The sequence below is a fragment of the Tachypleus tridentatus genome, chromosome 1, assembly GCF_004210375.1.
Source record: "Tachypleus tridentatus isolate NWPU-2018 chromosome 1, ASM421037v1, whole genome shotgun sequence".
Classification (NCBI taxonomy): Eukaryota; Metazoa; Arthropoda; class Merostomata; order Xiphosura; family Limulidae; genus Tachypleus; species Tachypleus tridentatus.
Genome location: NC_134825.1, coordinates 25,983,714 through 26,055,802, shown reverse-complemented (window position 1 = coordinate 26,055,802; position 72,089 = coordinate 25,983,714). Strand labels below are relative to the sequence as shown.

The window sequence follows — 72,089 nt, the reverse complement described above, 5'->3', positions numbered from 1 at the left end:
AGATTCAGGAGGGTTTACTATAATTTAACAGTAGATTCAGGAAGGTTTACTATAATTTAACAGTAGATTCAGGAGGGTTTACTATAATTTAACAGTAGATTCAGGAAGGTTTACTATAATTTAACAGTAGATTCAGGAGGGTTTACTATAATTTAACAGTAGATTCAGGAGGGTTTACTATAATTTAACAGTAGATTCAGGAGGGTTTACTATAATTTAACAGTAGATTCAGGAAAGTTTACTATAATTTAACAGTAGATTCAGGAGGGTTTACTATAATTTAACAGTAGATTCAGGAGGGTTTACTATAATTTAACAGTAGATTCAGGAGGGTTTACTATAATTTAACAGTAGATTGAGGAGGGTGTACTATAATTTAACAGTAGATTCAGGAGGGTTTACTATAATTTAACAGTAGATTGAGGAGGGTGTACTATAATTTCACAGTGAAAGATAAGAGGGAAGCTACTCATCACTACCAACTGCAAACTCTTGGGCTACATTTTTACCAAAAATAGTGGAATTAACCATCAAATTATAACGCCTACATGGCTCATAGGACAAGCATGTCCTGTTGAACGAGAATTCGAACCCTCGCCTCTCAGATTACGATTCATCTCCCCTAACTACCTGACCATGTTAGGCCCTTTTGAAAGATTATTACATTTCTTACAGTGGATCTGAATATAAAGAAATCCTTTGGTTACAGTATGTTAAAGACATAGCTTCTGTTTAACCAATCATTAGAAATTATTTTTTTCCCCTACAAGTTTAACAAGTTCCACAATACAGTTAAGGCTAAAGTTTAATTGAGGACCAATAATTCACTTACATTTTAAACACTTTCATATTTACAACAAAAATAGAAAATGTTCTTTCTAATTAAAGACTACGAAGAAACTATTTACGCTATCATTATAGTATTTATTAATTATACGTACAGGTTTCACATGACAAGTGTTCGAAAACTTCTGTAAGTCGACTTCTTTCTAAACTACCTTTGCTTCTTTATTGTTATAGGAATAGGTAATAGTCATTGCTGTTTATGAAAAATATTACCCAAATCAGCACTTTATGTAAAAATGCTAACAGCAGTTACCTTGAGCAGCTGTTCAAGTGATATACATAATTTATCTATGTTCTAATGATAATGACATATCACTGCGTAGTACTAATTACTTTGTATATGTATAAAGTTGCATACCAAGAATAATTAGGTCTAGTTAGTTTAGTTTCGAGCCATATGATTGGTGGATAAGTGTCTGGAGTGTTCATTATTTTGTGAAAAAGAAAAGGCACTTAGAATGAACAGCTGAAGTTATCTGGATTACTCAATACTCAAACGTGTTTGTTATAAGTTATATGGATAACTCAATAGTCTAACGTGTTTGTTGTAAGTTATCTGGCTAACTCAGTACTCTAACGTGTTTGTTATAAATTATCTGGATAACTCAATAGTCTAACGTGTTTGTTATAAGTTATCTGGATAACTCAATGCTCTAAAGTATTTGTTACAAGTTATCTGGATTCCTCAATAGAGTAACGTGTTTGTTATAAGATATCTGGATAACTGAATAGTCTAACGTGTTTGTTATAAGTTATCTGGATAACTCAATACTCTAGCGTTTTTTTTATAAGTTATCTGGATAACTCAATGGTCTAACGTGTTTATTATACAAGCAATTCTTCACATCACATTTTTTTCTCATTATTTCCTTTTAAATCAAATCATTTATAAACATGTTGAATTTCACTTTGTAACCAATATCATGTCCGAATATTCTGGGCGTATATATATTGTTCTAAAGCTGAGTTTCACCTAGATATTCAATACATACATTCAAGTGCATGTACTTTAACTACGTGTGAAACATTTGTCAATGAAGTGATTAGATTTTTCTTGTACTATTTACCCCTCTGGGTCATTCACCTATAGTGTAACGTGCTCTTCCTTGTGAGAAAGATTATTTTAAAAGTTGAATATACTAGATAAAAATATGCATTGATCTCTTATACTGACCGTCCAGACGATGCATTGAAGTTACTACTTTTCCTACTTTGGGAATGACCAACAGTCATATGGCTAGCATCCATCTAGAGCAAAAGAACATTTGTGTACGCTGTTGTGCAAAAATGTTACACATGTATTATCTTCGTATTCTAATCAGAAACTAAAACTTTGTACTCAATGTAAATGTATCTTTATAAAAAAAAATTCTTATTCGAATAACAACACTTGTACACACACTTAATACAAACCAACATCGAGTTTGTCCGCTATTTTCCTTCACAACCTTCGAAATTCTTTTAGAGACACTTTCAAATATTTTAATAAACCTGTGTAAAAGTTTATTAATAATTTCTTCGATAAAAATATCTTAGAACTTTCAGCAAACAAAATCAGATGTATAATTCTAGCTGATAAACTTGCCTATTAGATGCCCGAAAATAAAACACTATTATTACTGAATTTCAAACCCTGTATTATTAGATTATTTCGATATTGTTGTGTATAATATATCATTATACACCCCCGCTAGTACAGCGGTAAGTCTATGGATTCACAATGCTAAACTTAGGGATTAGTTTCTCTCGGTGGGCTCAGCAGCCTGCGCGGTGTGGCTTTGCTATACGAAAACACACACAATATATCATTACGCTGTTCATTACAATGATTTTTATAATACGTTATTACAAATTTCGTTTTCTATGTTGATTTTATATTAATTTTTATGAAATATTGTTACAATTTTGTTGAATTGTTAAATTACTTTAATGACATATTATTACAATGTTTATTTTTGTTTTGATTTGATAATGCTTTTTATGTCTAATTGTTACAATATTTGTTTTTCGTGTTTTTATTACATTTTTTATGACATTTTAACAATGTTTCGCCGCAAGAGGAAAAATATGATCAGTTTTTTTATTTGCACTTGAAGATTTTGGTCTGAAATCATTTTAATTAATAAATAATAATTAGTTTATTCTAATAATGAATCGTATAAAATAGGAATAATATTACATTTTATACAAGAGCGTCTCATCTTGTAGAGTGATACATCTACGGAATTTCAACCCTTGAAAGTGAGTTTCCGTAACCATACTAAACAGAGTGCATTTTCGTGTCAAATTACAAACATAATGTACGCAGGAAATGAAGACTTAGTTTTTAACCACTCAAAGATTTTCTTTACACAAAGGAAATATCCCAAAATCTTGGTTGTAGTAGTATTCACAAAGAAAACAACCGATTAAAAAAACAATAAATCAATGTATCTTCAAATACTTTACAATAAGTTACCAGCAAATAATAAAAAGAAGCCAAATTATTATGTAATATTCAAAACAAATTTCTTTAATATATTCCTAACAAACATGTATTTTATTTGTTATATAAAACCTAAGGTAATTATGAGATAGCTAAAAATCGAGTACTTTCAAAAAGATCTGTTAAAATTACATAAAACAATGTGAAAAGTTCTCGAATTTATAATGTAAGTTCGTTACAAAATATTTATTAATAACATTGGGTACCAAATAAATTTAAAATAATCCATTTTGTGTAATGTTAAAAGCTAACAGATGGCGCTAAGAATCCACAATGTGTTTAATATTTTGTGTGTTTGTATACAAAAAAACGCAAACATAAGTATTTTAGGGCCCCAAGCATAACTGAAATAAACTACTTGAAAACCTAGACTTATATCATCACTGGCTGATTTATGAATAATGTTTTCAAATTGATAATTCCGTATACGTTTTATCCAAATAAACTTTTACAGTTAATTTGATCCGGTTTTGGAATAGCTGTATATATATATCTAAGGGGCGGCATCTATCCATACTCTATGGAACATAATTTGAAAATAATCTCCTATTTAATTAGGAGATTTTTAATGGTGATTATTTTCTGGTATTGAAATTCTTGTTATTTATTTAATGTTACTTTTATATTAATTGATAAAAGAAGAAGACTTATGAAATACCTATCTTTGTTGCCACATAAAAATAAAACATATCACATTCTGTACCACAATAACACATGTAATACCCGTAGTGGAGTATGGATTTAGAGAGGCTTATTCCTTTTCAACAAAATATAAATGTTCAGTTTAATGTATTTAGTACATCAATATATTTAATAACTTGAAAAATATAATGTTCACAAGCGCAGTCCTGACTAATTCCGGAACAAATTTATCTTTATGTACAATTATATTTTGCTTATATGCGCATAAAATACCCGCTGTGGGGTTCAAAGATCACCCTCAGGATTCACATAGACACACTTGTAGCGATCTAGCTTCTCCATTTTTCTCACTTACTTTTACAGCTAACCAAAGAGGTGTCCGTATCCAAAAGAAAACTAATTTAGGACACCTAAGTACATGTGCCAAGATTGTGGGTTGAAATGAATATGATTTATAATATACCGTCCCAATGGGGAAGGAACACAAAATCAGATGCCACATTCGAGACAAGAGACACAGTAAGCCTACTGCTGGACTCCTTTCAGATCTGGGTGGGCCTCCAAAAAAGTTTACCCTTTCCTTCTCTGGTTAGGGACTAATTTGATAAGGACCCGTACCCAACTTCGTCCTTCAAGGTCCAAAACTGTAGAAGGTATTTTGGAACAAACATAAACACAAATTCATATACAACGAGAATTAATATAGGATACACGTAACATATGACCTATTTGTTTAGTTAAATGTGTTGTTTTAAGCTAGAAGAGAATGTTATATTGGTTCTTAACAAAGTGAACAATTACAGCTAAAACAAAATTGACAGGTGTGAACATTCACTTTAACAATTAAATATAATTTACTTCAGTTTCTTGTATTCGACAGTCTATATGTTTAACGGGTTCATTATTCTATTTTTATTTTAATATCCATGTTTGTTTCAGTTTAATATATATTTAGAAATGCATGCAACTCATATTGTTAAATATGTATTGCGAAAGTCCCGCCTATTCTCTAAATCTGTAGAAGATTCTCGAATGTGAGAATAAACAATACGAATGCATTAGCGTATCTTCGAATATTGTAGACAACTCAACTTTCGAGAACCTTACCCTAGCAATTTATAAACTGACGCGCCAAGAGATAGTTCAATAGTATTGTTGGTTTGCTACAGACACTGCGCTATAAAACTCAGAAGCTATAATTCTGATAAACGCTTTATATTTGGAAAACTACAGATATTTGGCCGGGAACGTTCATATATTTTGAGCATTACAAACCGTTGAACTTCAATGAATTACCTTTGAACGATGGTATTCCTATGAAGACGTCTTATAACTTCAGTGGAAAAAAAACTCGTGTGTAGAAGCTAGCTAGCTTCTCGCGAAGCGAAGTTTGCCTGTTCACACACAAGTATTAACTATCTATAATAACAATTATTATAAATTATATTGTTGTTTATGTATTAAAATATATCTGCCTTAAGAAATAAAATTATATGTATCACTATTGTTGGCAAGTATCATATATTTAATATATATTAATAACTGTTCCCCAGTGGTACGGCAAGTATTATATATTTAATATATATTAATAATTGTTCCCCAGTGGTACGGCAAGTAATATATATTTAATATATATTAATAATTGTCCCCCAGTGGTACGGCAAGTATTATATATTTAATATATATCAATAATTGTCCCCCAGTGGCACAGCAGAATATCTGCAGATTCACACAGCTAGAACCAGGTTTAGATACCAGTAGTGAGCAGAGTACACGTAGCTCATTGTATAGCTTTGTGTTCAATTCAAAACATATTGACATTCAATTAACTTTTAAATTCAAAGTTCCGGCTATTTGAAATCATAATAACATAATAATCAAAAGCTTGCCGAGATAAATTATACATAACATATGGTACATGCTATTACCATGTGTTTTAACTCTTTTGATTTTGATTTTTATGTCAAAACAGGAATACTAAATATCGGGCTTCCTCTACTTTCTTAGTAATAAAATTAATTTCTAAAGTAAAGTTTGTTGTATTTAGGCCTAAACCTGGTTTAAGTGACTCATCTGTATTAATTAAAATGAAATGACAGAGTAGGCTTAGTGACTATAATAATATCAATAATCAGGCGACTGAACCTAGCAATTTTTCATAACATAATATAATACAACTCGCATTTTATCAATACATGGTCTTTATCTATCCGGCGTGAAGCCCCATTAGTTGAATATAATTACGCTTCAAAATCCTGATAACGCGCTTAGAACAAAATTTCCTAATAAACACGTCAAGAACGAATACATAATAATAATGCTAATAATAATAGATAAAAACTAAAGTTTTAGTAGAAAAACAAAACAAAATAATGTGATAATATTCATAACTCAGTGACATTCTGCGTACGCTATTATTTTTGGTTTCTTTTAATAAAGTCCTACGGCTGGTACAGCGGTAAGTCTTTGGATTTACAATGCTAAAATCAAGGGTTAGATTCTCCACGGTGGACTCAGCCTACAGCCCAGTGTGGCTTTGCTATAAGAAAAAACACACACACGAACATTCCTAATAAAGTTCCATGTTTTGTGATTATGTTTTCATCCATAATTATTTTAGTATTCGAATTATCAGATTTAAAAAATGCCTAACGATATAATATTAACATGTTAGCAACTAAGTGATAATTATTAACAGTTTATATTTCATATCAAACGTTAAACGGTAGAAATGAACGTATCTTGAAATATTTGCTATTAATGCTTTAATAAATATAATTTAGAGCCTGGCATGACCTATTGGTTAAAGGTTTCACTCCCAATGTATGAGATGTGGGATCGAAAACCATCTCTGAACAAACATGAACATTTTTTCAGTTCTTGAATTATAATACATATATTAATATATATTATAACGTAACGGTAAATCCTACTATTCGTTAGTAGAGTTGTTGAAGTATTGGCTGTAGGTGTTATTGACTACCTATGTTCCGTTTAGTTTATCACTTCAAAATCAGAGATGGCTGGTGTAAATATGTTTCATATAGCTTTACGTGAAACTTAATAAACTGACAAAACTAATAACATCAGTTAGATAATATTCGAAACAATGTTTCTGACGCATTTAGTCCTTCCGTTGGTTTGCAGTAGTTTTACGGACTTAAATTGGGTTCGGTTTTTAACAGTTTACACAACAAACTGATGCATGTGAAAATCTGGTTTAGCTATCCCTAATTTATCAGTAGCAGACTAGATTCACTAAATGGAAGGTAGCTAGTCTGCATCACCCACCGCCAAGCCCCAGGCTACTCTTTTAACAACGAATACTAGAATTGACACATCTTAACGCTCCTACAACTAAAAGGGCTACCATGCTCGGTAAGAGGGATTCGAATCCACAACTTGGCCAGGACAGGACCATGGTAAGATACATTGTTGCTGAAACTTTACCATACAACGATATGTTCTTGGTTTGTAACTATTAATGAGTTTTTAAATTGTATCTATATACTTTGTTAATTAATGTATTTCACTGGTCTAGAGGGTGAAATAGTTGTTTTGTTTTATAAAAAGCTACTATGTTAGCGTAAAGATTTATGAAGTGGGCATATTATATACTGGTAGAATTATAAAATTACACCCTGGAGAAATTTTAATAGAATACCGAAGCATGTAACATAAACGTTGATAAAATTATAAAACAGAGAAAGTTTGTAAACACCTTAATTACAGTAAAGAAGATTTATAACAAATATAGTTTTTAGTTGTCTGTTTTATTAAACTCCTCCCACAAGGAACTTTATATTAAAGTGGCTATTTCCAATAGTTGACAGGGTTTAAAACTGAACGGTAGAATAGAGAAGTCAACTGATAAATGGAATTGACTGATGGAGCTACAAAGAACTTAAATTAAGGATAAAAATAGACAACAAAACTCACAGCAAATGTGTGTGATTTATGTACCTCGAATAAACGCAGATAAATTACTAGAAAAGCTTATCGAAACGTTTATTACCATCCTCACAAATTCAAATAACGTTAAATAATCTGGACAATTTTTCACCTAGTGGTTGGAAAGCTGTCGACAGGCAAAACTAATGCATCTGCAATAAGCGTGATCCTGCCTCTTGTCTTGTTATATCAATATAAATATATAACTAGGTTACACGTATAAAATGTGTATGGAATAATAATGGGAATAGTTTAAAGAACACAACAGGAGTTCATATGATCAAAATGATGGATTAATTCATTAATCCCTAGCAAAACGTAGAAAAAATACAAAAATTATTAAATAACCACTGTTTGTGTTTAACTCACTTGTTGAATAATATTCGCCTCCATTTTTTATCACCAAACACTTGCTTTAACGTTAATTAAGTAGCTTCCATAAATACACTTTGTGTGTGTATATCATAGAAACCATATTTCATTTTAAAATAACACATTTTCTTTGTTTTTCACAAGCAGGGTGATACATCAAAACTGATTTCATCATAGAGAAGATTTAACCCTTTTAACGGTGTCATAAGTTTTGTGAACAAAGAATGGGAACTTAATTATCATCGCGTCATACTGAATAAAGCTTGTCTATTTATCTTGTCTGATTGTGTAAAAAGTAGCGATCAGGGTATTAACGTCTTCGTGTGGTGTTAGAGACTATGATATTCCCGGTCCTTGGTGTTATAGATTATGATATTCATGATTCTTGGTGTTAGAGACATATTCCTGGTTCTCGGTGTTAAAGACTATGATATTCCTGGTTCTTGGTGTTAGAGCCTATGTTATTCCTGATTCTTAGTGTTAGATACTATGATATTCCCGGTTCTTGATGTTAGAGCCTATGATATTCCTGGTTCCTTGTGTTAGAGACTATGATATTCCTGGTTATTGGTGTTAGAGACTATGATATTCCTGGTTCTTGGTGTTAGAGACTATGATATTCCCGATTCTTGGTGTTAGAGACTATGATATTCGTGGTTCTTGGTGTTATAGACTATGATATTCCCGGTTCTTGGTGTTAGAGACTATGATATTCCTGGTTCTTGGTGTTAGAGACTATGATATTCCCGTTTCTTGGTGTAACAGGTCGTTGAATAATTTTATCACTTTATTCCACATAAACCACGATTACTGAAATTTAACACTTGTTTAAGCTTTCTAATATTAAAAGAAGAAAGGTGTTATAATTGAATACATACTTTCGTAACAGATGTAAATATAAATGGCAACTTTAAAAAATACTTTGGGTAACTGTGTTTGAATTATTTTTGCAGGTAACTTGAGGTGCACGTATCATAAACATGAAAGCAATGATTAATATAGCATAGATATTTATATGCAAATCAGTAAGTCATCTTACAATTACATCTGACATAAATTCGCGGTGGAACGCTTTATAGGAACTGCAACCTGGGAATGTTTTTGTTTTTTTTTGATAAGCAGAATGATGCCATCATAAATTTATTATGTTTGGTAAGATTATATGCAACAACCTAAACCGACACAAATATATTCATTGAGATGTGTTTAGATCGAGTATTTATAAGACAAGAGATGTCTTCTGTACTTAATGGCATTAAAATACAAAAGAATATAGATCAGTTGGAGCACCAACACCATCGAGAAAGAGATTTGCAAAAGTTTATATTTCACATGTGGTAAGAAAAGCGCGACGTATTATAACGGATGAAAATTTTACGGATTCTTTGTGACATCTCCTTATTGTAAATCGTGATAAACTCGCGTTTCGCTTTACTTTCAAATTTATCAAGGTTGTTCTTATCGCTATTAGGAAGTGACTAATTTAAACGTAATCAATTTTTGTTATTATTATAATAAATAACATAGAAGAAATTAGGCGTTCATTTCACTTGCAGAATTTTACTTTCTTTCTTCACTTTTCTCAATTTATCTGTTGGCTCTCACATCTCTCGGTATTTTTTACTTGTTTGTTAAACGTCTATATTTTATATCTACTTCTCAAAAACTATGTCGAACGCATCTGTTTCTGTTATATCCTATTACAGCGTCTCGTAATTATAGGGTGTTTAGTAAACTAATCAATTGCCAAAGAGAAGAGAATGCCAATCTCTCCAATAACTTCTAACTAATTAGTGCTGCTTGTTTGTTTGTTTTTTGGAATTTCGCACAAAGCTACTCGAGGGCTATCTGTGCTAGCCGTCCCTAATTTAGCAGTGTAAGACTAGAGGGAAGGCAGCTAGTCATCACCACCCACCGCCAACTCTTGGGCTACTCTTTTACCAACGAATAGTGGGATTGACCGTCACATTATACGCCCCCACGGCTGGGAGGGCGAGCATGTTTAGCGCGACTCGGGCGCGAACCCGCGACCCTCGGATTACGAGTCGCACGCCTTACGCGCTTGGCCATGCCAGGCCAATTAGTACTGCAACGTTCTAATCCCTTAGAGACTGGATCAAAGTCACTCCCATCAGTCCTCTAATTCTTTTGGGGATTAAGTCAAAGTCGGTCTCTTTAATCCTTAAACTTTTTAAGGTCTGAGCCAAAATCGGTCTCATTCATCCTCTAATCATTTTGGGTTGAGCCAAAATCGGTCTCTTTCATCCTCTAATCACTTTGGGTTGAGCCAAAATCGGTCTCATTTATCCTCTAATCATTTTGAAGACTCTGCCAAAGTCGGTCCCATCAATTCTCTAATCCTATAGAGAATGAGGCAAAGTCGGTCTCATCTCACATCTTTAAGCTGAAGCTGATTCTTAAATCAAACTTTAAAACAGAAAATCTATGCACTCGAAGGTCATATGGAAAACTCTGTTCTCCTACTCCAGGCAACGGTAAGCAAACCAATCAACAAATCTGTCTGTAAACTAGGCCAGCAGGATATAAGTTCATCAAACTAATGCTTCCAGTCACATTTAAGGTTCATTCATCACATACCTGTAGAAGTTTGAAAAATGAAATGGGTATTCCTATTATTCCATAGCTAAACATGTCATTCAAATCACTGGACATAGCATGTGTGGATTTCAGTGCGACCAAACTGCCAAAGAGGGAGTTGAGAAATTATAGCTATCGTACACGTGATGAAATGCAAATAGGTAAGAGAGACATGCTTTGGCTATGAGAGAATAACTGCAAAGCCTTTTGGAATGGAAACTATTGCTATTGGGCCATTGACATCACATAGAGGATTATAAGACTTGGTGACATAAAGTGCGACAACTTGGTAAAGCTCCATAATCTTTTTAACATAACACATTTAACCTTTATATTTACCATTGCATACTTCTTACATTTTCGTCAATGAGTCTTTGAAAAGGAATTATGACACAATTTTAATGATATTAGCTTTGTTATTAAGCCTTATCATATTGTTTTGCATTTGCATGTGTTACGTTGCAGGACACCACAAATTATATGTCTATATTTATTATATTTTATGACATTACACATTGTTTGGTAGGCAAGTATACTAAATAAGTCAATTTCTTCTCAATAGTTTTTATTTTACTATTTTTCTTATGAAACTACTTCCCAACTTTAAACTTTGGAGGATTACGGTGATCGAAAACTTAAACTATCGTAATTTGCCCAAAATTGTCAAAATTTTCGTATGATTTTCTAAACGAGTTAACACCAACATTTAGTTGATATTATCATCATCATCTTCATCTGCCACTCGATTCCGTCAAGGAACATAGGGCCGCAATCACTTGCGGTTTCATGAACAGGTATTTAAGTGAGAAGGTTGTTAGCCCACTGCACCGAGCCGTCCCTAATTTAGAAGAGTAAAACTAAAGGGAAGGCAGCTAGTCATCACCACTCACAGCCAACTTTTGGGCTACTCTTTTACCAACGAAAAGTGGGATTGACCGTCACTTTATTATGATGCCCCCACGGCCCAGTTGATATTATAGTAGCGAAAAATATTCCATTACTAGTACTATAAAAAAATATATACCTCATTTGTTGATGGAGCGTAACATGTTAGTAGTCTTAGGATACGAGCATCCTATAACAGATTCATATAAAACAGCGTTTGAATTAATGTTTTTTATTTCAACCAAACCTAATTCTTTCTAGTACTGAAAAAAATATCCTAGGCAGCAGCGTTTCAATGAAACCCTCGTTTATCTAGTAAAGAGAGAGAGAGAAAAACTCGATTTAAATTGTTATTGATGTATTGTAATGAGATATCACACACTTATTTCCTTTACGAAATATTAAGTATTCGCTTAGATCTACTACATTAGGACAGGTTTGTATTCCAGAGTACTAATTAAAACTCTAGCAATATTTAATTCTTTGTTAACATTCTCCAAATATTTTACATAAAAATTCGATTATTATAAAATGTTTGTTTATTTGATGTTAAGCACAAAACTACACAATGAGTTATCGAAAGCCGATTTATAGCGTTGTAAGTTCGCAGGCATATCACTGTGTCACTATACCAGTGAATTTTAATGTAATTCTCGAACATCACATCAAAGATGAATAAAATTTCTAAGATAAGAGTGTTTTACCTACTGAGTAATTTAACTACACGACACTCTAAATGAATCTGCAACCACACCAACCAACACATAGTCGCCACACCTTTACGATGTTCTATCTATGATACTTTACTGTTTCACCAAATGCTGGCGGTTACCAAATAATCCAGAGTTGTTGTTGTTTTTTTAACAGATGGATAGCTGAGAGTATAGATATTTCATGCTAAATCCCACAAAAGTGTGTGTGTGTGTTTCTTATAGCAAAGCCACAAAGGGCTATCTGCTCAGCCCACCGAGGGGAATCGAACCCCTGATTTTAGCGTTGTAAATCCGCCTACAAAAGTTATGATATTTCTAAGTAGTTATAGAAACCTTGAAAATTTTCTGTATGATCCTACATTTGTATTTTTAGGACCATAAATTTCCGAAGCATTTCAAAAACTCGAACAACTTTCTAACAAGGCGAAAATGTACACATTTAAAAGCCAAATAGCTGAGGAAAAGTTTTATTTAATTGAAAAGAGAATTACATTTAACAGTAAGAAAGTTTTCCCAGCTTACATCGTTCGATGAATCAGATGCTTCTAAGCATTAGTAAATTTATATTTCAAGTAAATACTAACATTAGTACCTTGCACGAACATATAACATTGTTAACTCGTCACGTGTAATCTCCACGTGTTCATCTTTTGGTTAATTTGTATATATCAATCTTTGTAATTTTAAGGGAAAATATATTCATGCTCGACTCTTCATCTGTTGCTTGACTTATTTGTGCTACCAACTATTATAACTAAGTTATTAATAAATATAGTTTATGTATATCACACGAAGTTTTGGTAAGTTCACTATTATATTCTTTACAAAATTCGAAAACATTTAAGCTTTTGTTTTTGGTGTTAGAAGATTCTGAGAACCCAAAAAAAGAAATACATCCATCATCTTCAGCCCAGAATAACCACTGATGGAGCCACGAGCCTCGTAAAACACAAAACCTTATTGTAACCGTTATATAAAATTTTATATTTTACACGCGTTTCTTCTACTTGAAAAATATGTTTTATCTCAGTAAAAATATCTTGTCTTTTGTCAGAAAAAATGAAAACGCACCCCAATAGCTCAACGGTATATCTGCAGACTTACAACGCTAAAATCCGGGTTTCGATACCCGTCGAGGGAGAGCACAAATAGCCCATTGTGTAGCTTTGTACTTAACTCAGAAAACAACAACAAACTAAAAACTTAATATTTTCCATTCACGCTTTGTTTTTACCCTGATTGTTACATTATCTATGGGAGCGAATAAGCTTATATTCATGGAATATCACAGACATTTGTCTGATATACGATATTATTTGCCATTTATTATCTATATCCATTGAAATAATGCATTTTTCATTAACCCAGAACAAAAAAAAGTATCTTTCTCTCGGTTTGTTAGTTGTAGTGTTTGAGTTTTAGTTTCTATTAAAATATTTTACGAACATTATATAATTTTATAATAATATGATCACTGATAAATTGATATTACATAGTATATTTGATATGTTGTTATAAAACGTTTCTGAGTTAAGTATATAATTATGCAGATTTTTCACAATTAATACAACTTGCTTTATTTAACATTATGTTGTTTTTACGTGTAACTAGTCAAATTTCTCTGTACCATTACAACATGTTAACGCCACAGTTTCCAATATTTTCATTGTTAAATTGCTAGCTACATGTAACTTATCAGATTTCTCTGTACCAATACAACATGTTAACGACACAGTTTCCATTATTTTACATTGTGAAATTTTTAGCCACATGTAAATAGACAGATTACTCTTGAATCATCGCAACATACGTTGATTTGTTGTCATGACTCTGAACCAGAACAACATGCTAACTTGGCTATTTCCGTGATTTTACATTGTGACGTTTTACATTTCTAAGTATAAATGAGATTTTCAAAACAGTTGGTTCCAAATGTAAATCAATAATGACTCATTCTTGTTTACGTCCTTTCAGGTTGACGTTTCCATGCGTTGTGATAACTTGATCATAAGAAGAGACGTAAGTGTCAGTAGAACTTTGTTATAAGCTATGAAAAGTCATAATCCCATATTTACAACGAGTGTTCAGTGGTTGTTCCATCTCTCTAAATCTATTAAACGATATATAGACAAACCAGCTGACGCCAAGAACAGATTACCTTCTCGATATGGGTTCGTGTTCGGAACATCTCCACCAGATAAAATAGCCTTCTAGAATTATCGTTTTATTGTCTTTCATCAATAAAAAAATAGATTATGTGGGAAGAATTTGCTATCTAAGGAGATATAAATATGTACAATATTTAGATGCTTACTATTACCGTACGACACAATATATAAATAACCACGTCTTGTTAGGATCGTCTATGGTTTTATATGATATAATTTGTTCATTCGTGGTTTATTATTCTGATGTTTGATTGCTATTGTTTGCCATTAAGCTGTTCAGTGCCGTAGACGAGATAACTCGTCCAAGCCGATCGGTAACACGGTGCCACGGACGAGTTAATTCGTTCTCAATAATACCTAACTTCAACACTAGATGTCAGCACCATACATGCATTTGACCTACTTACAAACTGTTTCACTTTCGATCCAAAATGGCGTCACGAAAAAAGTTGTATTGTAACAGCTGAAATACTTGGCAGTCAACAGGTTAAGAATGACTTTTATCAAACTGACCTATTAAAGTATTTGAATACGGTGTTATTTCGATTTAAATGGAACCATTTTGAGATTTCTCTGTTATTATAGATCTGAAACCGTTTTAGAATCACTGCATTACTAATTTGCTCTAAACCTCTGTAATATGAATGATTACATAAGTTGTATTCGTTGTGATTTGCATTTTCGGAAATAAACATAATTTTCAAACACAATGTTAAGTTTTTCATCGCATATGGAGACAACAATAATTACACTAACATGAAAATATCATTCTATGACAATACAGTTTACTTGAAATAAACATTTTGTGGGCATAAATCGGTGATTCTACAAACCAAAAATATTTATGCTTAATTGTACATTTACAAAAAGGTAAACAACAGTTTGAGTTTCTTAAGTTTATGGCTTCAAGAATAAGTAGGATAAATATAACAAGAGTATATGACAGGATTTCTTACGAACACAATACAAGAGTAATATTATGGTTAAGGTTTGGTTGGACTTTCGAGCAAAGCTACACGAGGGTTATCTGCGGTAACCGCCCCTAATTTATCAGTGGGGTACTCTTTTACCAACGAATAGTGAGATTCATTGTCACATTATAACTGAAAAGGCGAGCATGTTTGGTATGAGGGGGATTCGAACCCTCAACCACTAGATTACAAGTCAAGTACCTTAACCACCTGCCATGCCGAGCCGTTATGGTTAAGACATATTTGAGAATTATTTTAAATAAAAATCCCTTACATTTAAGTTTTCTCTTGCGTTTTAATTCTTTGAAGTAAATTTTATATCGGATTTCTTCAAGGTACTGTCCTTTTCAAGATATTTAAATATAATTTAATCCAATTTCCTTGCTCATTCAATTCAAAACTTCTTGTCTTATATAGTAAGAAAGTTTTACTCAACTACATAAATGTGACTGAAAGAGAAAACACCAATTCGTACAGTCTGCATATATTATTTTACTTAAATATAGTTTTGTTTTAGCTTCTCTTTATTTCACTACTGAGATTTAAAACAAAACTCTTTCTGTCGGTACCGGGTTTTGACACAAAAAGAAGTTTTCTAACAGATATACATTTGTAGAGAAGATCGATTAGCCATAAGTGAGACTTTTCCAAGCTGGACTTTGCAGGTCTTCGTTTTGTCTGAAACTTAAGTGAAGTGCACTTTCCTACTCAGTTACAAGAACAGTAAAATGGAATTTCCTGATACGCTATCCCATAGCGAGACTTCTGAAAACATAGAAGCTTATTTCTTTCCCAAAGAACTGATTAAAGCTTCAATCTGACTATTTTGAAAATTTTTATTTTCTAGGATGCCCAAGAGGGAAAGTAAAATTGGCATTTCTCACAACCGATACTTATAAGAACCATTTAATTGTTATTAAAAACATTTCTAATTGTTTAGAAAAATTATTTTTCTCATAATTTGTAGCAGTATTCACAGCTCAGACGATGGTATTATAAGTAAATATCATTATACTTTCTTCTGTCTACGTTTTACCGATATGAGCAGTAAGTTTTGAGTAAAATATTTCATTTTATAATCCTGCAACATACTTCGTTCTATGTGTGTAAAAGATTATACACACTTTTAAATTTTATATGCTGCATTACAGTCTCTAACCTCATATATTAGATCATTAGATCATGAAATACACTTTTTATACTGTAGAACATTTTTGTTTCGTATGTTAGATGGTAGTAGTAAAATTTCATGTTAAAAAAAAGGTACATAAGGTTTCCAAGTCGGATCAGGGTATGTAAATATATTTTACTAATTGGTGAGTACGTTTTTATATATGAATCTAATACATATATTATCTTGAGTAATCGGTCGTCTATTGGACCAGTTTTATTCAGCTTAGGCCTTTAGTTACGATTTAACAGGACCTTTTTTATACGTATACTTCTTTGAAATGAAATATTTAAACACCTAAGAGTTATTAGATTATTAAACGTTAATTTAAAGAGGACTCCATTAATGAAAAAAAAATTACTAATATAGATTATATTCATTGAAGCAGTCAGATTCTCATTAAAAACCATATGTTAGTTAAATACAGGTAAGAACACTTGGATAAATTAAGTCAACTGAGAAGACAAAAATTTGAAGTATTTTTATTTGTTAACCAGACGAATTCATATTTTATCATGTTTGTTCTCGTTATACATGAAAAGAAATAGAAATACATTGTTATCTGGTGGTTTGAATTTTAACTTCACTTCCGTTGAAAATTACATCTGGAAAGTCTCTTCCTCTGTTTAAGTAATTATTGTAAATATTTTTTTATCTGTTTATAAAGTATACAACAATAATTCCATAACACAAGAACTCAATTGCGTTGTCTTGTCATAATAACCTTAAGTAATTGCAATTATGAATTTAGATAAATATTACGTAGAAGAGAAAAAAATTACAGTTTTGAAGGGTTTAAGTAAAAATGAAAAATATTGTTATAAACCTCGACGATAATTTATTTTATTTGTTTCGGTGTTAAGTACAAAGTGGCATATATGTGCTCTGCTCATCACGGTTTTCAGTTTTATAAGCCTTCAGACACATTCAATGAAAGACAGATGAAGGTAATCTATTAATTAATAGATCTAACTGAGTGACAGTGCTGAATGTATTAGGCTATACAAGTATTACACAAGTGCGGATAAACTAAGTTATAAGTATATATTTTCGAGTTAAAAGGGGATAACTGACTGTCTTAAAAAAAAGAAGACCGTTGTTAGTCAATCTCGTATTGTGTACGATATTCAAATGGTTGTATTATCAGATCTATTACTTCAGATATCGGAATTTATAATACTAATTTTGGTGCCTTTCTAGTGAAATATTTGAACATATGTACCCAAACTAAGGGTGCTGTGGAAGATAGTTATGTTTTGTTTGTTTTCTTTTTAAATAAATTGCACTGTTTAAAATTTGATAGAAATGTATAATGTGCCAGTTTTGATTTAGGACATCTGTATACCAATGTTCCTTCAGAGGCGCTGTCAGAACCAACGAGGGTACTGAATTACTGTAATTAAAATAATAATATTGGACTATCTAGGTTTGTTCTCTAGCATTTCCTTTTAAATGAGATCATTTGTGATCACAGTGATATTGCTACGATAGGTTAGAGACTTCTCTTGCAAACCTATGGTTAAAGTGTGGTTCTGAAAGCTTTAAAATGATTTATTATCAGGCATGTGGATGACACTTCTGTTATCTTAAGAACGCTGAACTTAGTGATCAGTTTTTGATGTCTCAATAGGATCAAGTTTACGGTTGATCATCAAACAGATAACCTACTTGTCTTTCTAGGCAACGAAGGTCAATTTGAATATGAATTGTTTCATAACACGATATTTGAAATTTTATGCTTCCAGTTTCCCAGTTTTAGTTCATTGTTATTCAAGAAAAAAAATGTAGTTAATATCTTGGTTCAGCGAGTGCACCACCATATACGAATAGTTACATAAAGATATAGATAACAAAGAAAACAAGGAGTTTTTCTTTTCCCATTGGCCATCGTGTATAATATTATGAGTGAATATTTGTAAGAAGTTGATAGAAATTTGTTTACAATGTAATTCCAACAGTATGTTATCTAAGAAGTTTAATGTTTTATAAGTTATTTAAGGTTATATTGCATCTACCACCAAATGACCAAAACGTATTACCAATAACATGCAAATCTATAGAGAAAACATGTCTAGTATAAAATACTAGACTATTTGAGACTAAGGCATGGTAAAATATCCACATTTAAGAAATCCAAATACGATGACGAGAAAAGTTTATGTAATCAGCATACGCTGTTGATTAGTATATAAATACTTTAGCTGAATAAAACTAATTCTTCAATTGACCTAACGTTGGAAATCTGATTGTTCGTCTACTAGTTATGAGCTACCTAAAGGTGCGTATTATCCGTATGTTTTATTTGTTAAAGCGAGGTATGTATTATCTATATCGTTTAAATTTTAAAGCAAGGTACAAATACTTCTAGTATTAAAACGTGTTATGTAAGATTTGTATTTAAAATATAGCGAATACTGTATATTTCGATAATAATTTTATTATCGAAGTTTGTATGTCAGGATATGTTAGTAAAGTTTATATGGTACAAGATGGTACCTGTGTTTTTATATCAAAACAGTTTGTTTGTTTCAGGAAAAAGCTACACAATAGGCTATTATGGGTTTTGTCCAGAAAATCGAGCCCCGAATTTTAGAGTTGTAAGTTGATTAACCTACTTTGTACACACTGGGAGGCATCGAAACATAGCATGTAAGTTTTCTACGTTTGGAAATTATCATATATTAGTATTTAACATGTATGTATTGTATATTGAAATTTGTATGAACGTTGTGCATGTTAGAAAATGGTGCATATGCTTTCTTTGTCGGAACATCTTATGTAGGTTTTAAGCAAATGTATTTCAATTTTAAATGTTAAAATATTTCATGTAAGTTTTAAATACCAAAATATGCTACGCTATTTTAAATGTTGGAATGTGATGTATAAGTTTCATAAGCCAAAACATGGTGTGCTATTTGTAAATGTTATAATATGATAAGAAAGCGTTGACTCTTGACGCGTCACATAAATATAGCAAATTCACAATAATAAAACGGCGTGTCTGTGTGTGACCGTTATAACTCCAAGAAGGAATCATATAGAAACCTGAAATTTGTCACCAGTACTAAGTGGACCCTAAAGGTGTGCACCTGTATATTATTACTTATCCACGTGGGTGTACTGCTGCTCATCTTTTTAATGAGGTAAGATAGCGACTAACCACAAAGAAAAACACGTGGTTCCTTATACAGTATTATGAATATACATCACAGACAGCTAGACAGACGTCTGTGTATGTGTTATCTTCGAAGCTCCAAGATGAAAAAAAAAACCTAGAAACCTGAAATTTTGCATCCATACTAAGATGATTCTGAGGGTGTGCAGCGTAGTATTACTTATCTTCCCTACGTGTGTGCACGTGCACACCTTTCTAATGAGGCAAAGAGTTAGTAAAAAACGACACAGAAAAGTGATTCACTATATAGCAGTTTCTAGTACTTAGAAAAGCCAGTGTGTTTTGGTAACAATACGTTCCAACAATGGCTTTTATGACATTTTTGTTTAGTAACAAAATTACATAGGTTATACTTTTATGCTAAAATGGGTTCAAAATGCATACACTGTCAATCCAATAACCCGAGTGAATCCGAGTGCTTTCGTTATTATTTACAAAGTTGTTTATACTTGGCATCTCTAACTTCATGAAATATTCTAACGTGAAAAAATACTTATTGTCTAAATCGGGAAATTATATATTGGTTATTTTTCTTCTAATACTTCGAATTCTTTTGGTCACTTTAATAACAGAACTAACAAGAGATTCATTCGACGAGAAACGAAGTTTAATAATGAATAAAAGAACAACGGTAACAACAATATATCTATTTACAGTAACAAACATTTAATAATGAATAACAATTAATCTTGAACGTTATGGGATGTTTATATTCCATCTCAACCAAGTTATATTGAACAATGTAGATTATTAGGTAAAAGCATTTATAAAGTTTAAACATTTTATAAAACGTAATAAAATATAGAATAAAAGGATGAAATAAATTATAAGACGATCAGATAAACAGAGAATAGAATAATACAACGATATTGTACAAGTATTTAGAATAAACTTAATTGTGGTGAAGTTGTGTTATTATTTAAAATTTTGAATTTATTTACAATAGATGCACGTTTTCATTAAAATTGCAATATTTTTTCTAGATGTGATTACTTTGAAATTCGTAATCAAGATGAAGCTAGTTTCACTACGTGTGGAAATTGTTTAGTCTGGTTGATTTGATAATTTTTTACCAGTTCTGATTTATATTCCCATATGTTCATAGGCTCGTAACTATAACTGGCGCAAGTTTTGCCAATGTAAATGACATTACAGCCATCAAATGTGCATTTATAAACGATTCTGGGATGCATTGTTTTAGTCTTCAGATCTGAATAGATTTTGTATTTTGAAAGGTAATTTAAAAACCATTTGTAGTTGAACTTGTGGATAAAATGTTTTAATTATTCTTAAAATTTGTAACTTCATTATGAAACTTTGCTTTCCTAAAGAAGGAACGATATATATAATGGATATTTAGTAACAGTGTATGGTGTCTTTGGGAGTTAAAGTTTGTGAGAAAGAAGCTATCGTATTATAGCTTGAATAATATCCATGAAACAGATGCTTTTTATTTAAATATTCTATAAGTTGGTGATTTCCATATGAAGAGGGAGGTAGTTAGAACAGATGTTATATGATATATTGAGAAAATCGAATGCAAGGATACGTTTAAAATAATTTGGAATAAAAGTATCAAATCGAGTATGTAAGCTTGTATATATTTTTTTTATGATAAACGGGTGTCGTGAAGTGGTTATCTAATCTATTGATTTAGATATTAACATATATTTTTACCACAAAAAGATGTTAATCACAACCATTTCACAACATCGGTTATCACACACAAAAAAAACATACAGACTTATATGTCAGTGATTTGTTTTTCATTAATGTTTTTCTCGAGTGAATAAACTACCTTGATACATGACTGTAAATACGTATATAATAACTCTTTGTATAGCGAATGAACTGTGCAGATTTCAAAGAGAGGTATTTCAGGATGGCTGTAAAATACAATAAAATGATGAAATATTTGGTGTGTTAGTAACAGTTGAATTCAGCAATATTCTATTATGCACTTATACGAACAGCTTCACTACATACCTCATAAAATACGTTTAAAAGAACAGAACGAAAATAACTATTCAAAGATCAATTACAAAAAAGATAAGACATAGTTTTCCTTATAAAAATATAATTCATACAGGGAAAGCAAATTTTCATAATTACGTTAATGAGCATTAAGAATCAAATAATTGATAATAGTTGAATATAACAACATTCTATCATGCCACTTATACAAACATTTTCACTACATACTTTATAAAATACATTTTAAGACAGTTTAAGTTTTGAATACCGCATAAAATTTTGGTTTCTTTTTTTGCTGTTAAGTGCAAAGCTACTCAATGTGCCCAGCACAGGTATCGAAACTTCGATTTTACCTATAGTGAAAAGTAGTCATTGTTCAAACATTAAGTCCATAAAATCAATATGATAAACTGTTGGTTCATAAGCTCATTATTCGTTTAAAGTCAATTATAGGATTTCAAACTGGTAACTTCAGATTCATGAATCTAATACGTATCCACTGCACGCGAACACTTTATAACCCTCTATTGAAATTATAATTCTATAAGTTCGAAAGGTGAAGATTGAACCAAATAAATTTTGATTTAAAACGACCTATTTTATAGGACAATTCATTTATGTCTTTCTGTCGATTACTGAACTATACTAAAAGCTTGGTTTTATAATATTGACACAAATATTAAACTGTAAAACAAATAATAGTGTAACTGTTAAAGGTTTATTTTATTAAATAAAGATGACTTAATTGTCATTGAAGTGGTGGTTCAGAAATATCGGCTGTTTAAATTATACTTATTTTAAAAGAATCTGATTCTACCACAATGGCTTTCGTTAGTTTTCCTTTTATATTTAACAACAAGAAGTACTTACTCAAACACTCTAGTTCTAAATGACTTGGTAAATGACAAAAAAACAACAACCAGTACACTAATAATCTTATATTATGACTGTACGCTAATTAAAGAATACTAATTAGAGTTATTGAGTAACTTAGTAGAGTAATGAAGTACGTTTTCATATATCTATCTATTAATTCGCTTATCTTTTATCATTCTGTTTATCTATGTCTCTAATACATCTGTCTCTCTATATATACGACTAATTAGAGGTTGCTTCCAGTGGTTATCATAGTAGCTTTTGTACGATTTCTGCAGTTCTCTTCACTCAGCACCACCAACTACAGTTAAGTCCCCAGACACTTTCAAGATGTTGTTTACAATGCAGCAAGATTCAATAGAACGTTCTCAATATCAGAGTTTTGATTTCTAAAACATGAAATTGATATGGAAGAAAGTGAAAGTGATTTTTACTCATTAACTCCATAGAAGAGAATATAAAAGATAAACATGTCTTGAAAATAAATCCTATTTATACAACGTTCCTAAGGGATATGGTTGAGGCTTAGAATTCAAAACCTAAATACAATAAGCACAATGGTTTTATCTACCTGTCTACCTGTCTTTCCATGTATGAATATGAACAATGTGTTTCATTAAATATCTAAAATTAAAACACGAAGAGACAAAATTTTTGAGAGTATTGGAGCCTAAACAAGGACTTGTTTCAAGGGTCTACTGTTATAAGTTCTTAAACAGAAAATATCTATTGATTACGTTTTCTACATTCCGTTGTTTAATTTTGGAATCCCCTTACACACAACTTGGATTTATATTTTTTTTCTCATATTTAAATAACTTACATTCCTTTACTCTGACTAGGTGGCTAAGGCTCTCGACTCGTAATGAGGGAGTCGTGGATTCGAATCCCTGTCACCAAACAGGCTTGCCCTTTCAGCTGTGGGGGCGTTATAACGTGAAGCTCAATCCCACTATTCGTTGATAAAAGAGTAGTCCAAGAGTTGGCAATGGATAGTGATGACTAGTTGCTTTCTCTCTAGTCTTACACTGCTAAATTTGGGAGGGCTAGCGCAGATAGTCCTCATATAGCTTTACACAAAATTAAGAAAACAAACAATTTCTTTACTCTGAAGAAAGATTTCTGATCGAAACACTTAATGTATTGCATTAATATTGTTAAAGACTCAAGCAATTAGATTAGTCATTTTTACTCTTGTCTTTTCTTTGCTACATTTGTAATGACATCGAATAGACATATGAATAAAATCAGAACTTTTGTTACTGGACATAGATCTTACTTACACTTTGCCCAGAGTTCATGGTGTCTTGTCTCCTATAACTTATACGGACCTTGCTCAGAGTTCTGTTACGAATTACGATTTCAAATAGCCTGTATCTGAGTTAAATTTAATTTTAACTTGCAAGTTAATTTAATAGAAAGATGTATGAAATTCAAGATGTTTGCCAACAAGATTGATACGCATAATTTTCTTTTTTAACAGAAGTATATATTATTATATAAACAACAATACAATGTATAATAATAGTTACTATAAATAATTATTTATATACAATAGTTTTTATTTGCAAACTTACAAACTACATTGAGTTTCTTTATCCATCCAAAACTTTCTTGATATCTTATCGAGGGTTCACGATGAGCGAATTAATTCTCAGTTGATATAGGTATAATTCAATTAACGGGGAGATAGCTGGCTTATCGGTGATCACACGTGAGTTTTTCATCGCTGAAGTTATGTAATGTCTTCATAAAAATAGTAACGTCCAATGTGAATCTGCTGAAGTAAAATAATTTATAATTTTCTAAATCCATAAAACTTCCTGGTCAAGAGTCTATAGTTTTCCGATTAAGTTATCACAGTTATAGCCTCCAGAGTTTATTGCATACTAACTGTAACAAACCTAAATACAAACTGTCTCTCCGCGTGTTGAAATGGCTACCTTTTGTAAATGTTAGGCGAGGTTCTAGAAATTGGAGTTACAATAACAATACTGGCAATCACTAGTATATACAAACACACATAGTACATTCTTTATTTCTAAACTCAAGAATCTTCAACAAAGTTAGTGAATAGGAGAAAATTTCGCAATACATATTTAACGTTATAATTTACATAACTTCTAAATATATCTTTAACTGAAGAAATTATTGATATTAAAATAGATATATAATGGTAAATCCGTCATAGTTCATCGTGTCTTGATTTCTACAGTTCGTAAAGATTTGATTTAACGTTCATTGTACCCTATCTCTAGCAGAAGGTAAAAGAGGTTTTAACCTACAGGTTTAGAAGGTTAAAACACAACTGTATTTTTATGGATGCACAGTTCTCTTCTCAATCCATTACTGAAAGATAGTTATAGGGTTTTCTTCTGGAAAACTCTTAATATCAACCCGTTTCTGGAGAATGGTAATATAAAATAATTTTAAATAAAGCTTGGTTCATTTTTATGTAACAACGACAAATTTGTACTGATACAAGGTTTAACACTTTCACGAGTTCTTTGTGAAGCCTCCCAGTGGCTCAGCGCTGTGCCTGCGAACTTATAATGATAAAAACCGTGTTTCGATACCCGTGGTGGACAAAGCACAGATAGCCCATTTTGTAGCTTTGTGCTTAATTCAAAAACAACAATCTTTTTTAAAGTGTATCACTAAAATTTGGTTTTGCTCTGTAATATTGGATCAAAGCTTTATTTTACACATTTTAAGTGTCTCTTAAACAGTATGTCTGTAATTTATTAGTTCGATTTTTTTTTTGATCCAATACTTTCTTTTAAAAAAAAAATTTCCAGATTGGTATACGTAAAACCGAAGCACCTCGAAACTGCCTGGAGCTTCATTACCTAGTGGTTTCCATAGCAGTTTTGACACCTTGATTGATCAGATGTAATAAGAGACCAGAGTTTTACTGCAGGTATTAAACGTTAGAGGAAAATAAATGATAGAGTAATATTTTACTGCCTTCAACTGATTACTTTATGCATAAAGGTTTATGTATTAATACAGTTTCACGCTGTACAACCGTATTTAACATTTAAATTATATTCTCAAAGTATAATCTATTCAAAATAGATGTAATACATTAAATAGGTAAACTTATTACAATGCTATTACTAAAATTATAAGAAAAAGTAAGAATATTTAGAACTCACCAAGGTTTTTGAAAAAATTGTATAATTAAATTTTCACTGAGATAGCTATAAATACATTAGTTCAATGATATAAAATTATTCATTGCATTGTTATTTCACTTTAATTAGAAAATTAGAACAAATAATTTATGCAACTTGTTTTTCTTTGACTTTACCGTTTTGTCATGTCCCATGTGGATTAGCAGTAAGTTTTTGAACTTACAGCATTAAAATCCGCGGTTCAATTAACTGTCACAAATAGAATGTAAATAATTGTGTAACTGTTCACTAAGCACACGACAAAAAACAACAAACAACTTTGATATCTTCCATGTTCTTAACCTTTACTGGTTTTAATCACATATATCGTTTTATATATTTTTATGATTTTTCGTGTTGATTCAAAACAAACATGACTAATGAGTTATCTACTTACAGGTTGCAAGTACTTGTATACAAAAACGCAACTTGAATATCAATGAAAAATATTGTTGTAGATAAAACAAGTACCATTTCATCTTGATCAAGCAACAATACCTGTATAATTAAAAATATTGTTGTAGATGGAACAAGTATCATTTCATCTTGACCAAACAACAATACCAGTATAATTAAAATATTGTTGTAGATGGAACAAGTACCATTTCATCTTGACCAAACAACAATACCCGTATATTTAAAAATATTGTTGTAAATGGAACAAGTATCATTCCATCTTGACCAAACAACAATACCCGCATAATTAAAATATTGTTGTAGATGGAACAAGTATCATTTCATCTTAAACGAACATCAATACTTGTATAACCAGTTACCACTACACAGTAAGAAATTTAGAGGGATTTTTCTAAATTAACCTCAGAAGTTTTTATGAATATATTAATTTTTTATTGGAGCCAAAGCTACTTGAAAGGCTATCTGTTCTGCGCCCATCACAGAAATTGAAACCTAATCTTTGGAGTTCAAAATCTTCAAACTTCCGTTTAACTACTGGAGGGTGGGGCGGGTTCTCTAGGAGAATTTTCTTCGTGCTTTTATAACTTCTTCTGTTAAAAAAGCCCTTACATGGTTTAACTACACGATGAGGAGTAACCTATAAAAACATTTCTTTGACTATGTTTCATCTGGTTACAATTTTGTTTATTAAAACTCGTTCTAAGCTATCTTATATTTTTAGTTGAAGCTATTTTTACTAGAGTCTATTCACACAGTTTATAGATTGTGTTTATCATTTACCTTGTCTTCACCTATTGAGTTCGTTTAGTACAATACTTCACAATTGGCTGTTAGTCTGCCCCATCACAAGTATTGAAACCTGATTTATTATCACAAGCTTCCAGGCCTAAAAGAAACCATTGGAAGGCTTACTGAGCCTTCAAGAAATGTTTCTTAATTGATTCTGATTCTTAAAAATAAAGCATATATTTCTATAAATGAAGATCCAAAATATTAATGAACTTAAATAGAGCAGCAAAACACAAACTATATAGAACTCTATACTTTACACATAGTTTTAGCAAATTAACTATTTCTGCATTTCTATATTTATAAAATACAATAACGTTCGAAAATATATTTCTGCTTCACCTGTTTAAAAGCTTTTCAGTCTTGCATTTTGTACTTTTTATTTAACACGTTAACAAATTGTCCAATCCTAACTTTTCCGCAAAGAGAACTTACAGGTTCACCAAGATACAGCTAAAATGTCTAATTACAGTTTTGCCTTGAGGTTAATCACTGTTTAAAGAAAAGATTCGACAAATTTTGAATCCAAGTCGTTCCGTCATGATTACTTAGGCATTCGTTAGTGAGAGTACTCGTTAAATCTGCGAAGTTTCATTAAGTTGAGTTGTCGGTTGAAAAACAATGTTTAATCTACACGTTTTTGTCATCTTTTTGCAGTTAATTGAGGTTTGATGATGTTATTATGTCTGACTAAATAAGCCAGCATCGTGGGCAAATACAACATGTCTCCGGAACTCAATCCTAACATGGCCAATTTTAACATCAGAAAATAATTTCAAAAAATGCCTATATCTCTGCTTAGGATCTGTAAGAAGGTATCTTTTTATTAAATCTCATGCACGGCGGTTGACATATACATGCATAGTTCACGGAAACCCAAGAGTATGCTTTCTTTACTTAAAATTCGAGAAAAGGAAAAAAATTCCAAAATTGTCTACATGTTTGTTTGGGGACCTGCAAATAGAATCTTTGTACTAAATCTGACATAAAATGAGATCAATATGACTAAATAATGGACCAAAACCCATAAAATTATGGATATATCTAACATTTTGACCCCCTAAATTGACCAAAAGTGGACATTTTCAACATTTTTGTACGGGAACTTTATAAAATACGTTTATATCAAATCCCATACTCATTGGTCCAAAATATGGTAAAGTAATTGTCAGTAAACCTTAAAACTACATTTTTTACGCAACCTTGACATACCTTTATATATATATATATAATTACTAAACATGAGTACATCTTCCATTTTCATTCGTCAATGTATGGGATTTACATGAGCATTAGGTCTTAGCTTCGAAGATTCTCACAGACCAACAAAGAAATCTGTATATGGATATAAACATTCATGTTTTGGCATGGTGCACACCTTTCAATAAATACAACTGAAACATGCAAACAGAGCTCTAAAAAGTAAAAGCAACTAGTCACCTATTAGGAAATTATATTGATTTCTGTCACTGATTTTTTAACACAATGATTATGACACAAGCGAAAAGAAAGCTTGAATAATGGAAGACATTTTGAATTTAATACTGTGTGTAATATTTACTTAGTTTATATTATGGTTCAACGTGGTTAAGGTACCACACTATGAGTCACAATGTTCATGGTTCGTATTTTGATACTGCACTTTGGAGTCGTAGATGTATTATAAGAGTAACCGTCAAAACCCACAATTAGCCTAGTTGCCGGACTTGGATTAGTGGCTAACGTACCATACTGTGAGCTCAAAGGTCATGATTTGCGTTCAGTCGTTGAAAAATCGCGCTATGCACTTTAAAGCCGTGAGTGCGTTATAAGAGCGGCAGGCAAATCCTTCTACTAGATTAGTTTAGTCAGACAGTTGGCAGTAAATACTGTTGATCAGCTGTCTAGCCTAGCCCGTGTGTAGCTTTCGGCAAATACCATAAACAAGAAAACAAACACCCTTCTTCTGAAGTAAAAGAAATTACCCAGTTTAAAACTTACTGCTAAGCCTATTTAGCGTTTAAATAAATTGTCATTTGCTACATTCCTAAAGCTCACTTTAAGCATTTTGTTTTATTTAACAAAACCGTTTGACAAACGTAAGAAGAAAAGCTTTGTACTTTCTAGCTCGTAACTTTATCTTGATAATATCATACGTAATGTTAACATTTCATTATGTGTAGCTACGCGTTACAAAAAAAGTGCCCAGCTCATGTACATTCGCGATCATTGCAAAACAAAGCTTACGAAGAGCTGAAATAAAAGACAAAATAACACTGATAATACCAAGAGTGTTATGAATACACGCAATAATATGAAAACGTTTACATTCAGAAACATGTTTACATACACATAATTAGTAGAATTAGAAAGTGGCTATAGGGAGCCATTAGTGCTGATTGAAGCATTTAGTTTGCAGAAAGGCAAGCGAATTTTTGACATTAAATATATAATTCATAAGCTACAGCTTAGTAACGCCAAGACAGAGTTCTCTATTAATTAAGTTTACGAGGTCTTAGTGCAAAGAGGAAACGTGATAATGAAGTTTGTAATCCAATTTATTAGGAAAAGTGAGATGTTAAATGTACGAAATTTGAATACTGTTTCAGTGTCCACAACATAAATTCGTTTACCTAAAACTGTAGAAGTAAACTGCTTAATAACAAAGCCTCTCTTTGGTAGCTATTCCGAATCCGCATATCTACATCATAGCCCTGTTCCCTTCTGGCGGTCTGTAAATGTTTGATTAGTCGACTTCATAAGTATCTGTTGACTAAGGCTCTTAAATAAGTAAATATATTTTAATGTTTAACAGTGAATTTTAAAAACGCGGAGGACGTCAGTAGGCGATGCTTGTATATACTACAAATATTATATTCCCACAATCCCATAGGCCCAACGTTGCATTATGTATAGTTCAACCTGAGTGACGTATATACACACCAGAAGCTTTGTTCTGTACACATATATTACATATCTGTTGAGAGAAATATTACGAAAAAGTTTTTTGTAAATTAATATTTTTTTATGATTTCAAAATTTCAAAATGTTTCAGTGTTTGTTAGTTTTGACAGTATTGAACTTTACACACTTTTTAAACCTCGTGCAATATTTTAAACTTTTTTCTTTGTTTTCTTTATGAGCGAAGGATAGTCAGTTACTTGAGTGGAAATAACTAAGGAATTGGTTTGGTTTGTTTTGAATTTCGCGCAAAGCTCCACGATGGCTATCTGCTCTAGCCGTCCTTAATTTAGCAATGTAAGACTAGAGGGAAGGCAGCTTGTCGTCACCATCCACCGCCATCTTTTGGGCTACTCTTTTAAAAACGAATAGTGTGATTAACAGTACGTTATAACGACCCCACGTCTAAAAGGACGAGCATGTTTGGTGTGATAAGGATTTAAACCCGCGACCCTCGGATTATGAGTCGAGCGCTTTAACCACCTGGGCATGCCAGGCCCTAGGGAATTGAAAGGCACACATTATTTCACAACAATTTTTTTATGGTTTATGTTGTGTGTTTTAAAACTCAGGACTTGCAGAGTGCACATTGCTTCATAGAAGCTTCTGAAGGCGTATATTCCATGTTTTAAAACTTAGGACTTGCAGAGTGCTCATTGCTTCATAACAGCTTCTGAAGATAGCTAACTGGTAGGAGTAGTAATATAATCAAGAACTTTAAAACGTGAGTTTTTTTTTCTCTTACAATGTAACAGCAGTTAGTATTAAGATTACCAAACTTAAAATAAAATGTTAGTGTTAATAAGTTTCAAACTAGATACAAGATTATAAGTGCATGTGGTGAGTTAAAAATTCCCGATCATGGTCGAAGAGCTATCATTAGGCCTAATGCTACAGGTAATTAAAGAATAAGATTTTGAAGAATATTTTTAATATTTTCTCTTTTGTAATTTGGTCATTTATTATTATTTTTCAACCAGTTTCTGAATCCAGGGTCTTATGAAAGAAACGTCCATGCCCCCCAGTGGCTCAGCGGTACGTCCACGGACTTACAACGCTAAAATCCAGTTTCGATACCCGTGATGAGCAGAGTACAGATAACCCATTGTGTAGCTTTATGCTTAATTCAAAAAAGCAAACAAACGTTCATGATGTCTTTCCTAATTTCATTTTCCATTTTGAGATGAATCTCTTCTTTTCCAGAAGCAATCACTAGGTACAAGGTAGTTTTTTTCAATATTTTGGTATTTCTTACAATTCATTCACTTACATTTGTCTTGTTTCTTTTGAATTTCTCGCATAGGTACACGAGGGCTATCTGAAGAGCAGTCCCTAATTTAGCAGTGTAAGACTAGAAGGAAGGCAGCTAATCAACACCATCCACTTTCAACCTTTGGAATACTCTTTCATCAACGAACAATGGAATTGACCGTTACATAATAATGCCCATATTGTTGAAAGAAGGATCATCTTCAGTAACGGAGTCTCAAACACTTGACCTCCAGATTCTGAGACAAGCACCTTAACTACCAGTCAGTAAATGTAACGTTATATAAAACAGTCATCAAGTTATTGCAAGCACTTGATCATATTTTAACTTTGTGCCTTCGAGAATATTGCAGTTAGTAAATGAAATAACTTTAACTTCCCATTGGTGTTTCTATCATTGTATTATCTCAACCAAGGAGAACCTTTATCACTTGAAAGCATTACAATAATGAAATATATTTAAACAATGGAGATTGTATGCTGTAATCAGCTTTATCTTAGTTTAATTTACCCTTCAGATAATTTCTCCTAGAAAATATCATTTGAAGAATATCCAGTTCTTCTTTACCATAGTTCATAAGAAGATTCAAGTGTAGAATAACTGGTTAAGGACGTCTTTTTAATATCGTACATCTCATTGTTAGACATCCACTTTTTCATAATATAGTAAAACAACGTAACTCTGTGAAGTCTTTGTTAGAAAAAAAATTACATTAAATTCGCTAAAATTGTTGTTTATTACATAAAGTCGTCCGTTCGCAGATTAAAACACTGTCCTCCAAAAATATCCCCCTGAAGTATCGTTTAAACATCTCATAGGAATCAGTTCTAATTCTATGATCGCCAAAAATATTGAGAAAAACATTCAAAGACCACGCAAGATTTTATGTGAACTTACAAACATCCAATTAGAACAATGTTCACGAATTAAACTGCGTTAATAGATATAAACAACGTATTTGAACTGTATTGTGAAAAAAGAAAAACACCGTAACTGTTTTACTGTAAGTGTGATTACTGCTTTCCTAAGAAGAAACAATAAAATACATGAATTTTTTATCTTTCCGTAAAGCTGTTTTTTCCTCATGTAGCTGAATCAGGTTTCATTAAAATATATTACATTAAGCCTGTCTGGAGAAGCAGTAAAAACGTTAGTTCTATATTGAAACGACCATTTCATTACAAATTAACGTGTTACGTTATCAGTGTACAGAGATGTATATACATGTTAATAGAGATTTTTAGTTTCAAACAAATGTAATAAATTAAAAACAAATAACTGGAAAACTTTGTCTGGAGCTCCGACAATACTAATATTCATATTCACATACTTAAAACTCTTGACTCACACTAATCCATAACAATAATTTAACTCATTTTATGTACACAAATATACTCTGTATTGTATTTGAAAAGACGAATAATATTTTGCTCTGGTATTTATAATCATACAAAAATAGTTTACCATAATATGTCGTCTCTTTACTGCTTGTAATTATATAAAAATAGTAAACTGTAATGTATAGTATTTTTTATTATCCATGCTTATACACAAATACTATACTCAAAACATTAATCTTATATACTATTTATACCATTTAAAATAGTTTACCATAATATATTGTGTTTTTTACTACTTAAAACTGTATAAAAATAATTCATTGTAATGTACTGTATTCTCTAGGGCTTATAATTATATAAAAATTCTATAGAGTAATATTTTGTCTTCTCTACTATCCACTGCTATACACATATAGCATGTTGTAACAGATATCCTGTACTACTTATAACTATATAAAAATAATTTATTGTAATATATTGTCTTCTCTATCATCAATGGTTACACACAAGTAGTTTGCTCTAACATATAATCTCCTCTATTATCCATAAATATACAAAACATTTTCTGTAATACATTGTCTTCCGCACTATTTATAGTTATAGAAAAATAGTAGGTCATAAAATATAATCTCCTCTACAATTTATTAAAAAAAAACAGAAAATAGTTTACTGTAATATATTTTCTTCTCTGCTACTAATAACTATACAAAAACAGTTTGCAGTTATATATTGTCTCCTATACTATCCACGAACATACAAAAGTAGTTTGTGGTAATACTTAAACCCCTTTGCCATTAAAAAACATACAAAAATTGTTTACAATAGTATATTGTATATTTTTCTACTTAAAACTACATATAATTTGTTTCTCGTACTATCGGTGGCTTTACGTATATAGGATATTGTAACATATAATTTCCTCTATTGTTTATTAAAAAATGTTTACAATAGTATATTGTCTATTTTTCTGCTTTAAACCATATAAAAGTTGTTTACTGTATTACATTATTTTCTATACTACCTGTGACTATACATATATAGGATGTTGTAAAATATAATTTCCTCTGTTGTTTACACTATAGCTATACCCAGAAAGTGTGCTCCTACACTATTCATAACTATACAAGTATAACTTACAGTTATATACTATGTTTTCTACTACTTATAACTAAATAAAAATATTTTAGTATAATTCATTATATTGTCTACTGTCCATGGCTGTAAACAAAATGTATATTGTATCATATAACCTCGTCGACTATTTACAATTATTAAAAATAGTTTTCTGTAACATACTGCCTTCTGTACTACTTATAACTACATAAAAACAGTTTACTTTGATATATATCTTCTTTTCTAAAATTCTGAAGTATTACACATAATTCCTTCAACACGTATCTTTGTTATATATTTTAAGAAAGTATTAATATTTCCAGCCAAGCTACTAAGCATGTATGGACCACGCCCCTATATTTCTTTAGGTTAAACATTTCTATTATTTTGTGTATGAGAGTATTCTTACAACTGGTTTATTTCATATCTTCTTAACACTGCTCTATGTAAAATATTTAAGTCTTTAGAGGAAAATCACTAGGATCTCTAACACTTTTATATAAAATCTCTGAATATGTATATATATCCTGATTGTGCTATGCCTTACCTGTACATAAAATGTTCTATTTCATCTTTCTTCTGTCAATATAACATATATAAAAAGTATGCTGAGAATGTAACATGGTAATTCTTTACTTAGAAATGGCCCAGCATGGCTAAATGTGTTAAGGCGTTCTACTCGTAATCAGAGAGTCGCGGGTTCAAATCCTGGTCGCACCAAACATGCTTGTCATTTCAGCCGTGGGGGCGTTATAATGTGACTGTCAAACTTACTATTCGTTAGTAAAATATTAGCTCAATAGCAGGACAATCCCACTATTTGCTGGTAAAAGAGTAGCCCAAGAGTTGGCGTTGGGTGGTGATGAGTAGTTGCCTTCCCTCTAGTTTTACACTGCTAAATTAGGAACGGCTAGCGCAGATAGCCCTCGAGTAGCTTTGCGCGAATTTAGAAAATAACATAATAAATTCGTCTTGCCTTATCTGTAATTAAAGTGTAGTATCATTAGAGCACATTAACTTACACCTGTATTTATAATACTACATGACATATAAGAGAGTTTAGTTCAAACCTATACTCATAACAAGAAAAAAAAATCCATGTTTAGAATGTACACGCCGTATTTGTAATTAAGAATGTGGTATATTAAATCAATACATAGATTAATCTAGACTTTCATTTATGGTATAGTTTGTTATTGTGTCTTTTTGTATGTGTAAAAATACTGCCAAGTTTAAAAAACAACTTCCTAATGCTGACTGGAAAGAATCTTGTTTTTTTTTCAGGTAAGCTTGGATTCAAATTTAAAATTATAAGTTCCATTTTATTTCTTCGATTATCAAAACCAGAAATCCTGCAAGATCTGTGTTTTTTAAGATATAAAGGTAAGAGACACAAGCCTTTCTGTTGTTACCTTTCTATTGCTGGTTTTAAGACAAAGCCCGTGTTTGCTGTGTGACGTCCAGATCCAAAAAAAATGTTGTGTCAAAACACCTAAATCCGATAATAACAGTCTCAGTTTTAACTAGTGAATCCTTGTTTCCAGAACTTATTAGTGCGTGGAAGATAAACGAGATCATTTGGGCTTCTCTTTGAAATCCTAACACCTATTTAGCTCTATGTCAAAGCCACCTGTTTCACAGAAAATTTAATCCGATTCTCTAAAACAAGTCTGTTCTACAAAGAACGCTGTTGTGTTTCTTTGATACTTAGAACAAGTATTTACAATGTTAAGCAATTAATTAGGTTGCACCAACATTAATTACTATAGTCTGTTTTCCATAAGATTTTGGTTTGAGGAGTGACACCGAAAGAAAGTTGTTATTTAAGTTGCATTTCGAGAAATAACTGAACTTTAATGAAAATTATGTGTCACAAAAATTATTGCAGAATAAAAAGTGATTTAAAATATTCAGTTTGATTACTTTTTGTTCAGTGTATTTAACGACAACACAGGATCAAATGACTTTTGCTTTCAAGGAAACATTTTTATAAATAAAGTTTGGAAAATAAGTATTTTTTAGTAAATCGAGTAAAATTACCAGGAAGCCAGTACCCTTATATATTGCTATTTTTCTAGTTAGTAGAACATTCAGAACATTCTCAATATATTAGTTACCATTCAAAAAATGAAACTATATTTTTATAGTATAATCAGAATAAATTTGAATGATTCCTAGCATGAATAAACCTAAAACCGTTTAATTATGAAACAATATAAAAATTGTAATGGACTATCGTAATCCAAAAATTGATTTAAATGAATAAAATAATTAGAGAAATACGCCTAACTTAATACAAGTGTTACAAAAATGATCATGAGTAGATATTTATATTACAAAAATTAATTATACACAGCAGAGCTAAAATTGAACCCAATAATGACTGTAGCTAATTAATATACTGTTTTTCCGTTCTAACCTATAAAGATTGGAATTATTTATTTTATCAATTTGCTATCTCTACTTTTAGCGACATCTTTGGCCGTAATTCCAATAATATCTCTTAAGGTTAGATCAGCCTAGAAAATTTAAGTTATTCCTAAATCAGTTTAAAAAGCTAGCAGTGTAGAATAATGCCAAAAAAGAATTATAAAACATTCACATCAATAATTTTAATGGAGGTAACATTAAATTACGTATAAAATACTATCATGAGTGCTAACATTACCTAAATCATGGGAAGATAATGAAAACTGAGGAGCAAAAATAGGAGAGAAAATATTTCGCTAAAAAATATCCAAAGTAATGTGATTAGCTCCTTTTTATATTGTAAAGAGCTACTATGGGACACGTAAACACATTCCTTCCTGCCGAAATAAACCAAAACTGTCAAATGGTTTGCATTAAAGCCTTAAAAAGTGTGACTGCTAGTTTTTATTGTTTGTTGTTTTATGCTGTGGGCTAGAAAAAACTTGACGATGTGGCATTTATATACAATGTAATTTGATGACGATAAAAACATAACTTATGTGTTTTTCAGTTTTCACGTCGTTGTATAATTATATGTGCTTAAATTATGCTTTTCTTTAGGTATTTCCCCAAATTCCGGTTATTGAAAATATTATTATTTACTGCCATGAAATAAAAATATTCTGTCAAACCAACAATAAAACAAGCTTATTTTATATAAACAGATATACATATTATTATCCTAGACAAAATCAATTTCTTAAAATATTTATTCACCACACATTTAGGCAGATCTAATACTCTACTCATAGGTATTTGATACTCGAATATTGAAGCTACAAAATCGTATTTGGAAAAGCAAATACTGGCATAACCTTTTACCTATCTGTAAAACAAGTTAGGTAGGTATAAAAATCTTATACTTCAATGGCAAATAAAAATCTAAATTTTGAAGAAATACAATAACAAACTAAATAAAGTATTTATTTATAAGTAGTTATTTTAAAAGCATTAATTAATTATTATAAGAGCAAATAGCATATTCTAAGAGAGAAATAATAACTTCTATTTTATTAAATAACTGATTAAAGCATACGCTCACAAGTAATACTGTAAGAGAATAACATTATTAAGTACCGCTGGAATATTAATATTCTGAATATTGTTAATAAAAATGCCCATAAATTCCATATTTCAAATCACAAAACCAACAGCATGAGAAACTAATGACGAAATATTATCGTTAACATTCGGAGTTAAGTTAATGACAAGATAAATCTACTTGTATACATAATATTGTCCAACATCTGCTTATAACAACGTCCGTTTCGGTGTTGCGTTAAACCCTGTCAAACCAGCTCCGCCCAGAATGTTTTTCAAACCCTATGATCTTCTTATCCAATAATAAAAGTGTTGAATGTGACGTCATAACGGACGTCAATCTTGCATTTTCCACTAACTGAGTTCTCTATAAAAGCAGTCAGCCTATCACATCTGCAGAAAGTCAACAGCAGTGAACTGGGCCCACAAGCAGTATCAAGAACCTACCTGACAGAAGAGTGGAACTTTCAGCTGAGTCTCTGCATCACTCTAGAGGTAAATTCGTATCTCTTTCCTCACATACACTATCAAGTCATTAATCTAATAACAATGTGATATAATCAAGAGTTGAAATCACGTAGTTTTGTTGTCCTATTTGAAATGCAAGGAAAGCTGTTATACCTTTAAAAAACGATTATACGTAAGTATATACATTATATAAAAAAAGGAAACTAACAAACAAATTTGACGTACTTTTTCCGCAGAAGTCAAGACACTTTTAATGTTTTTACAACAACTTTGTGTTTTTATCTAGATATTAACATACTTTCTAGCTTTTAAGTTTTCTGACTGTCTTTGGTATCAGTCTTTTGTTTAAGAGAACATTTGTAAGGTGTTTCGTGGTGACGAGAAACCCACTTGAAGTAAAAATGTACCCACTTATCGACCTACGAAGATCGAAACGCTGTTCTCTACTTCATTTTAATACCATTATCAGCCCGTATTGAGATACATCTGTCAAGTTTGTTTTTTATCCAAAATCTTTCTCATTTTAGCAGAATAAAATATACCAAAATAAGAGTTAATCAATAATTTTGAAAATATTTTATATTTAGCCATAATTTCGACATGTGCTTTCAGCCACATTACTTTAATTTATTATAATTGTGTACTGTAATGCAGTACAGCTTTGGTGACGTAATGGATAGCTTATCAAATACATTAATTGAAAATTCATAGTTTTGTGTTTGTGTGTTTTCTTTTAGCAAAGCCACATCGGGCTATCTGCTGAGTCCACCGACGGAAATCGAACCCCTGATTTTAGCGTTGTAAATCCGTAAACGTACCGCTGTACTAGCGGGGGGCAATTCGTACTTAATCACCCATTTTTGCAGAAACACGCTATACAATTCGATCTCAAAGGTTAGCGGCTGGTGTTGTTTACCAGCTACCAACCTATCAAAGTTACTATGCATTATTATCCATTTTGTGCAAGCTTTGCGTGAAATTTTGAAACAAATAATGTACTGACAATTAAAAATTGCAGGTGTATTAAAATCAGATATATTACGTACAGGCAACAAATCTTATTCCACAAATAGGTGACGATATCAGTTTCACACAAAATAACATAAGTTTGTTTGATTGTGACAGTAAGATAAAGTAAATCAAAAATGGTTGGAAGTTTACATTAAGAAGATGATAAGTCCTAGTGATATAGACAGGTAGACCTGTCTTAATTAATAGCAAAGAAACTAGAGAAGATAACATGGAGAAAACATTTGAGTTTAATAGAGCATTTTTGTGCGTTAAAATTATATATTCGTAATTTGATAATCAGGATAAAGTTAGAAAAGGTTTGTATTATATTACTTTGTAATATAATATCTAGACTTCACATGAAGTCTGATATCAGTGCTAATATATACGACATAGAGTTACACTTATAGCAACGTTTTTATACTTTCATGTAAAAACACGTTCTTGTAATGTAGAGTGTACTTTAAACAGCATATCCATAATTCCTTGTATAATTTTAGTAATCTCTGTGAGTCCATCATGTTCAGTCTTATTCATAATTTCTCATAAGATGATCTGTTTTTATGTATTGAAATACTTAACTTGTACTTCGTGTCCTCTACTCTAATACAGACACTATGGTCAAGGTATCGGTAATCACTGGTTTCATTACCACGTTTCTCCTGATGTCAGTTTTGTCAGTAGCCTTATCGGCTTCCTTGCCTGAGAATGAGTGAGTTACAGAATATTCTTATTATTTTAAAGTTTAAATCTGTTAAATATATTTCTTAAATCAGTATTATAGGTTACTCTTATTCATTTTAATCTAGTTATACAACTGGTTAAGTTATGCATTTGTACATAGATATATATTTTCTATTTTTTATGTACGAAAGCTTTCAAATGAACAGACAAGACATCATTATGCAACATAATTACCTTAAAATATAATTTTGTATTAAGTTTACATTTAATTACTAGATTCTAAATCCATAACTCCAAAATTTCTAAGTTATCATTTCTTCATATCATTTAAGACTATTAATTTATACAATCTAGTTAGCATGTTTGTCTTCGAAATCGAAGGTCAGAGGTTCGAGCTGTGAAATACTGCTGGATACGTACTTCACGTTCAGCTAAGGGACGTTTTTAACTGTAGTGAACAATACTGCTGTTCGGTCAAACGTTACAACGTACTAAAAGAGTACCAGTGAACCGTTGCCTTCCTTGTTGAGTACTATCGTAGGATGGTTCGATCTATATAATTAGTTCCCTGATATTCGCTATATGTCGTACATGATGCTACGGAAATTGAAATACCAAAATACCATTTATGGTTGGTTGGCGAGTACAATTTTTTTAAGATTAAGTCAGACCAGGCAAAAACTTCCGCATGCCCAGTTATCAGAACTCTAGTCTTCAAGTGATCTGATAACATCAGATAGATCTCAAAATGATTAAGTATGCTTTGAAGAGAAAAAACCAAAACCTGTTAATTTCAAGTCTCTGATGTCAACCACTGAAACAAGAATTACTACAGTACGAAAATACGAAATCAAGTGTTTGAAGAAATAGTACGCGAATAGTTTCCACTCGTTACCGTTCAGTTTCGTCAAATACATCAATAGCAGATTTACTCAAATAGTTTTACCCTGTTGAATGTCTTCCAGTGCTCAGGTGTAAACCTAGAGACGTATAATACTTAAAATCTAAAATTCAGATGTCGTTAGTGATCGCTAAAGAATAAACTGAACTGAAAAGATGGGTGGTAGAAATGCTTCAGATTGATGTCAACACATACTGACTGATATGTCATGAAGAACAATGTATCTTTACGTACGATGTCCTTATTTTCTTTTGTTATATATAATACAAAGAACCAGTGACGTAGTGTCACAAGGAAAATAAGTTGCGTCCACTGAAATGTTTTTATTTTGAATCATAACGTAAAATATTGTTTATAAAGATCCATGAATTATCTTTAAAATTACAATAAAAATATTTTTGTCCTTCGGCTATTTACCAGCAGAAAGAATACACTCTTAACCTCCATTTAGGAACAATACACAAATAATTACAGAGTTTTTATTTACTAAAGAAACAAACTATAAGTATATTTCTCTTTACCGTTTATTTATTAATACATTTAACGTACGACAATGCGCGACAAATTTTCAGATAACGTTTTGTGTTGTGTGTTGAGATTTTGATCTTGATTTTGAAGATGGAATCAAAAAAAGCCCGAAACAACCATCTGGTTTGGTTTGATCTTCGCGCAAAGCTACATGAAGGTTATTTGCGCTAGCCGTCCCTAATTTAGCAGTGTAAAACTAAATGGAAGGCAGGTAGTCATCGTTACCCGCCGCCAACTCTTAGGCTAGTCTTTTACCAACGAATAGTGGGATTGACTGTAACATCAGCCCCCACGGCTAAAAAGACGAGCATGTTTGGTGTGACGGAGATTCAAACCCGCGCCTCCCGAATTAAGAGTCGAGCACCTTAATCATTAGGCCATGCCGGACTCAACACCACTTGAAGAACAAACTTAGAAAATTAAAAAACACAACCGTATTCTAAATATGAACAAATCTGCCTAAACACACTTCAAAAGAATACAACTCAGTTCTGAAAATTTTGCATTCAGTAAATTCAAAACAAACATAATTCGGTTAAAATAATTGTTTATTTATTAACATACACAGTAAATACATTTTTCACAGTAGCTTTGTAACAAACAACACATTTTAAGACATAAAATCATTTCAAAATGAAGCAGATTTCAAATTTTAGCTCAAGAGCGCACCATATTCCTTCTAATATTTTAAATTTTTAAGTAAAAATAAAAATGTTTAAAATAAGTTGGTTCTTCACTTCATGTTTTGCGTGTTCAGTTTATAAATTATTTACTTGGGATTAGTTATAAAAGAGATTTTCTTCATTTATCCAATGATTCTAGTTGAGCAACTGTTATTCGATTAAGTTTATTTTGTTCTTCAGTTTCGGTAATTTTCATATTTGTTTGAACTATTCATTGCACTAAATATCTCTAATCTGCTTTTAACAAACATGATTGTGGAGATGTCAATATTCTTTTCAGAAATACCTTGATGGATAAAAGTAATTGGGCTGTGATCTGTTCCACAGACGTAGTCGATAAATCTCGACAACATGTGTAAGTTTAGTTTGTGCAGTTGCCCAGAAAAATAATGCAAGGTTCTCTGGCAGGATTTCTATTTATTGGTAAATAAATACAGACGAGTAGGCATCTTAGAACAAGAGTACTCAAAGAAAGTTCTATCGTTATTTGGTGCAGATAGACTGTAATAATTATATATTTCTTCGGGCCTTACGAAAGTACATATTATTCTCGAACAAGGGCACTCTACATTTAGATAACAATTCTGACCTCGTGTCTATCTTCTTAGAAGCTTATTTCTCGATGATAAATTTTCGCATTAAAATTTGTGTCCTTATCTTTCAAAAACACCGATAATTATGAAGCGCCATCTCTGGTTAATATCTTGAAAATAATTTATCGTTTTATCATAACTTCGTCTAGTTTTCTTCTTTAATGAGAAATGCAAGATAAACGATAAGATGTTGAAAATGTTCAAAAAGTATCTACAGCTAAAGCGTGATGTAATTCTGTTTCACATTGTTGTCTGATGTGATATTTAGGTTTAAGAGCGCTCTGGTAGAAATTGAACATCCTGATGAAGTCATTCGAGTCTTGACTGGATTAGTGGAAAGTCTGCTTGCTGCTGAAAGCGGTAAAAAGTACGTAAAAAACGTGATTTGTTTTTTTAGCGTCTTGCTAAAAGTACAATAACATTACTATTATTATAATTAATGAATTGTCCAGAAAATATATATAACAAGACATACAATGTAATAAAACTTATTGTTAATAAGTTTTCTAATATACGACAAGAGTAAAAGAGAAAGTCAGATTAGGTTGAGAAATGTTAAATATTTCACTTAAATAAAAATAACATAACGTAAGCAGTATTCAGAACACAGATTGCTTCAAATCTGGAATTGAGATTATATTTTACCATAGATTTTAATCGGTTGGATTGATTAAGTGCTCAATCGATTTTAGACAAATTTCACTAAAATGTAATGAGTTGCAAACGTCCTGCAGAAAAATTTCTAGTTCTTTGTTGTTGTTGTTAAATAAACAATGCATCATGTTTTGATTATCTTTTATTCCGATATTATTTAGTGAGAAACGAGGACTGGACTTAGGATTGTCCCGTGGATTTTCTGGAAGCCAAGCTGCTAAACATCTCATGGGATTAGCTGCTGCTAATTTCGCTGGTGGACCTGGTAGACGGCGTCGTGACGTCAGCAATGAAGAATGATTGATAGAATTAGAGCTGTTACTGAATGTCAAATCGTAAATAAAATAATAGAAATTTCACATTTTAAATGGAATTTGCACATTAGAAATGTAATCTAGTGTACTTGTAAAAATAAAATACCTTCTGCACGAAATATGGTTCTATGGTCTTGTTAACAAACGTTGCTTATTTGGGGTAAATGATAAAATCCGTTCATACCAGGATTACAAATGTGTGAGGACAATTTTTCATCAGTTTATATTAATTTTATTTTGTCTGTACTTAGTGGTATAAATACTAATTTTATTTAAGTATTAAGTTCTCTTGTATTACAATTAATTATCTATTTAGCACTCTAAACAGTCATTGAAAAACAAAGATACCTTTATAAGTTTTATAATAATAAAATTACAACAACTAAAACTTTTAATATTGTTATATTAGTTGATACAAAGCATTAAAAAATACATTATACATAGATTTAAATGCTTTGTTATTAAAGACACAGTGCTAATTTCGAATAAGAAATACGAACCAGTATTTCATATACATGATTATTAAAGTTAAAATAAATTATTAGTATTACTGTTACAGTTTTAGACGTGTAATGCATTGAAATCGAGCTGATTATGTCACTTTTGGGATTGGAAGTTTGATCACTTCATTATAAACAAAATCTGGTGTAGAGCACATGTTAGACCCAGCATGGCCAGGCTTTTAGTGCGCTTGACTCGTAATTTGAAGGTTGCGGGTTCTAGTTCTTGTTATAACAAGCACGAACGCCCTTTCAACAGTTGAGGCGTTATTATTAAACGATCAATCCCGCTATTCGTTGGTTTGCCCAGAGTTGGCGGCGAGTAGTGACGACAAGCTGACTTCTCCCTAGTGTAACAGTGCTAAATTAGAGATAGCTAACACAGATTGCTCTCATGTAACTTAGCGCGAAATTCAAAACAAATGAAACAATATGCAAATAACTTTATTAACTTCATTACACACGGGACCATCAATATGTAACACATGATGTAAATAGTCCAGAAATAAAAAGAAAAAAAAAGTGTAAAAATATAGTTTATAATTAGTGACACTAGACGACACCTAGTTTAATAAATCACTGTTTTCTGCTTTGTACTGTTTGTTTGCCATACTTTGCCGTGTCATAGTCTACAGAACAGTTAACAAACACCGAAAGTGGTCAGTTTTATTATTTGAAAATTTAACGTACCTATACCAAGTATATTAAAGTTTTCATAACATTATGGTGTTACGAATTAAATAACGTGTTAATGTACTAAGTTTTAAAATATAATTCATTTGTACATATGAAGTTTCTTTCATTATTCGAATTCCCGTTGCAACCATCGAGACAGATTATATCTTTGAGACGTGGTTCTACAGTCTACGTTTTAACCTCCTGGTTTGTTACGAGTACGCTAATTTGGTTATTTTATGCTATGAGTTGAAACAATTCAACAATAACGCGTGAAGGCTCTGAATATGCGAAAGACCAGCTTCTTCTGAGTTATCTCAACTAACTGAATAACAGTATTGACGTTACAACATTGACAACGACTTCATTCAATAATGCAAAGTAATTGTGATGTATTCTTACTGTAGATTTACTTACATCTAAGCTACTTTTATACTAATAGCAAAATGTCACTTAAATCATAACTCTACGAAACATGGAAAAAACTAAACACACACTCTACACTTTCTTTAAAAACTAAACACACAATCTACACTCTTTCTTTAAAAAACTAAACACACAATCTACACTCTTTCTTTAAAAAACTAAACACACAATCTACACTCTTTCTTTAAAAAACTAAACACACAATCTACACTCTTTCTTTAAAAAACTAAAATCAATTTACACTCTTTCTTTAAAAACTAAACACACAATTTACAAAAAACTAAACATACAATCTACACTCTTTCTTTAAAAAACTAAACACACAATTTACACTCTTTCTTTAAAAAACTAAACATACACTCTACACTTTCTTTTTAAAAAACTAAGCACACACTTTAGACTCTTTCTTGTAAACACTAAACACACACTCTACATTCTTTCTTTAAAAGTTATTCCTGGACGTGGTTGAAGAATACATCAATCTGAACTTTCGATAACAGGTACAGTCTTTTATTTGTTTTTGAATTTTGCTCTAGTCGTCCCTAATTTAGCAGTGTATAACTAGAGGGAAGGCAGCTAGTCATCACCACCTACCTTAGGTTGATTAAGGCGTTCGACTCGTAATCTAACGGTCGAGTGTTCGATTCCCCATCGGACCAAAATGCTCGCCCTTTCAGCCGTAGGAGCTTAATAATGTAACGGTTAATCCCACTATTCGTTGGTAAAAGGGAAACTCAAGAGTTGGCGGTCGGTGGTGATGACTAGCTGCTTTTCCTCCACTCTTACACTGCTGAATTAGGGACAGCTAACGCAGATAGCCCATGTGCAGCTTTGCGCGAAATTCGAGAAAACAAGCACCACCAAACGGTAAGTCTTGCACTGCTCTTGTACCAATGAGCGTCACATTATAACGTTCTCACGGCGAGCATGGTAGGTGTGACGGAGATTCAAGCCCACGACCCTCAGATTACGAGTCGAGCGCTCTAATCAGCTGGCCATGCTGGGCCGCACGGTCTTTTTATAGGATCTTATGTATATTGGGCTTATGGAGTCGTTTCTAAGATCTCATGATTGTAGGAGCTACGGAATCCTTTGTATGGTTTCATGTCTATTACGCCTATACGAATTCTTTGTAGGATATGACATCTATTAATCTTATGTAGTCGTTTTCAAGATTACATATCTGAATACTTCATCTAAATTGGTTTCCGTTTTGAAATGGATACATTATCTGCAACTGACAAGTGAAATCTCTAGGGATCAAGTTACAAGCGAGAAGCTCAGTTCGAATTTCATTTAACCCCTTTATAACTGACAAGTTACTTTCTGGAAGAACGAAAATCACCTGACGGTTTAATACCTCTAAAGTCCAAGAATGCTTTGAGAACTTAATATATTTATAACTTAAATTATATTTACCAAACCATTTTAACTTTCTGTAGATATAAATCCAATTCACAAAAAAAACACAAAACTAAAAACAACAATAAAACTAATTTCAATTATTCCCGAGTAAGGGTACTTATAATGATTCATTCCAATAATTTAAATAATATTTATTTCATTACAAATTACTATCACACATTTAAAAAACAATAATGAAATTATTGGGCATATGTACAGATAAATATGTGTAACATATTCTTATATTAACTCTCTGATGTGTTCGAATATTTTTTATTCTTTATGTCAATTTTATAAAATATTTAAAATAGGATAATATTCTGAAATTTCCCATGCAACGGAAATATTATAATATAAAAAAACAACTGTTAAAACAATACGCACGTAACATAAATAAAGTTGCGTGTATATGTCTGTTTTATTATAGCAAAGCCATATCAGGATATATGCTGAGTCAACTAAGTAGAATCGAACTCCTGATTTTAGCGTTGTAAATTCGTAGACTTACAGCTGTATCAGCGGGGGACAAATAAAGTTAAAATTTATAAAAAAAAATGTTTCATTTCCACACACACACACACGTATATAGAAGGATATTTAACATTCTTATGTCTAAAGAAAGTTTATTTGTAGTTAACTGCAAAACTACACAATGGGCTATCTCTGCTTTGCCAACCACGGGCATCAAAATCCATTTTCTGGCGTTGTAAGTCAGCAGACATATCACAATGCCATTGGGAGACATCTGTGCTCGGTCCACCATAGGTATCAAAACCTGGTTTTCAGCGGCCTAAGTTCGCGGACATACCGCTTTGGAACTATAAAGAGACAGAAATAGATTTGTTTCTTACTAAGATAACATAATGTTGTAAGATATCGCAATATAATGCGTTAACATTATATTATTGACTGATTATACAAAAAACACTATGATTTAAAACTATGGAATGCCTAAACGCTGTTCTAAAAAGGAGTTATATCACTGAAGTGACGAATGATTGTTGCTAAATTTCTCTCTATGTTTACACTCCATCACGTTGGTCCTTGCAAACCTTACATCAGCTTGAAAATTGTGTTTACAATGAAAGAGTTATAGAAGCATTTATGGACAATCAAATTTCAAATGGGAAAGGCATACAAAAACTGAAGTTAACAAAACTATCCGATGTATAAGATATTTTTTATAAATGCTTGACTTATTTGGATAGTAAAATGAAGTGATCATTAAATACTTTAGTTTAGCTCGTTCGCGTTCACAATATGCAAGTACGTTTTGAAATTTAATGATTGAAATATATATAAAAATTACAAAAAGTAAACTATAAATATCGTTTTCAAACGTTAACGTTGCCAAAAGTACGTTACAGACGTTTCTGAGAAGATACGATTGGTTTAAGAATAGATGTAGCTTAAGTTTTCAAAATGTTAACTAATATATATTATAGATGAGTTAAAATAATTTTTTTAAATTGAGTTCAGTAATATTTTAAGTGGGACATCTGCTCTTATGTTTTTAAACATATTGTAAATTTTATATATGTAAATACGTCTTTATAATATAATTTTAGGTATTTGAAACCACATTTGATTAAGTTGTATTGTTTGAAAAGAAATTAACTAACTGCTGGGACAAAAAGCCAATTCAATAGAACTATAAATCTGAAAGTTACAACTCAGTTAACAAATAGCTTATTTGAGGAAACAAGATTGAATACTAAGGCTCAGTAGAGTCTGTGCTCAGAAATTAAATAATACGATTTTCAAATGTAGAAGTAAGATTTGTAATTAATTATGAGAGTAAGATTTGTAATTAATTATGGGAGTAAGACTTGTAATTAACTGTGGGAGTAAGATTTTAAATTAATTATGAGAGTAAGATTTGTAATTAATTAAAATCAAATACACTAAGACTACAACCTGTTCTTAATATGTCCCATGTAATAAAAATATAGGAAAGAGATGTACAATGTTTTGTAAATGTACGAAGGAAGCGTCTTGTTTCGGTTATTTATCCATGCTAACCTTTCTTAATGTTTAAGTGGTATACAAGATGGAAAGTAACTAGTCACCACCGCTCACCACCAGCGCACGAGACTTTCTGGTTTGATACTGGAATTTGACCGTCACTGCTACGCTGCATTTACAGCACGTATTATTTTATTTTATTCAAGAGGGAGTAATGAGGTAGTGAGGGGATGCAACCCAAGGGACCTCATGAATATTGTACACGCACCTACATATATATATATATTTTTATCAGTCATATGTTCGAGCGTAATAACTATCTTTACCATGATACGTACTAGTGTTAAATTATATTCTATATATGATTGTGATCTATTCACCAAACATGTTATACACTTCTGCCGGAACCTCTTTAAAATGTTTTGTGTATGATACTCACACTTTCAGTTCAGGGGCGTTATAATTCGATAGTCAATCTCTCTTTTCGTTCGTAGAAAGTAGTTCGAGTGGTTGGTGATGATTAACTGCTTTCCCCCTATTAAATCACTTCTAAATTCGAGACAGGTAGCACATATGGCTTTCGAGTATCTTAGCACGGCATTCAACAAAGAAGCAATAAATATATATGTACATGTATATAACTAGCTCAACAATTATCAGTTACGATTATTTCTAACAGGTAGTATCAAGTATCACTATTAAACATTAAAGAAATTATAATAATTTAAATATATTTCCATTCCTGATTAAACACCTATAGTCATAATGGATTAAAACTTCTGGTAACAGCACTCAAAAAGCGTTGAAGATATTCTGTTTATCAAGTAAAATCCAAAACACCAAAGTTAAACAAGTTTATGATCATGGAAAATCAAAACAAGTGGGGAAGGTGAGTTCTTAAACACATTGTCTCACCTCATAGTGTGTTTAAAAGTAGACACAGAAACACCCAATATTTCTACAGCATAGTAAGTTTTCTTACTTTGTTTTTTTTTTTTTTAAGAACGTTATACCAGTGATGATTGGGAGATCTATCCGTTTGACTATGGATGACTAACCAGGAACAGAAATGCAGTAGATCTGTCCTGTCATAGTTCCAAGAAGCGGTACCACAGGGCGAGTTGTTAGGTTTATTTTTACATTTTGCTGTCTTCGGGGACTGGTAACATCACAGTTCCATACAAGAGAGGTTGTTAGAATACTCGGATTGTGTTATTGAGGTTTATAAGCGGGTAGCATTACTAAGGTTCAATAGGTAGATGGTATTAGTAAATGTAATGTTTCTATAGGCATATAGTCTTACTAGGCGTATTGTGTATGTTTTATAAAAGCGAACAATGTTTCTTTAGGTCGACAGAATTACTATCTTTTTTAGCGTTGCAGACAGATCCCCACTTGTCTTAACTTATGTTTATAGTTTTCATTTGTATATTTAACTATATCACATGTGTTTTACAAACTTGGATAGGCAGAAAGTGTTACTATACTTTGGTAAGACACCATACAGACTTCATAGGCAGAAAGTGTTACCATGCTTTGGTAAGACACCATACAGACTTCAATGTAAACTAACGTATATACTGTTAATATTTAGCAAACTGCGTTTCTTAAAGTTAGTGTTGCTAAATTGGATGGCGTTTCTACAAATGGACAGTTCAATACCATAATTAGCTTATTGTAGGCTGTCTCAATGTATCACTTCTTCAGCTTTGTAGTTTTTACTTTTAAATTTAATTATACCTTCTAAAACATTACAAGTAAAAACCACTGTTTTAGAAGTACAGTTTTATCAAAAACACCTTTAGTTTGTAACTTGTATAGGTATGCATAGTTCAATAGCTATCTTTTTGTTTTTTAGAGTTTGATCTAAATTGTAAAAACTATAAATTGCAAAGCTTGTATTTATATACATATATAAACATATTTTCTGTGTTATGAGCTAAACTATTTACAACATAAATTTATTTTAACTTTTATAAATCAGTCTTACTTCAGAAGTGCTTATCTCTACCAATGGTTTTGTGATTAATTTCTCATTTCTTATAAGAAATGCTGACAACTCTTCAATTTTTTAAAGATATTTTTACACTTACTGAAAATTTATATCACAGAAACATGTAAACTAAACTGTAACAATAATTAGACATTAACTGTCTGACGTCAAGTACCCACTTTAAACATTCTTAAGGTTGTTTTGACCTCTTATTGAGAAAGAGAAAGAAGAGCATATATGATAAAGAATTCTGATTTCATGTATTTCAGAACTTCGAAGATTTAGAATAAAACTTAAATTGTTTAAGATTGTGAAGATAATATATTTTTTAAAAACGGAATCAAGTTAATTAAAGATAGACAACATTTTAAACACAACCAATAGCATAATTGTTATTAACTTAAACAAACAAAACGCTTTCCAACTAAACTTCAATTCTAAGTTTAATTCTACTATTTAACTTTAGCCTTATTCTTATTAAGTAAAACAAAATGTTTTAAAGCATGTACAAATATACCATTTTAATATAAATTGTGTTTGAATACATGAAACTGTGGACTTTAATTCAGTAAATGGAATATAAAATAATACGACATAACCAATAAGAATAATAGTGTATATTTTACATTTAAAGGAATGTGTTAAAGGGTATAATTTACAGAGTGAGGATACCTGTAAAACGAGAGAAAAATTAAAATGTGAATTTCAAAATTAGAAACAGCTATACGTGTTGAAACCTACAAAGTTTCACATCTAAAACTATTATTCACTGAATACATTCATTTAATATTAACGAAACACGTAAAAACAAATTAGGAAACTAACTATTAAAAATGGACAACAACGGGTTATCAGTCAAACTCCTTACACCATATGCCTCCATAAACAGTGCCTAAAGATAGTTAGTGTATCTGATATAATAAATATTACTATTAAACAATAATAAAAAAGAACTTTTGCTGTCTTTATGAATTTTAATAATCAAACAGAGCACCGATCTTTGATGGTTATGCTGTTAAAATAATCGCTTGGTTGCGTAAATGACCGTCAGTTACCACGTCGCACAATGTTAAACAGATATAGTGTAATGTAAAAATTGTCGATAGAATGTTTATTTATTATAGCAATTTTTAAAACTTTCGAATTTAAGTAACACTACAATATTTATTACATTTTAATATATCAACAAGTGTTATTCTTCAAAACTATTGTATTTTAAGACAGGCTTACATCAGAAAACGTTTTCCAGTTTATTATAAATTGTTCACTCTCCAACTAGGTGTAAAGCATGCATATATCGTAAGCATATATCTTTAAGATAAATACGTAGTGTTTGTGTAGTTTTGCATAAAGCTACACAAACGTACTATCTACGGGAAAACGAATTTTGAATTTTAGCACCTAAAACCCATCTCAAACTTACCAATGAATTATTCAGAGGTTTGTTTGTTTGTTTTTGGAATTTCGCACAAAGCTACTCGAGGGCTATCTGTGCTAGCCGTCCCTAATTTAGCAGTGTAAGACTAGAGAGAAGGCAGCTAGTCATCACCACCCACCGCCAACTCTTGGGCTACTCTTTTACCAACGAAAAGTGGGATTGACCGCATATTATAACGCCCCCACGGCTGGGAGGGTGTGCACGTTTGGCGCGATTCGGGCGCGAACCCGCGACCCTCGGATTACGAAGCGCACGCCTTAACGCGCTAGGCCATGCCAGGCCCCGTTATTCAGAGGTATAAAGATCATAGAAGTATTTTGTTGAAGTTATTTGCTGATTATAAAGATCAGTTCATTTCAAGTTACAGCATTTTCAGCAAGAAAAATATTTTGAAAATACTTTTTTACGGTGAAAGCTGTAAACATGTGGTAAAATAAAATATGAAAGAATGTTTCTATTTGATACAAGAATTCCATGGGTTTTGACAAATATCAAAACAGTTAATCAACAGTCTATTGTTATTGGTTATGCTTAACACCAAGGTATTTGTATGTGAAGATATAAAAACACAGTTAAGTGAAAAAGCTTATTCTGACACATTTACGTATAACAGCGAACTCTTCAACACAAGGGATCCCATGAAATCAAAACTCTTCATAGATCTTGTCAGTTAAAGCAGGGTTAGTGAGCCTAACTTTAAAGAAAATCAAAACAAAGTGGAGTAGTCTTTCATTACAACGTGGCATATAATTACTTTTTTATAATATAGTGACGGACCGAAGGAAAGTCAGCTAAACAACACCAACTACACCTCATCTCAGAAGAATTAAACTGTCACTCTACTAACGCACTCACTGACCCAGAGAACACGATTTATATTTATTTGATGAAAACGGAACTCGTTCCGTTCTGGGCTCTAGGTACTGTTAATGTTAAAGTTTAGATACTAATTAACATCTATAATAATAATATAATCATATGGACACTTACTGTTAATAACAGAAACATGAATGGACATGTTGATAAATATATAACGGTGTTATTAATACCAGGAACAATGAGAGCTCATTAGAAATATAAAAAATAATCAGTTTTTTTCTTTATTCACTAGATCTTCCTACCACATCTGTATTTTAGTGTAAAAAATAGCCTACACATATAACAACGTTTGTTGTCCTCTTGACTGCTCTTACACGTGTCTATTCATCGTACAACAACTCCGAGCATCTTGAAAATTTAAACATATGAACCAAATGTTCCGTTTCATTAATATGAATACTATGGACTTAGAACACTATTATCAGGAGTTCGATTATCTTCGGCGGACTCAGTAGATAGCCCGTTATGGCTTTGTTATAAGAAAAAGTACACCCACTAGGTGTATTAAAACGACGAATTTTACAACAGCTGTAGTATCATACAATCAACAGTTTTTATTATGATCTGTTTATTGCTGGCAATAAGAAAGAAAACGTGTTTACTGTACGACGTCCAGAAAAAAATCGGGTGTGACAAGAAACGTAAATCCGATAACAACAATCTCAGTTTTAACAAGAGAATCTTTAACTCCAGAACTTATTAGTTCATGGAATATACACTGAATCATTAAAGCTTCTCTTACAAATCCTAACACTTGTTTACCTGTATGTCATAATCACCTGTTTAACGAAATATTTAATCCAATTCTCTAGAACAAGTGCATCCTAGCAATAACGATGTCATATAGCTTTGATAGTTAAAACAAGTATTTATAGTATTAAGTAACCAATTAGGTCGTACTGTTGTTTGAAGTTCAACGCAAAGCTAAACAATGGGCTGTCCCCGTTCTACCCACAACGGGTATCGAAACCCAGTTTTTAGCGTTATAATTCCGCAGACAAAAGGCTGTGTCGCAGGGAGAGGGTATGGTTAAACTGATACTTAATAAAAACAATTGTCATATGTGTATTCTAGAACAGAAAGCGTTTAAAAAGGGTTCATCTGGACAAAGTAATTCTTGATATATTTCACCGTAACTCAGAATGAAAATATTTTTATTTTTATTTTAAACAAAATAAAATTAAAGTCTGTATTCTTTTCTTGTTCAGGAAGCCATTACGTTTATTTAGTGCAATTCGTCTAGTTAATGAAATTTTTAAAATAGCTTAAATATATTTTCTCAATATGTTTGTTTGTTTGTTTTTGAATTTCGCGCAAAGATCTCGAGCGTTATCTGAGCTAGCCGTCCCTAATTTAGTAGTGTAAGACAAGAAGAAAGACAGCTTATCATCACCACCCACCGCCAACTCTTGGACTACTCTTTTACCAATGAATAGTTGATTGACTGTCACATTATAACGCCCCTACGGCTGAAAGGGCGAGAATGTTTGGTGCGACCGAGATTCGAACCCACAACCCTCGGATTACGAGTCGAACGCCTTAACCCATCTGGCCATGCAGGGCCCTCTCATTACGTAAATTACTACAGCAAAATATCATACAACCAGAATAAAGCTGAATAGATACTTGTATTATAAGGATAAACCTAAAGTAGGATATAAGAGGTCGTTTGTGTGCTACAACCATAGATCCAAGACAAAATAACCAAAAAACAATGAACGGAAATGTGAAAACTAAAGAAGAAGAATACGTTAATAACAACTAAATAACTTTTATTTAAAAAATGTTAGCAGCGACAGTCTGTTCTAATTAAATGGTATAAAATAGTCTTTGTACATACACCAAAATATCATACAGATAAAACCATAACCACATACTGCCAAAATTTAGCATGATACACTTAGACAGTTTGCTTCTTTTAGAATGTCGCGCAAATGTACACGAGTGTAATCGACAATTGAATTTTCGAGAATCATTACCTAATGTAACGCGAGGAGAGAAAATCGATTATTATTGTTTGTTTGCTACAGTTAGTATATCGGAAGCTATAAATAAGACAAACGCTTGTTATTCGAAAACTAGAGATACTTGACACGAAACGTTTATAGATTTCGAACTTTACAAACTTGGGCCCGGTATGGCCAGGTGGGTTAGGCACTCAACTCGAAATCCGTGGATTCGAATCCCCGTCACACCAAATATGTTTACACTTTCAGCCTTGGGACCGTTAGAAGTGACAAATAATCCCACTATTTGTTGGTAAAAGAGTAGCCCAAGAGTTGGCGAAGCGTTGTGATGACTAGCTACCTTCCCTCTATTGCTGTTTACAAGAGAAAGATAGTGAGAGAAAGTGAAATCACAATCACAATAATCGAACTCATATCTCATAAATATGACGGTAAAATATTAACCCAAGAGTTGACGGTGGGTTGTAATAACTAGCTGCCTTCGCTTTAGTCTTACTCTGCTACATTAAAGAAGACTAGTGCAGTTAGTCCTTGAGTAGCTTTGCCCGAAACTCAAAATAAACTTTAGTGAATGAACTCTTGGTGTTAGTATTACCCCGAGGACATTACATGTTTTCGTCGGTAAAAAAAAATAAACATGCGAGTAAAGCGGCTAGCTTTTTCCCTTCAAGAAAAGTGTACCCGTGATGATTATACATAAGTATATATTTGTGTTAAGAAAGAAAATTGTGTATACCAAACTTCTTGGTAATTATAATAAATTTGAAACATATAGACACTCAGTTGGCTTCCAAACTAAAATATTTCAGGATTTCTAAATTTTAATACATAACACAACAACTAAGAGACCGAGATAAATTATAATACGTAACAATAAATGATGACGACATATTAAAGCAAACTAAACAAATCTCTTAAAAAGTGTGATAAGAAAATATTGTATTAGCTTTTTTTTTACATTATAATGCAAGTTATTAAAAACATTAATTAATTATTATAATAGCAAGTTTAGATATATTTTAGCTTGACACAAATGCAATATGATGCAAAGGATTTTTAAAAGGTTCTAAGAACGAAATAATAACTCCTATTTTATGAAATAAGTGATTAATGAATACGCTCACAAGTAATACTGTAAAAGAGCAATATGTTTAAGTACCACTGAAACATCAATATTGTGAATGTTATTAATAATAAAGCTCATAAATTCTATATCTCAAATCACAGGAACAACAGCATGAGAAACTAATGACAAAACATTATCGTTAACTTGCGGAGTTTGGTTAATGACAAAATCTACTTGCATACATAATATTGTCCAATATCTACATATAACATGTCCCGCCCAGACTGTTCTTCAGAATTTATGCTCTCAATAACCAGTAATAAAAGTGTCTACGTGACGTCATACGGACGTCAGTCTTGCATTCCCCACTACATGAGTTCTCTATAAAGCGGCCAGCCTAGCATATCTGGTAGTCAATCAAAAGCAATGAACGAGTCCCTTCAGCAGTTTGAAGTACCTACCTGGCAGAATAGTGGAACTTTCAGCTGAGTCCCTGCATCACTCTAGAGGTAAATTCACATCTCTTTACTCATATGTTCTATCAAATCAGTACTTCAGTAACAACGCGTTATAATCAACAGTTGAAAATATACAATGTCTTTTTTCTTATTTGAAATATTTAAAATGGATGAGAAAGTGTTATACCTTTAAAAACGTAATATTACATAGAAAAAAGAAACTAAATTACATATGAATTTTGTATCGGTGTATTTGTAATCATTTATGAATGAAATATAGTTTCATAATATTTATTATAGTTAGAGTAACTTTCACATTTTAATGTGTATGTGTAAATATGCTTTCTAGGTTTTAAGTTTAGGAGCTACTAACAAAGTACAACAGAACGTCTGTTGTACTATCTATGACAGACGAGATTAATGTCTTAGATTTAAGGAACACGCACTATCAGTGAGCAATAAATAATTGTCAGAAAAATTGAAAAATATAACCCAATTTTTTTAACCTTTGGGTGTATATAGAGTTATATGTTTTAACAGAATGTAACGCTTATTACCAGATCAATTGTTTGACTAATACGTCATTTGAACGATTCGTAGTTAGCTACTAGTTGCCTTTCATTGGAGTCAACGACATTCAAGAGAGACTTAACTTACAACTATTCTATTACACAATATTATCTCAAGATTTGTTGGCGGATGGTGTTCACTTGTTGTCTTGCTTTTAGACTGTTGGTGTAACTATGGATTGATATCACATTTCTGTAACTTTGCCCTAAATTCTAAGACAAATAATGTACAGAATATTACATGACCGTTAGAGTCACATAGTCTTTGATACAGAGGCAACAAAGCCCATTACATTAACTGCGAGGATCTTAACTTCACAGACTACCAGTCATACTAGACTGTAATTTTGTTTATAGTGTTGTTGTTTCAATAGGGTTGATTGGTTGTGATGATAAAATAAGGAGGCATATCAAAAATTGTTGGAAGTTTACGTTGATAAAACTATAAATCCTAGTGATGTTGACAGGTAGTCTTATTTTGGTTGATATCATAGAAAGAGGGCAGACTCACTAGGAAACAAACAGTTATGTTTAATAGCGGCTTTTGTATTTTTACTTAAGGTGGGTGTTTGTAGTTTGATAATCACAACTTTAGATAAAGTTTGATAGGTTGTACGTTGATGTAATTCCACATAAAAAACAAGTTCAATATTAATATAAACATGGACATTTCCACTTAATGAAATATATATCTAAACAGCATGTCCCCATCCAGTTTTTCTACTATATGCAGACCTAATCAAAATTGGTTATTATGTGATATACTTTATATTATCCCGTTATTAACATGTACTACACGTCCTTTTATCTTTGATGAACACTATGGTCAAGGTATCAGTAATCACTGGTTTCATTGTAATGTTTCTCCTGATGCCAGTCTTGTCGGTAGCCCTGTCGGCTTTCTTGCCTCAAGATCGATAAGTTATCGAATATTCTCATTATTTTGAAGTATAAGTCTCTTATACATACACCTTAAATTAGTGTTATACTTTACTCTTACTCCAGTTATACTATAGGATGATATATCTGATTGTACATACATACTTTATGTCTTATGCACGAAAGGGTTAAATTATTAACAACAATCCCATTGAACCGAGGAGGTATTTCATTACACAACATACTTAGAGTAAACTGTGTAAGTTAGAATTACTTTAGATTTAATCACTAGATTTTGAAGACAGCACTCCGGTAAGTTAAGTTATCTTTTATTGATATTACTTTAGATTATTACCTTCTATAACCTTTTTAACATACTTGGCTTAGAATTCGTATTTCGCATTCAACTAACGGACGTTTATAATTACAACTATATATAATCTTATTAGGTTTTCAGTTACTAAGTAGTAAAAGAGTAATGGTTAATGACTGCATCAATATTTTCAACTACTGTAAAAATGACGCTATTCAATTTAAATGTCAAAATAACACTTGAGTAGTTACAGGTGAGAAAACCCGTTCTTAACATTACCTCATTTTAGTATCTCCAACTGAGAGGTGTAATTTTAAAAGGATTTGCTAATATCAAATAGAATCCAAACCAATTATTATTGCTTTAAAAGGGAAAACTGCTTATTCCAGGTCTCTTGGAATATGAGTTTCTGTCGTTAACTGCATATTGTACATTATAAATAGAAGCTAAGTGCTTCAGTCATTTATATTGTTACGTAGAGACACAAAACGTCTTTCAATTGAAGAAATGATAAGTAGGTGGGTGTGATGTAACAGTATTTGGATTTTATTTTCATAATATCATTGTTCATCAGGTCACTTAGAGCTTTTCGTAATATCATTGTTCATCAGGTCACTTAGAGCCTCGAACTGCAGTAAAAATGTAGTTTTATGTATAGCTGAAAACCACAACATCAATATCTCAGGATGGTGTTGTACAGATATAAGGATTTTTAATTTTTGTAAACTCACTTTTAATTGGCCCGGCATGGGTAAGCGTGTTAAGACTTGCGACTCGTAATCTGTGGGTCGCGGGTTCGCATCCCCGTCGCGCCAAACATGCTCGCCCTTTCAGCTGTTGGAGTGTTATAATGTGACGATCAATCCTACTATTCGTTGGCAAAAGAGTAGCCCAAGAGTTGGTGGTGGATGGTGATGACTAGGTGCCTTCCCTCTAGTCTTACACTGCTAAATTAGGGACGGCTAGCGCAGAGAGTCCTCGAGTAGCTTTGTGCGAAATTCAAACAAAACAAAAAACAGATCATTTTCTGTATATGACCAAGAACAATAAAATGTTATCGCTTGATCATCTGTTGTATTGTATATTAAATATATTGCTTTGCTTTGATGCGAAATAAAGCTTAATAATGTTTTAGATTTTAATATGTTTCTTTTCAATATTGCTAATTTGACCGAAAACTTTTATTAATTTTTGGAAGATAGCTCTCGAGTAGCTTTGTGCGAAATTCAAAACAAACAAACACTTTTAATTAAGAAGTACATATTTATGTGAGCTTAATTCTCTTCCTCTAGCGATCGGTAGAACATTATCTGTACTGACATAAGAGTGATAGAAATGATTAGGATTTATGTAAACACGTACTGATTAGAATGTTTCATAAAAATATCGTATCTTTATGCACGACGTACTTAGATTATTTAGATTGTAGCATAACGGTAATTATGAAGCTTTACAGGTGCTTTTACTGTAATGTTTATGATTTGAATCGTAATGTAACCTGGGGTTCGTGAGCTACGTTTAAAATTACATTAATGAAATACTTTTATCTAAAACTATTAGTCTCTATTTAACGACAGTAGACAAAGTAAATTTCTGTACCACATTTCTATATTAATACAATTACGTATAATCATTTATTAGGTTGGATTTGAAGCGAGTTTCATGTTTTGTGTTCAGTTTTCCACCATGTAGTCTGAAGAAAGGAAACAAAAACTTTCATTCGAGAAATACAACCTATTTTTATTTCCATACATATTTCCTTCCAAAGGAGATGGTGTGAATTTACTATATCATTTCTAAATACATGGATTTGTCCATTTCATAAATTTCCGAAACTGCACAATGTGGGCCATATAATTTGAATCTGAGCATATGTTAGAATATAATTAATGAGTTTATGAAAATACTTTTCAAATATTTCTAAGAATGTTTTATTTTCGTACAAACAACCTTTCTGTATTATAATAATTTCTGTTTTACCAGCGTATTGCAAACCCTTCGTTTAAATCAGAGAAATGTGGTAAAAAAACAAATCGCATGCATAATGTGAAAACAATTTAGAAATAGGTTGGTTTTCACCTCATAATTAAAATGCTCGTGATTTCTTCACTTTGGTTAAGTTGCATAAACACAATTTTCATTAGTTTAATGATACTAGTTGATCAACTGTTGTTCTCTGAGTCCGTTCTGCTCTTCAGCTAGGGGAAGTTCTCTATCTATTTGAGCCGATCACTACAACAAATAACCAAAATATGCTTTTAGCTACGTACAGAAGAACCTTACCGGACAGAATATATTGGTCTGTGATTTGTTCCGCAGACTTAGTCGATAATCTGGAAACTCATGGAAATTTAGTTTGTACAGCTTTACACAGAAATAGTGCACGCATTTCTTGTAGGATTATTGGCTATTGGTAATCACCATAAGTTGTAGGTATATGGGTTATAGAGAACTCAATAAAATTTCTTGAGTTCTTCACAAATTGTCCAGATGTCCTACACTTATTTGTGTCTTTGGGCCTTGCGAAAGTACATATTATTCTCGAACAAGGGAACTCTACATCTGGATAAGAAAAATAACATTAATTTTGAGGTGGTAACTATCTACGTAGAAATTTATTTCTCGATAATAAAATTTCTCGTTACACTTTGTTTTCTTATGTTCCCAAAATGGGCCCCTTATGGCCAGGTAGGTTAAGACGTTTGACTCGTAATCTGAGGATCGCGGATTCGAATCCCCATTGCACAAAACACGCTCGCCATTTCAGGCGTGGGGGTGTTATAATATGACAGTCAATCCGACTATTCATTGGTAAAAGAGTAGCTCAAGAGTTAGCGGTGGGTGATGATGACTAGCTACCTTCCTCTAGTTTTACACTGCTAAACCAAAGACGGTTAGCGCAGATAGCTCTTGAGTAGCTTTGCGCGAAATTCAAAAACAAACAAATGTTCCTAAAACACCAATAATTATGAAGTACCCTCTGTGTTTAATGTCACGAAAATAAATTGTATCCAGATTTATTATTTTTAGGTTCCAACGCGCTCTAGTGGAAATTGAATATCCTTATAAAGTGAGTCGAGTATTGGACGGATTAGTAGATAGTCTGTTTGCTTGTAAAAGCGGAAAAACGTACGTAAAAAACTGGATTTGTTATTTAGTGTTTTAATATCTCTATATTTATAACTAATGAATTGTCAAAGAAAATACATACAAAAAACGAACATTCTTATGAAACTGTTATGACTTATATTATAATAAACATTTAAATATAAGATGAAATTGAAAGAGAAACTAAGACTTTTGTTTGTTTGTTTTGGTATTTCGCACAAAGCTACTCGAGGGCTATCTGTGCTAGCCGTCCCTAATTTAGCAGTGTAAGACTAGAGGGAAGGCAGCTAGTCATCACCACCCACCGCCAACTCTTGGGCTACTCTTTTACCAACGAAAAGTGGGATTGACCGTACATTATAACGCCCCCTCGGCTGGGAGGGCGAGCATGTTGGACGCGATTCGGGCGCGAACCCGCGACCCTCAGATTACGAAGCGCACGCCTTAACGCGCTAGGCCATGCCAGGCCCCGTTATTCAGAGGTATAGAGATCATAGAAGTATTTTGTTGAAGTTATTTGCTGATTATAAAGATCAGTTCATTTCAAGTTACAGCATTTTTAGCAAGAAAAATATTTTGAAAATACTTTTTTACGGTGAAAGCTGTAAACATGTAGTAAAATAAAATATGAAAGAATGTTACTATTTGATACAAGAATTCCATGGGTTTTGACATATATCAAAACAGTTAATCAACAGTCTATTGTTATTGGTTATGCTTAACACCAAGGTATTTGTATGTGAAGATATAAAAACACAGTTAAGTGAAAAAGCTTATTCTGACACATTTACGTATAACAGCGAACTCTTCAATACAAGGGATCCCATGAAATCAAAACTCTTCATAGATCTTGTCAGTTAAAGCAGGGTTAGTGAGTCTAACTTTAAAGAAAATCAAAACAAAGTGGAGTAGTATTTCATTACAACGTGGCATATAATTACTTTTTTATAATATAGTGACGGACCGAAGGAAAGGCAGCTAAACAACACCAACTACACCTCATCTCAGAAGAATTAAACTGTCACTCTACTAACGCACTCACTGACCCAGAGAACACGATTTATATTTATTTGATGAAAACGGAACTCGTTCCGTTCTGTGCTCTAGGAACTGTTAATGTTAAAATTTAGATACTAATTAACATCTATAATAATAATATAATCAGATAGACACTTACTATTAATAACAGAAACATGAATGGACATGTTGATAAATATATAACGGTGTTATTAATACCAGGAACAATGAGAGCTCATTAGAAATATAAAAAATAATCAGTTTTTTTCTTTATTCACTAGATCTTCCTACCACATCTGTATTTTAGTGTAAAAAATAGCCTACACATATAACAACGTTTGTTGTCCTCTTGACTGCTCTTACACGTGTCTATTCATCGTACAACAACTCCGAGCATCTTGAAAATTTAAACATATGAACCAAATGTTCCGTTTCATTAATATGAATACTATGGACTTAGAACACTATTATCAGGAGTTCGATTATCTTCGGCGGACTCAGTAGATAGCCCGTTATGGCTTTGTTATAAGAAAAAGTACACCCACTAGGTGTATTAAAACGACGAATTTTACAACAGCTGTAGTATCATACAATCAACAGTTTTTATTATGATCTGTTTATTGCTGGCAATAAGAAAGAAAACGTGTTTACTGTACGACGTCCAGAAAAAAATCGGGTGTGACAAGAAACGTAAATCCGATAACAACAATCTCAGTTTTAACAAGAGAATCTTTAACTCCAGAACTTATTAGTTCATGGAATATACACTGAATCATTAAAGCTTCTCTTACAAATCCTAACACTTGTTTACCTGTATGTCATAATCACCTGTTTAACGAAATATTTAATCCAATTCTCTAGAACAAGTGCATCCTAGCAATAACGATGTCATATAGCTTTGATAGTTAAAACAAGTATTTATAGTATTAAGTAACCAATTAGGTCGTACTGTTGTTTGAAGTTCAACGCAAAGCTAAACAATGGGCTGTCCCCGTTCTACCCACAACGGGTATCGAAACCCAGTTTTTTAGCGTTATAATTCCGCAGACAAAAGGCTGTGTCGCAGGGAGAGGGTATGGTTAAACTGATACTTAATAAAAACAATTGTCATATGTGTATTCTAGAACAGAAAGCGTTTAAAAAAGGGTTCATCTGGACAAAGTAATTCTTGATATATTTCACCGTAACTCAGAATGAAAATATTTTTATTTTTATTTTAAACAAAATAAAATTAAAGTCTGTATTCTTTTTCTTGTTCAGGAAGCCATTACGTTTATTTAGTGCAATTCGTCTAGTTAATGAAATTTTTAAAATAGCTTAAATATATTTTCTCAATATGTTTGTTTGTTTGTTTTTGAATTTCGCGCAAAGATCTCGAGCGTTATCTGAGCTAGCCGTCCCTAATTTAGTAGTGTAAGACAAGAAGAAAGACAGCTTATCATCACCACCCACCGCCAACTCTTGGACTACTCTTTTACCAATGAATAGTTGATTGACTGTCACATTATAACGCCCCTACGGCTGAAAGGGCGAGAATGTTTGGTGCGACCGAGATTCGAACCCACAACCCTCGGATTACGAGTCGAATGCCTTAACCCATCTGGCCATGCAGGGCCCTCTCAGTACGTAAATTACTACAGCAAAATATCATACAACCAGAATAAAGCTGAATAGATACTTGTATTATAAGGATAAACCTAAAGTAGGATATAAGAGGTCGTTTGTGTGCTACAACCATAGATCCAAGACAAAATAACCAAAAAACAATGAACGGAAATGTGAAAACTAAAGAAGAAGAATACGTTAATAACAACTAAATAACTTTTATTTAAAAATGTTAGCAGCGACAGTCTGTTCTAATTAAATGGTATAAAATAGTCTTTGTACATACACCAAAATATCATACAGATAAAACCATAACCACATACTGCCAAAATTTAGCATGATACACTTAGACAGTTTGCTTCTTTTAGAATGTCGCGCAAATGTACACGAGTGTAATCGACAATTGAATTTTCGAGAATCATTACCTAATGTAACGCGAGGAGAGAAAATCGATTATTATTGTTTGTTTGCTACAGTTAGTATATCGGAAGCTATAAATAAGACAAACGCTTGTTATTCGAAAACTAGAGATACTTGACACGAAACGTTTATAGATTTCGAACTTTACAAACTTGGGCCCGGTATGGCCAGGTGGGTTAGGCACTCAACTCGAAATCCGTGGATTCGAATCCCCGTCACACCAAATATGTTTACACTTTCAGCCTTGGGACCGTTAGAAGTGACAAATAATCCCACTATTTGTTGGTAAAAGAGTAGCCCAAGAGTTGGCGAAGCGTTGTGATGACTAGCTACCTTCCCTCTATTGCTGTTTACAAGAGAAAGATAGTGAGAGAAAGTGAAATCACAATCACAATAATCGAACTCATATCTCATAAATATGACGGTAAAATATTAACCCAAGAGTTGACGGTGGGTTGTAATAACTAGCTGCCTTCTCTTTAGTCTTACTCTGCTACATTAAAGAAGACTAGTGCAGTTAGTCCTTGAGTAGCTTTGCCCGAAACTCAAAATAAACTTTAGTGAATGAACTCTTGGTGTTAGTATTACCCCGAGGACATTACATGTTTTCGTCGGTAAAAAAAAATAAACATGCGAGTAAAGCGGCTAGCTTTTTCCCTTCAAGAAAAGTGTACCCGTGATGATTATACATAAGTATATATTTGTGTTAAGAAAGAAAATTGTGTATACCAAACTTCTTGGTAATTATAATAAATTTGAAACATATAGACACTCAGTTGGCTTCCAAACTAAAATATTTCAGGATTTCTAAATTTTAATACATAACACAACAACTAAGAGACCGAGATAAATTATAATACGTAACAATAAATGATGACGACATACTAAAGCAAACTAAACAAATCTCTTAAAAAGTGTGATAAGAAAATATTGTATTAGCTTTTTTTTTACATTATAATGCAAGTTATTAAAAACATTAATTAATTATTATAATAGCAAGTTTAGATATATTTTAGCTTGACACAAATGCAATATGATGCAAAGGATTTTTAAAAGGTTCTAAGAACGAAATAATAACTCCTATTTTATGAAATAAGGGATTAATGAATACGCTCACAAGTAATACTGTAAAAGAGCAATATGTTTAAGTACCACTGAAACATCAATATTGTGAATGTTATTAATAATAAAGCTCATAAATTCTATATCTCAAATCACAGGAACAACAGCGTGAGAAACTAATGACAAAACATTATCGTTAACTTGCGGAGTTTGGTTAATGACAAAATCTACTTGCATACATAATATTGTCCAATATCTACATATAACATGTCCCGCCCAGACTGTTCTTCAGAATTTATGCTCTCAATAACCAGTAATAAAAAGTGTCTACGTGACGTCATACGGACGTCAGTCTTGCATTCCCCACTACATGAGTTCTCTATAAAAGCGGCCAGCCTAGCATATCTGGTAGTCAATCAAAAGCAATGAACGAGTCCCATCAGCAGTTTGAAGTACCTACCTGGCAGAATAGTGGAACTTTCAGCTGAGTCCCTGCATCACTCTAGAGGTAAATTCACATCTCTTTACTCATATGTTCTATCAAATCAGTACTTCAGTAACAACGCGTTATAATCAACAGTTGAAAATATACAATGTCTTTTTTCTTATTTGAAATATTTAAAATGGATGAGAAAGTGTTATACCTTTAAAAAACGTAATATTACATAGAAAAAAGAAACTAAATTACATATGAATTTTGTATCGGTGTATTTGTAATCATTTATGAATGAAATATAGTTTCATAATATTTATTATAGTTAGAGTAACTTTCACATTTTAATGTGTATGTGTAAATATGCTTTCTAGGTTTTAAGTTTAGGAGCTACTAACAAAGTACAACAGAACGTCTGTTGTACTATCTATGACAGACGAGATTAATGTCTTAGATTTAAGGAACACGCACTATCAGTGAGCAATAAATAATTGTCAGAAAAATTGAAAAATATAACCCAATTTTTTTTAACCTTTGGGTGTATATAGAGTTATATGTTTTAACAGAATGTAACGCTTATTACCAGATCAATTGTTTGACTAATACGTCATTTGAACGATTCGTAGTTAGCTACTAGTTGCCTTTCATTGGAGTCAACGACATTCAAGAGAGACTTAACTTACAACTATTCTATTACACAATATTATCTCAAGATTTGTTGGCGGATGGTGTTCACTTTTTGTCTTGCTTTTAGACTGTTGGTGTAACTATGGATTGATATCACATTTCTGTAACTTTGCCCTAAATTCTAAGACAAATAATGTACAGAATATTACATGACCGTTAGAGTCACATAGTCTTTGATATAGAGGCAACAAAGCCCATTACATTAACTGCGAGGATCTTAACTTCACAGACTACCAGTCATACTAGACTGTAATTTTGTTTATCGTGTTGTTGTTTCAATAGGGTTGATTGGTTGTGATGATAAAATAAGGAGGCATATCAAAAATTGTTGGAAGTTTACGTTGATAAAACTATAAATCCTAGTGATGTTGACAGGTAGTCTTATTTGGGTTGATATCATAGAAAGAGGGCAGACTCACTAGGAAACAAACAGTTATGTTTAATAGCGGCTTTTGTATTTTTACTTAAGGTGGGTGTTTGTAGTTTGATAATCACAACTTTAGATAAAGTTTGGATAGGTTGTACGTTGATGTAATTCCACATAAAAAACAAGTTCAATATTAATATAAACATGGACATTTCCACTTAATGAAATATATATCTAAACAGCATGTCCCCATCCAGTTTTTCTACTATATGCAGACCTAATCAAAATTGGTTATTATGTGATATACTTTATATTATCCCGTTATTAACATGTGCTACACGTCCTTTTATCTTTGATGAACACTATGGTCAAGGTATCAGTAATCACTGGTTTCATTGTAATGTTTCTCCTGATGCCAGTCTTGTCGATAGCCCTGTCGGCTTTCTTGCCTCAAGATCGATAAGTTATCGAATATTCTCATTATTTTGAAGTATAAGTCTCTTATACATACACCTTAAATTAGTGTTATACTTTACTCTTACTCCAGTTATACTATAGGATGATATATCTGATTGTACATACATACTTTATGTCTTACGCACGAAAGGGTTAAATTATTAACAACAATCCCATTGAACCGAGGAGGTATTTCATTACACAACATACTTAGAGTAAACTGTGTAAGTTAGAATTACTTTAGATTTAATCACTAGATTTTGAAGACAGCACTCCGGTAAGTTAAGTTATCTTTTCTTGATATTACTTTAGGTTATTACCTTCTATAACCTTTTTAACATACTTGGCTTAGAATTCGTATTTCGCATTCAACTAACGTACGTTTATAATTACAACTATATATAATCCTATTCGGTTTACAGTTACTAAGTAGTAAAAGAGTAATGGTTAATGATTGCATCAATATTTTCAACTACTGTAAAAATGACGCTATTCAATTTAAATGTCAAAATAACACTTGAGTAGTTGCAGGTGAGAAAACCCGTTCTTAACATTACCTCATTTTAGTATCTCCAACTGAGAGGTGTAATTTTAAAAGGATTTGCTAATATCAAATAGAATCCAAACCAATTACTATTGCTTTAAAAGGGAAAACTGCTTATTCCAGGTCTCTTGGAATAAGAGTTTCTGTCGTTAACTGCATATTGTACATTGTAAATAGAAGCTAAGTGCTTCAGTCATTTATATTGTTACGTACAGACAGAAAACGTCTCTCAATTGAAGAAATGAGAAGTAGATGGGTGTGATGTAACAGTATTTGGATTTTATTTTTGTAATATTATTGTTCATCAGGTCACTTAGAGCTTTTCGTAATATTATTGTTCATCAGGTCACTTAGAGCCTCGAACTGCAGTAAAAATGTAGTTTTATGTATAGCTGAAAACCACAACATCAATATCTCAGGATGGTGTTGTACAGATATAAGGATTTTTAATTTTTGTAAACTCACTTTTAATTGGCCCGGCATGGGTAAGCGTGTTAAGGCTTGCGACTCGTAATCTGTGCGTCGCGGGTTCGCATCCCCGTCGCGCCAAACATGCTCGCCCTTTCAGCTGTTGGAGTGTTATAATGTGACGATCAATCCTACTATTCGTTGGCAAAAGAGTAACCCAAGAGTTGGTGGTGGATGGTGATGACTAGCTGCCTTCCCTCTAGTCTTACACTGCTAAATTAGGGACGGCTAGCGCAGATAGTCCTCGAGTAGCTTTGTGCGAAATTCAAACAAAACAAAAAACAGATCATTTTCTGTATATGACCAAGAACAATAAAATGTTATCGCTTGATCATCTGTTGTATTGTATATTAAATATATTGCTTTGCTTTGATGCGAAATAAAGCTTAATAATGTTTTAGATTTTAATATGTTTCTTTTCAATATTGCTAATTTGACCGAAAACTTTTATTAATTTTTGGAAGATAGCCCTCGAGTAGCTTTGTGCGAAATTCAAAACAAACAAACACTTTTAATTAAGAAGTACATATTTATGTGAGCTTAATTCTCTTCCTCTAGCGATCGGTAGAACATTATCTGTACTGACATAAGAGTGATAAAAATGATTAGGATTTATGTAAACACGTACTGATTAGAATGTTTCATAAAAATATCGTATCTTTATGCACGACGTACTTAGATTATTTAGATTGTAGCATAACGGTAATTATGAAGCTTTACAGGTGCTTTTACTGTAGTGTTTATGATTTGAATCGTAATGTAACCTGGGGTTCGTGAGCTACGTTTAAAATTACATTAATGAAATACTTTTATCTAAAACTATTAGTCTCTATTTAACGACAGTAGACAAAGTAAATTTCTGTATCACATTTCTATATTAATACAATTACGTATAATCATTTATTAGGTTGGATTTGAAGCGAGTTTCATGTTTTGTGTTCAGTTTTCCACCATGTAGCCTGAAGAAAGGAAACAAAAACTTTCATTCGAGAAATACAACCTATTTTTATTTCCATACATATTTCCTTCCAAAGGAGATGGTGTGAATTTACTATATCATTTCTAAATACATGGATTTGTCCATTTCATAAATTTCCGAAACTGCACAATGTGGGCCATATAATTTGAATCTGAGCATATGTTAGAATATAATTAATGAGTTTATGAAAATACTTTTCAAATATTTCTAAGAATGTTTTTATTTTCGTACAAACAACCTTTCTGTATTATAATAATTTCTGTTTTACCAGCGTATTGCAAACCCTTCGTTTAAATCAGAGAAATGTGGTAAAAAAACAAATCGCATGCATAATGTGAAAACAATTTAGAAATAGGTTGGTTTTCACCTCATAATTAAAATGCTCGTGATTTCTTCACTTTGGTTAAGTTGCATAAACACAATTTTCATTAGTTTAATGATACTAGTTGATCAACTGTTGTTCTCTGAGTCCATTCCGCTCTTCAGCTAGTGGAATTTCTCTGTCTATTTGAGCCGATCACTACAACAAATAACCAAAATATGCTTTTAGCTACGTACAGAAGAACCTTACCGGACAGAATATATTGGTCTGTGATTTGTTCCGCAGACTTAGTCGATAATCTGGAAACTTATGGAAATTTAGTTTGTACAGCTTTACACAGAAATAGTGCACGCATTACTTGTAGGATTATTGGCTATTGGTAATCACCATAAGTTGTAGGTATATGGGTTATAGAGAACTCAATAAAATTTCTTGAGTTCTTCACAAATTGTCCAGATATCCTACACTTATTTATGTCTTTGGGCCTTGCGAAAGTACATATTATTCTCGAACAAGGGAACTCTACATCTGGATAAGGGAAATAAGATTAATTTTGAGGTGGTAACTATCTACGTAGAAACTTATTTCTCGATAATAAAATTTCTCGTTACACTTTGTTTCCTTATGTTCCCAAAATGGGCCCCTTATGGCCAGGTAGGTTAAGACGTTTGACTCGTAATCTGAGGATCGCGGATTCGAATCCCCATTGCACAAAACACGCTCGCCATTTCAGGCGTGGGGGTGTTATAATATGACAGTCAATCCGATTATTCATTGGTAAAAGAGTAGCTCAAGAGTTAGCGGTGGGTGATGATGACTAGCTACCTTCCCTCTAGTTTTACACTGCTAAACCAAGGACGGTTAGCGCAGATAGCTCTTGAGTAGCTTTGCGCGAAATTCAAAAACAAACAAATGTTCCTAAAACACCAATAATTATGAAGTATCTTCTGTGTTTAATGTCACGAAAATAAATTGTATCCAGATTTATTCTTCAATAAAAAGTTGAATGTGCGCAAAATGTACCTTTAACTATCCCTGTGAAGTTGTTCTGTTTCACACTATTGTCTAAATTATTTTTAGTTTCCAACGCGCTCTAGTGGAAATTGAATATCCTTATAAAGTGAGTCGAGTATTGGACGGAATAGTAGATAGTCTGTTTGCTTCTAAAAGCGGAAAAACGTATGTAAAAAACTGGATTTGTTATTTAGTGTTTTAATATCTCTATATTTACAACTAATGAATTGCCAGAGAAAATACATACAAAAACGAACATCCTTATGAAACTGTTATGACTTATATTATTAATAAACATTTAAATATACGATAAAATTGAAAGAGAAAGGAAGACTTTTGTTTGTTTTCGAATTTCGCACAAAGCTACTCGAGGGATATCTGCGCTAGCCGTCCCTAATTTAGCAGTGTAAGACTAGAGGGAAGGCAGCTAGTCATCACCCCCCACCGCCAACTCTTGGGCTACTCTTTTACCAACGAATAGTGGGATTGACTGGAACATTATAACGCCCCCTGGGAGGGCGAGCATGTTTGGCGCGACGCGGATGCGAACCCGCGACCCTCAGATTACGAGTCGCACGCACGCCTTAACGCGCCTGGCCATGCCGGGCCGAAAGGAAGACAACTGTAAACAAATGCTAAATATTTCTCTGAAGTATCAAAGCAGCTTTCAGATCGAAGACTTTTTCAGGACAGGAAATGTTTTTCTTTTACAATACAGTTTAATAAAGAAATATTACTTCGGATGTACAAAATATTTTCCTTTTACATGCAAATTGATTTAAGAAATCTTTGACTGAAAGGTAATGAACTGCAAACATCACACAGTAAATTCCCTATTTATCTGTAATACTGTTTTATTGAACAGTTTTTTTATGAAATGTGTATTTTTCTCTTATAGCAAAGCCACATTGAGCTATCTGCTGAGTCCAACGAGGGGAATCGAGCCCCTGATGTGTTGTTAAATAAACAATACAACATGTTTTGATTATCTTTTATTCCGATATTATTTAGTGAGAAGCGAGGACTGGACTTAGGATTGTCCCGTGAATTTTCTGGAAGCCAAGCTGCTAAACATCTCATGGGATTAGCTGCTGCCAATTTCGCTGGTGGACCTGGTAGGCGGCGTCGCGACGTAAGCAACGAAGAATGAATGATAGAATTTGAGCTATTGTTAAATACCAAGTCTTAAACAGAATTTTAAAAAATCGCATTTTAAGTGGATGTTCCACATTATAAATGTAATATAGTGTACTTGTAAAAATAAAGTACTTTCTGCACAAAATACGGTTTTCTTTCTTTATTAATTTTTTTGACAGCATCTTTTGTGGTAGATCATATAAGACGTTTATTTTAAGGGTAACAAATATCTGGATACATTTATTTAGTTATTGTTTTTCATTTAGTTTCTCTATTACTCGGTGATCTAAATCTTATATTTGTTTAAATACGAAGCTTTGTTTTATTTTAATTAATTATTTACTCACTACTCACAACAAGTAACGATATTTTTTTTATTTTATGACACAAGTTTTTAATTCTACTGCTATTTAAACTTTTGGTATTGCTTTTCTAATTGGTATAAACTATCATAATGTAAATTACTAACCAAAGTACACATAAGCTTGAATGCTTTAATATTAACTATTTGGTTCTAAATTCGATTATGAAATACGGCGCAGTATTTCGGCTACAAGAGCTGTATTTACTTACTATGAGAATTGTTGTTGAAGTGTTAGACGTGCAGGTAATTGCAAGCACGCTGTTTATTGAACTGTTAGAAATTGAAGTTTGATTAATTTATTATATGGAAAATAAGATTTGAGTAAAATTGTGTGTACAGATTACTTAATTGCCCTA

The 72,089-nt window shown here is 32.1% G+C and overlaps 1 protein-coding gene across 2 annotated transcripts; it reads left to right on the top strand.

Moving 5' to 3' along the window:
- Positions 1–37,773: 37,773 nt before the first annotated feature.
- Positions 37,774–71,507, top strand: LOC143244982 (diuretic hormone class 2-like). 2 transcript variants are annotated; one of them, XM_076490757.1, is made up of 4 exons: positions 37,774–37,877; positions 39,474–39,573; positions 42,519–42,617; positions 71,244–71,507. In XM_076490757.1, exons 2-4 carry the CDS (start codon positions 39,479–39,481, stop codon positions 71,380–71,382), a joined length of 333 nt encoding a protein of 110 aa, XP_076346872.1. In that variant the 5' UTR covers positions 37,774–37,877; positions 39,474–39,478; the 3' UTR covers positions 71,383–71,507. The 2 variants fall into 2 exon arrangements, with proteins under 2 accessions (XP_076346872.1, XP_076346779.1); XM_076490664.1 differs by lacking the exon at positions 71,244–71,507 and adding an exon at positions 43,066–43,337.
- The last annotated feature ends 582 nt before the right edge of the window (positions 71,508–72,089 follow it).

What these genes read in the sequence shown, in the direction of transcription:
- LOC143244982 (XM_076490757.1), top strand. Translation starts at nt 39,479, where the DNA reads ATGGTCAAGGTATCGGTAATCACTGGTTTCATTACCACGTTTCTCCTG. An exon ending in GCTTCCTTGCCTGAGAATGA is followed by an intron (nt 39,574 to 42,518) that starts GTGAGTTACAGA and finishes TGTGATATTTAG; the next exon opens with GTTTAAGAGCGCTCTGGTAG. An exon ending in GCTGCTGAAAGCGGTAAAAA is followed by an intron (nt 42,618 to 71,243) that starts GTACGTAAAAAA and finishes GATATTATTTAG; the next exon opens with TGAGAAGCGAGGACTGGACT.